Source organism: Manihot esculenta, chromosome 8 (assembly GCF_001659605.2).
Source record: "Manihot esculenta cultivar AM560-2 chromosome 8, M.esculenta_v8, whole genome shotgun sequence".
Lineage (NCBI taxonomy): Eukaryota > Viridiplantae > Streptophyta > Magnoliopsida > Malpighiales > Euphorbiaceae > Manihot > Manihot esculenta.
The window spans coordinates 26,299,910-26,371,998 of NC_035168.2; the positions used below are offsets into that span (position 1 = coordinate 26,299,910).

Genomic DNA, 72,089 nt, shown 5'->3' on the forward strand with positions numbered 1-72,089 from the left:
TATTTGAGGACTTATATGTGATTTTAAGGTTATTTCTACCCTTGTGACACCTTTCTATTTTCATTGCTTTATCAACCATATCCTCCATGGTATTATATTGGTATATGTCAAGTTCTTTAGCAATGTAGTGGTTAAGACCGCCTAGAAACCTAGACATCAACATTTGCTCATCCTCCTCAATATGAATCCGAGCCATCATCATCTCCATCTCCTTGTGGTATTCTTCCACACTCTTTCCTCCTTACACCAGTTTTGCCAACCTGTTGTACAAATCCCTATAATAGTACGAAGGAATAAATGTTTGGTGCATCAACTCTTTCAAGTATTCCCATGGTGGAACTGCCCTTAAGCCCTTATTCCTCCTATTGGATTTCAATTGATCCCACCAGAAAGAGGCATAACCCGTGAACTCAACGGCGGCGATATGAGACTTCTTCTCCTTAGTATAGTTATGACACTCAAATATTTGCTCAGTTTTTCTCTCCCATTCAATGTATTTTCAGCATTGTTATTCCCTTTAAATTCAGGAACCTTCATCTTTATGGAGCTCAGGTCACCGTCAGTTGTGTTGGTTTGGTATGTCTCGATGTCATCATTATTTATGCCAAGTCTAGCATCTCCACCTCTATTCCACCCAACGCCAGTTCTATTACCTCCATGAACTTCTTCTATTCCCCTTCCTTGTCTAACATTATCTTCTATATCATCAACTTCACCTCGAACTTGAGGTTCTCGGACTTGTGGTCTATCGAGGTTAAGAATTCGATGAGCCACTCTTGTAGAAGTAGAAGCCTGTGAGACTTTCAAACTCTCCATAGTTTCGGTCATCCTTTTAAGAGCCCTATTGAGCCTTTGTAACTCACCACTGACTGACTTCTTAAAGAACTTATAATTGTTACCCATGTCCGATTCACTTTCATCAGCACTATCCACCACATTCTTGTCTTTACTCATCCTATCTTAAATTAACAAAGAACAAAGAGAACTAGCAAATATTGTGTTAGAAAAGAAAGCACTCAAGTGTTTGCACTCTTACCACTCTTTTGCTGATTCTTCAATTGCACTTCAGAAACTAAGATCAACCAACCAACCACAAGGTGCGTTTAATGAAACAAAGAAGAAAATCTAAAGATAGAAGGAAGCACGCAAAAACTAGAAAGAAGACAATGATAATTTGGATAGTAACACACGAACTAGGTTGTAACGACCCGAAAATCGGACCGCTACCGACGCTAGGATCCAGATCGGCTTAAGGCCGCCGGGACCCGTAGCAAGCCTGACATAACCTGTAAACCTGTATAATCCCATACATGATCAACAACATGCATAAAAATTTAAACTTTTCTTTCATCATCCAACTCAACCTGAACATACATGAACATAGTCATAATCATGACCCCTCTGTGGGATTTCAACAATGCCCCAAAGAGCACTATAACATGAGATGAGTTGGCTTACATCTGTATCATCAAATATCTAAGATCATGTATCAACAAGGGATTACAATACTCATAGGGTCAAGCACATCTATAACCTCAAAATACCTCATTACATAACATACTGGATCTCTTACATTACATCATAATACAATTGTCATGTCCACCATCTAACTATTACATAGATATACTTCAAAACTCGGGCTAACCGTCTGGTCTACCCTGTACCTGCACATCTGGGGTTAGGGGAGAGGGGTGAGCTAACAAGCCCAGTGAGCAGAATAGTAGAAAACAATATATTAAAATTTCATGCTTTCGTGGAATGCAACACATCACAACAAATCACATCTCGGATGGTATTGTCACCAATAGTCCTCTACATAGTCCAACTGTGCCGGGACGTAGAATGGGTACAACCGGTCTTTCCCTTAACATAACATATCATACAGTCCAACTGTGCCAGGGACGTAGAATGGGTACAACCTGGACTTTCTCTTACATCGTGCCAGGGACGTAGAATGGGTACAACCTGGACTTCCATACCGTAGCATCATCATGCCATATGAGGACTAAAGGGTCATCCAATAACCAATCCACATCAACATCATAAATGCAATGCAACATATTCGTGAATACTAATGCAAACAACCTATTATATCTCATGGCATTCATGATGCATGGGTCATGCTCAAAATTCATATTTCATTTAAATTAAAACTTAAGGTTTATTCCACTCACCTCTGGCTAGCTCTGACAAACTCTGTAGCAGCTGGCTCACTGCTGGGGTCCTCGGTTCCTCGGGTCCGAACCTACACGGGTGGACTCCAATGAGGGACCAAACATACATAACATAACTCTAATATACTCCCCAAAAACCCCCTAAAACATCAAGAAATAATCATAGAAAAACATGCAAGAAATGGCTGGACAGGGCACTTTCGGCGGGAGGTTCGGCGGCCGAAAGTCCCTCCAGAGCCGAAAGTCAGGCAGGTTCGGCGGCACCTTCGGCGGCCGAAAGTCCCAGACAGAGACGAAAGTCTCTTTTCGGGGGCAACTTCGGCAGCCGAAAGGCCTGCCTCACCAGCCATGTTCGGCGGCCGAAAGTTCCTTCGGCTGCCGAACCTGGTTTCTGCCAAAGGGCAGAAACTCGGCTCCTTTATGCACATTTGCCTCCCAACACTCAAATCATGCATAAACTCAACCAAAACATGCATACAAGTTCCTAGGGGCCTCAATCAAACAAATACCCCAACTACAACACTTCAAGCATACTCAAACATGCCACATTGTTCAAAATCACATAAAACCTAACATTTGCTTAAAAACTCATACAACCCTATACATGCCATTCTACCCCATAAAATCACTTAAAACTTACTTAAAACATGCATTGAGCTTAAGATCGGCTCTTACCTCTTGAAGATCGAGAGAGAGACGACCTAAACTTGGAGATCCAAGAAAATGAGCTCCTGAGTTCCCAAAGCTCCAAAACTTGTTTCAAAAGTTCAAAACCTTCAATGCAAGCTTAAAACTCAAGAAAAATGGTGGGGATTTCAAGGAAAAACACTAGATTTGGAAGAGGGAGGTTGGAAGCTAGCTGTGGCCGAAAATGGAAGAAAGCTCGTCCATTTCGGCTAAGGGTCCCTTTTATAGTGGCTGGCCAGGCCACGTTCGGGGGCCGAAAGCGCTCTCGCACGCATGCCATGTTCGGCGGCCGAACTTGACTTTCGGCGGCCGAACCTGGTCTGCCCTCACTCATGCTTTCGGGGGCCTAACGTGCCTCCAAAACGCATGCATGTTCGGCGGCCGAACTTGACTTTCGGCGGCCGAACCTGGATTTTCCTCCAAAGACTTTTCATGTAAAACTCATTAAATTTTCATATTTAAAACCATGAAATACTTTAAAACATTTTATGAAAACATGTTTCTACCCTACTAGAGACTTCCAACATCCGAGATTCCACCAGACGGTAGGAATTCCGATACCGGAGTCTAGCCGGGTATTACATTCTCCCCCCCTTAAGAACATTCATCCCCGAATGTACCTCAACTAGTATACAAAGCATTGCATAAAGCATAACACACATGCAAAACACATAAACACATAGGGATCTAACCTTAAAAGAGATGAGGGTACTGCTGGAGCATAGACTCCCGTGTCTCCCAAGTGCATTCTTCCAAGTTGTGGTGGTTCCACAGGACTTTCACCATCGGGATTTCCTTGTTTCTTAACTTTCTGATCTGGGTGTCTATGATCCGTACTGGCTGTTCAACATAGGTGAGATCCTTTTGGACCTCCACATCAGGCTCACTAAGAACCTTGCTCGGATCTGACACAAACTTCCTCAACATTGAAACATGGAAAACCGGATGGATTCTTTCCATTGAAGCAGGTAAATCTAGCTTGTACGACACATTTCCAATCCTTTGCAAGATTTCAAAGGGTCCGATGTATCGTGGGGCTAGTTTACCTTTCTTCCCGAAGCGAACCACTCCCTTCATTGGAGACACCTTGAGCAATACCAGATCCCCCTCTTGAAACTTTAACTGTCTCCTGCGGACGTCTGCATAGCTCTTCTGTCTGCTGGCAGCAGTCTTGATTCTCTCTCTGATTATGGGTACCACCCTGCTGGTGATCTCTACTAACTCAGGCCCTGCCAAGGCCTTTTCTCCAACTTCCTCCCAGCAAACAGGTGATCTGCACTTCCTTCCGTACAAAGCTTCATATGGAGCCATCCCGATGCTAGCATGATGGCTGTTGTTGTAGGCAAACTCCACCAAAGGTAGATGCTGCCTCCAAGAACCGCCAAAGTCCAGCACACACATTCTGAGCATATCCTCGATAGTCTGGATGGTCCTTTCTGACTGTCCGTCCGTCTGGGGGTGGAAGGCAGTACTGAAATCCAACCTAGTACCCATGGCATTCTGCAGACTCCGCCAAAACCTGGAGGTGAACTGGGGCCCTCTATCCGACACTATTGAAACCGGAACCCCATGCAGCCCGACAATCTCATCCACATATACCTGCGCTAACTTGTCCACAGAGTAGCCACTCCTGACAGGAATGAAGTGAGCAGATTTGGTGAGTTTGTCCACAATCACCCATATGGAGTCCAATCTGTTGGACGCTGCCGGTAACCCCACTACGAAGTCCATAGCTATATTTTCCCATTTCCATTCTGGAATAGGTAGCGGGTTAAGCATTCCAGCCGGCTTCTGATGTTCCAGCTTCACCCTCTGACACACTTCGCAGGCTGACACAAACTGTGCCACTTCTTTCTTCATAGCTGGCCACCAATAAACCTTCTTCAAATCTTGATACATCTTGGTAGCTCCGGGGTGAATGCTGTATCTTGCATTATGAGCCTCCCTCATAATGTCTCCTTTTAGCCCAATGTCATCTGGTACACATAGTCTGCTCCCATAGCGGAGGATCCCCTTGCTGTCGAATCTGAACTCACTATCATTGCCTGACTGAACAGTCCTGGCAATCTTCACTAACTTCGGGTCCTCATGCTGTTTCTGAGCCACCTGCTCCATAAACACGGGTGCCACTCTCATCTGGGCCACCAAGGCACCTGTACCAGACAACTCCATCTGTAGACCTTCCTCAATAAGCTTGTAGAACTCCTTCACCACTGGCCTCCTCTCTGCCGATATGTGGGATAAACTACCGAGTGACTTCCGGCTTAGGGCGTCTGCCACGACATTCGCCTTACCCGGATGATACTGAATCTTGCAATCATAGTCACTCAGCAGCTCCACCCATCTCCTCTGTCTCAAATTCAGATCCCTCTGACTCAAGATGTACTGCAGGCTTTTATGATCTGTGAAGATCTCACATTTCACCCCATAGAGGTAATGCCTCCACATCTTGAGTGCAAAGATTACTGCTGCCATCTCAAGGTCATGTGTGGGGTAATTCAACTCATGCTTCTTCAGCTGCCTAGAAGCATAAGCAATCACCTTCTCATTCTGCATCAGTACACAACCCAGTCCCACACGGGACGTGTAACATCCTTAAACCCATAGCTACAGTAGTGACATCATTAGGTATGGGTTAGGCTATTTCACTTCTAGAGGAAGTGGCTTTAGGGGAGGTGCTAGCTTAACTTTAATCTGCTAAGAACTGAATCATAGAAAATCTAAATACAGAAACGGATGTATCCAGAAATAAAGCAGACAGTGTGATTAGCAAGTCGGGAACGAGTCATTTTCGGGAGGTGCTTAGGGTTTTCCGACGTGCTTGCTTGAGGTGCTTGTTTACATCCGTCATGCTTGCTTAAGTGAAAAGGACTTCTAAATGCTAAATGTATAGTTTAGTAGGTTCATCTATGAATATTGAAAGTTTGAAAACTAAATTGAAAGTTTGGAAACTAAATTGAAACATTGGAAAGAGTTTAGTAGGTCAAAGTATAAATATGGAAAGTTATAACATAACATTCAGCTTACTTTCCATGTGTCACCTAACTAAGGAAAGGAGAAATGATAAAGCAAATTGAAAAGGGATTGTCATCTTCTCCATTACACAATTGCCGTAGCTCACACCATAGAAGACCAAAGCTTTGTTTTGCTTTCCTCCCACCAAAGCCAAGCCAAACCTTACCAAATCAAGTTCTTTCTTTACCCAAAATTCATCCTAAGATCAAGAGCTAAAGGAACAGCCATATAGTGAAAGAATTGAAGAAGAAAAGTTTAGGGTTCCATATACACCAAGCTTGAAAAAATCAAAGGTAAGCTAGAAAGGTGTAGGAAATAACATCTACTCATTTCTTCATGCATGAATTTGAATTATAAAGCTTTAATTTATAGTTTATTCAATCCTTTCCTAAGACATAAATTGATCTAGGTGAAGGAACATCTAAAGGAAAGGAGATAGCTAGAGAGTAGAAGTGGAAAAGGAAGAGAAATTCAAGAAAGGTTTGGTGTTTACTTGATTTTCTGTTTTCCTTTGATTCTGCCATGAATAAGTGAAATTAGGGGTTGATTTTACTTGCTGGAAATGTTGCTTTGATTGTATAAATATGTTATATGAATGTTAAAATGATGTTTGAAAGGCTTAGAGTAAAGAAATTTGACATGAGAGCTAAAAGTGTAAATCTGGCAGAATAGGTTGTAACAGGGCAGTGTGTGTTAACAACTTTATACCTTATTGTGTAGATATTGAAATTAGGCCTAAGATATACCAAATGAAATCTAAGACAAAGAGCTAAAACTTTTATGAATTGACCAAATTCTGAATCTGTAGGTAAGATGATGAAAATTGCAAGTGAACCTAAACTGGACACAGTGGTAGTGCATCCGGAACAGAGTCTATTGATTATACCATAACTAATTATGTACTCAGTGAAATTTGTTAATACCAGTTCCAAATGAATCCTAAGAAGTAGACCTAAAACTTTGTAGAAGACACTTAAGCTTGAATTTGTATGGAATTACATGAATCTGATAAGTTTTGTAATACTATAAACAAGTACCAATACTGGACTGATTAAGACCTTATTGAGCAGCTTATAAAGAAAAATTCATAACTTATGCTAGGATGATAATATTTTCATGAAAAATACCTTGTTGGAAAGATAAGACATAAATGTACATTTCTTATGAAGAAACTGAAGTCAAATTGTGACTCTAAATGGCTTGAACAGTTTATGCAATATATGGCAGAATGTAGTTTTCTATATTGACATGTTAAGTCAATAAAGTTTTGCACTATTTGCCATGAGTTTTCCCATATTGTAAACCTTGGCATATGATATATGTACTTTGGAAAATGACTTCAAATAGTTTCACATGACATGCATTTACATTGATACATTGAATTAATGATACTTGGCCCTGGTAAACGTAATAGGAGTCGAGGTTAGCTTAAGGGTATGGCATGCCATATAAATATACAGAGTTCGCAGTACTGCTACCGATACATGATCTATATTTGAGGTTACATATCTGGTACCTCATAAGCATGGCCACAGAGCCCTGCTATCACAGTTTTGGCCTCTGAGCCTACCGTTTGGCACCCTGTGCCTACCGTTATAACTCCTTATCTACCTAGTCGATCCTACTATATGTTTATAAGGGCTAAGATCTTAATAAAGATTGATACTTGATCTTGTGAACTTATTGGTGAATGTTAACATGTTTGCATCTACTAGCTTGTAATGGTTTACCTGATTATCTGCATCCATGAACTTGTTTGCTCTATTATGTTATTTGTTTGCTATCACCCACTGAGCATTAGCTCAGCGTGTTGGTTTTTACCTCACGCAGGTTGTAGATAAAGTAGGCACGCGAAGTTCAGCAGAGGTCTACATCAGATACCAAGACCATCATCATAGCTGGTTGTTTTGAGTCTCTGAGTCATAGTACAGTTTTATTTTGGCATGTACATATTTAATAGAGTGAGTTCGAAAGGTTATGTAATCAAGGAATAGTAGAGTGTAATTAGAAGTGTGATTTTCATATGTATTACAGGTTAAAGTGCTAATGAAACAGAGGAAACTCTGCCGAAACTTTTGTTTTTAAAAATCTCACAGTTACTTTAATCACTTGATGAAATTTACATGCATTACCTAAAAACTTGGTATTTACAGATAAAAGAAATTGTTTAGTATGGATATTTCTCAAAAGGCATAGTTTGTGACATTCCTTGCTCTGTCTACACTTTGATAGGGTAAGGGGTGTTACAATTAGTGGTATCAGAGCAAAGGTTTAGGCGATTCTAGGTCATAGTATGTAGATGTATATGTGTCATATATGTACATGCCAAAATGAGTTACAGCTATGATATGGTTCTGATGTAAATCTCTTCTTTGTGTCTTTAGGTCATATAAAAGATGGCATCGGAGTCACAGAGAGCCGTAGATGAAGAGGTAAAGAGTCATGCTCCCTCTGAGGCAGCTGCACCTGCTGCTACTCCTCCACCTGCTGCTGCTGGCGGACTAGGGCAGGATGCATTGTTTCAGCAAATAGCTGAGTTGCTTAGGAGGGTTACACAAAATGTACCAGAGGTACCACCACCACCTGTAGCAGTCGAGGTTCCCCCACCTGTGGTACCTAGGCCTCCAATAGAAAAACTTAGGAAGTATGGTGCAACAGATTTTAGAGGTAAAAAGGAAGATGATCCTTCAGCTGCAGAATTCTGGTTAGAAAGTACAGAAAGGGTTTTACAGCAGCTACAGTGTTCACCAGCAGAGAACTTGATGTGTGCAGTATCATTGCTGAAAGATGAAGCATATAGATGGTGGACAACATTAACACAGATGGTTCGACCAGAGCGGCAAACTTGGGAATTCTTTCTGGCAGAGTTTAAGAAGAAATATGTTGGGGCCTTATATATAGAAGAGAGAAGGAGGGAGTTCTTATACCTCAGACAGGGCAGGCTTACAGTAACTGAATATGAGCGAGAATTTGTCAGACTTAGTAAATATGCCACAGAGATAGTTCCTACAGAGGAAGAGAGATGTAAACGCTTTGAGCAAGGATTGCATTCTGATATCAGGATGTACCTCACAGCTATGCATATCAGGGAACTCTCAGTTTTAGTAGAGACGGCCCACAGCCTGGAGCGAATTAAAGAAGAAGAGCAAAGTAGAAAATAAAAAGGGCAACAGAAGAGGAGCCAGAGTCAGTATCAGGGACAATCCTCTGCATCTCAGACAGTTAGCAAGAGACAGAGGGAATTTCAGCAGACAGGGCAGAGAGGGCCACCTAGGCAGATTCAGAGACCTGGGCAGAGTTCAATAGTGAGGTCTGGACAGCAGACGACCTCAGTATCTAGTACAAGAGGACCAGGTAGAGGGTTGCCACCTATATGTGAGCATTGTGGCAGGAGACATGGTGGAGTATGCAGGAGATTGACTGGGGCTTGCTACTTATGTGGAAGCTCAGATCACTTGATGAGGGATTGTCCTAGAGGCCAGTCAGTGCAGCCTATACAGACAGAGAGATTTTTGCCGACAGGGTCTAGAGGCAGAGGTAGAGGTAGAGGTGAATCTAGCAGTGCTCAGAGTCATAGAGTCTCAGAGACAGTAGATAGACCAGACAGTAGAGCACCTGCCAGGGCATATGCTATTCGTGCAAAGGAAGACCAGGACAAACCAGATGTTATTGCTGGTAAATTTTCTATCTTTGGCAACTATGTTTATGCATTAATTGATCCTGGTTCCACACATTCATACATCAGCATACCCATCAATAATGAGAAGGGAATTGAAGTAGAACCTTTAGAACATGACATAGCAGTGACTAATCCCTTAGGACATCTTGTGATTGTGAATAGAGTTTACAGAGATTGTCCTATATGTGTGCAAGGTCACACCTTTTTAGGTGACTTGATAGAGTTACCTTTTAGAGAGTTTGATGTGATTCTGGGTATGGATTGGTTGTCTAGACATCATGTTATAGTTGACTGTAAGTTAAAACGAGTTACACTCAAAACATTAGAGGGGTATGAGGTTATAGTTGTGGGTGAGAGATCAGATTTCCTCTCTAATGTCATATCTGCCACTACAGCTAGGAGGTTGATTAGAAAAGGTTGTACAGCTTATCTAGCCAGTGTGATTGACACTAAGAAGGAAGGTCCTAGTGTGTCAAACCTACCCACAGTATGCCATTTTCCAGATGTATTTCCTGAAGAGTTGCCAGGGTTACCTCCAGAAAGGGAAGTGGATTTTGCTATAGAAGTTGTGCCAGGCACTGCACCTATTTCTATTGCTCCTTATAGAATGGCTCCTACAGAATTGAAAGAGTTGAAAATACAGTTACAAGAATTTCTTGATAAGGGCTTTATTCGACCTAGTGTTTCACCATGGGGTGCACCAGTGTTGTTTGTGAAAAAGAAAGAGGGATCTCTTCGATTGTGCATTGATTACAGACAGTTGAATAAGGTAACTATAAAGAATAAATATCCACTGCCCAGAATAGATGATTTGTTTGATCAGTTGAAAGGGGCCAGCATTTTCTCTAAAATAGATTTGAGATCGGGTTACCATCAGTTGAGAGTTAAAGGAGCAGATGTGCCTAAGACTGCATTCAGAACACGATATGGACATTATGAGTTTCTGGTTATGCCATTCGGGTTAACAAATGCACCTGCATCATTCATGGATCTGATGAACCGAATCTTCCATCCATATTTAGACCAGTTTATTGTAGTATTCATTGATGATATACTGGTCTACTCGAAGACAAGAGAAGATCATGATAGGCATTTGAGGATAGTGTTGCAGACTCTGAGGGAAAAGCAACTTTATGCCAAGTTCAGTAAATGTGATTTTTGGCTCAATGAAATAGCATTTTTAGGACATGTTGTATCAGCAGAGGGAATCAGGGTAGATCCTCAGAAGATTAATGCTGTTCTGGAATGGAAGCCACCAAAGAATGTTGCAGAGGTCAGGAGTTTCTTGGGTCTAGCTGGGTACTACAGACGGTTTGTGAAAGGGTTTTCACTTATAGCAGCTCCATTAACTAAATTACTACATAAGAATGTTAAGTATGTTTGGGATGATAGATGTCAGGCAAGCTTTGACAGATTGAAGACTATGCTCACTGAAGCACCTGTACTTACACAACCTGTTCCTAGCAAGGAATTTGTGATATACAGTGATGCTTCTCACAATGGACTTGGATGTGTTTTGATGCAAGAAGGTAAAGTAATTGCCTATGCTTCCAGACAACTAAAGCCACACGAGAAGAACTATCCTACCCATGATCTAGAGTTGGCGGCCATAGTTTTTGCACTAAAGATATGGAGACATTACTTATATGGTGAGAAATGTTACATCTATACAGATCATAAAAGCCTGAAATACTTGCCCACACAGAAAGAGCTAAACCTGAGACAGAGAAGATGGCTAGAGTTACTGAAAGATTATGATTGCATTATAGATTATCACCCAGGCAAAGCTAATTTGGTAGCAGATGCACTCAGCAGGAAATCCTTATTTGCATTAAAAGCAATGAATGCACAGTTGACTATAGCTGATGATGGGGCTATCATAGCAGAATTGAAAGTTAGACCCAACTTACTGCAACAAATTAAAGAAGCACAGAAAGAAGATACAGAGATAGCTTTATGGATTAGACAGGTACAAGAGGGGAAGAAGCAAAAGCATGTGATAAGTGATGACGGCTACTTGTGCTATGGTAACAGAATATGTGTACCTAACATAGAGCTGAAACAGAGTATTCTTACAGAGGCACACAATAGTCCATATGTTATGCATCCAGGTAGCACTAAGATGTATCAAGATTTGAAGATGCACTATTGGTGGCCATGTATGAAAAGAGATATAGCTGAATTTGTAACAAAATGTTTGACATATCAACGGGTAAAAGCAGAACATCAGGTTCCATCAGGGTTGTTGCAGCCTATTGCTATACCAGAATGGAAATGGGATAGAATTACCATGGATTTTGTGACAGGATTGCCACTCACACCAAGGAAGAAAGATGCCATCTGGGTAATAGTTGACAAGTTAACTAAATCAGCGCATTTCTTGCCAATCAGAATGGATTATACATTGGAAAAGTATGCAGAATTGTACATTAATAAAATTGTGAGACTACATGGTGTTCCTATCTCGATTATATCAGACAGAGATCCACGATTCACATCCAGATTCTGGGAAAAATTACATGAAGCTCTAAGGACAAGATTGAATTTTAGTACAGCTTTTCATCCTCAGACAGATGGCCAGTCAGAGAGAGTAATTCAAATTTTGGAAGATATGCTCAGAAGTTGTGTAATTGAATGTGAAGGAAGCTGGGAAAGATATCTCCCACTAGTGGAATTTGCTTACAACAACAGTTATCAGGCTAGTATTAAGATGGCTCCTTATGAAGCATTGTACGGCAGAAAATGTAGAACCCCATTGTGCTGGACAGAACTCAGTGAAGCTAAACTTGTAGGTCCAGAGTTGATAAGACAGACTGAGGAGAAGGTGAAGATTATCAAAGAAAGATTAAAAGCTGCGACAGATAGACAGAAATCCTATGCAGATTTGAGACGAAAAGATATAGAATTTGCTGTTGGGGACAAAGTGTTTTTAAAAGTTTCTCCATGGAAGAAAGTGCTACGATTTGGCAAGAAAGGTAAGCTAAGCCCTCGGTTTATTGGTCCATATGATGTAATAGAGCGTGTGGGTCCAGTAGCCTACAGGCTAGCTTTACCTCCAGAGTTAGACAGAATACACAATGTCTTCCATGTATCCATGTTAAGAAGATACAGATCTGACCCATCACATGTCATTTCAGCAGAAACCATTGATGTACAACCTGATTTAACTTATGACGAAGAACCAGTGAAAATTTTAGCAAAGGAATTGAAAGAGTTAAGGAATAAGAAGATTCCCTTAGTGAAAGTGTTGTGGCGAAATCACAAGGTAGAAGAAGCTACATGGGAGAGTGAAGAAGTGATGAAGCAACAATATCCACAGCTATTCAAAGCAGGTAAAATTTCGAGGACGAAATTTCTTAAGAGGGGAAGAGTTGTAACATCCTTAAACCCATAGCTACAGTAGTGACATCATTAGGTATGGGTTAGGCTATTTCACTTCTAGAGGAAGTGGCTTTAGGGGAGGTGCTAGCTTAACTTTAATCTGCTAAGAACTGAATCATAGAAAATCTAAATACAGAAACGGATGTATCCAGAAATAAAGCAGACAGTGTGATTAGCAAGTCGGGAACGAGTCACTTTCGGGAGGTGCTTAGGGTTTTCCGACGTGCTTGCTTGAGGTGCTTGTTTACATCCGTCATGCTTGCTTAAGTGAAAAGGACTTCTAAATGCTAAATGTATAGTTTAGTAGGTTCATCTATGAATATTGAAAGTTTGAAAACTAAATTGAAAGTTTGGAAACTAAATTGAAACATTGGAAAGAGTTTAGTAGGTCAAAGTATAAATATGGAAAGTTATAACATAACATTCAGCTTACTTTCCATGTGTCACCTAACTAAGGAAAGGAGAAATGATAAAGCAAATTGAAAAGGGATTGTCATCTTCTCCATTACACAATTGCCGTAGCTCACACCATAGAAGACCAAAGCTTTGTTTTGCTTTCCTCCCACCAAAGCCAAGCCAAACCTTACCAAATCAAGTTCTTTCTTTACCCAAAATTCATCCTAAGATCAAGAGCTAAAGGAACAGCCATATAGTGAAAGAATTGAAGAAGAAAAGTTTAGGGTTCCATATACACCAAGCTTGAAAAAATCAAAGGTAAGCTAGAAAGGTGTAGGAAATAACATCTACTCATTTCTTCATGCATGAATTTGAATTATAAAGCTTTAATTTATAGTTTATTCAATCCTTTCCTAAGACATAAATTGATCTAGGTGAAGGAACATCCAAAGGAAAGGAGATAGCTAGAGAGTAGAAGTGGAAAAGGAAGAGAAATTCAAGAAAGGTTTGGTGTTTACTTGATTTTCTGTTTTCCTTTGATTCTGTCATGAATAAGTGAAATTAGGGGTTGATTTTACTTGCTGGAAATGTTGCTTTGATTGTATAAATATGTTATATGAATGTTAAAATGATGTTTGAAAGGCTTAGAGTAAAGAAATTTGACATGAGAGCTAAAAGTGTAAATCTGGCAGAATAGGTTGTAACAGGGCAGTGTGTGTTAACAACTTTATACCTTATTGTGTAGATATTGAAATTAGGCCTAAGATATACCAAATGAAAGATAAGACAAAGAGCTAAAACTTTTATGAATTGACCAAATTCTGAATCTGTAGGTAAGATGATGAAAATTGCAAGTGAACCTAAACTGGACACAGTGGTAGTGCATCCGGAACAGAGTCTATTGATTATACCATAACTAATTATGTACTCAGTGAAATTTGTTAATACCAGTTCCAAATGAATCCTAAGAAGTAGACCTAAAACTTTGTAGAAGACACTTAAGCTTGAATTTGTATGGAATTACATGAATCTGATAAGTTTTGTAACACTATAAACAAGTACCAATACTGGACTGATTAAGACCTTATTGAGCAGCTTATAAAGAAAAATTCATAACTTATGCTAGGATGATCAGATTTTCATGAAAAATACCTTGTTGGAAAGATAAGACATAAATGTACATTTCTTATGAAGAAACTGAAGTCAAATTGTGACTCTAAATGGCTTGAACAGTTTATGCAATATATGGCAGAATGTAGTTTTCTATATTGACATGTTAAGTCAATAAAGTTTTGCACTATTTGCCATGAGTTTTCCCATATTGTAAACCTTGGCATATGATATATGTACTTTGGAAAATGACTTCAAATAGTTTCACATGACATGCATTTACATTGATACATTGAATTAATGATACTTGGCCCTGGTAAACGTAATAGGAGTCGAGGTTAGCTTAAGGGTATGGCATGCCATATAAATATACAGAGTTCGCAGTACTGCTACCGATACATGATCTATATTTGAGGTTACATATCTGGTACCTCATAAGCATGGCCACAGAGCCCTGCTATCACAGTTTTGGCCTCTGAGCCTACCGTTCGGCACCCTGTGCCTACCGTTATAACTCCTTATCTACCTAGTCGATCCTACTATATGTTTATAAGGGCTAAGATCTTAATAAAGATTGATACTTGATCTTGTGAACTTATTGGTGAATGTTAACATGTTTGCATCTACTAGCTTGTAATGGTTTACCTGATTATCTGCATCCATGAACTTGTTTGCTCTATTATGTTATTTGTTTGCTATCACCCACTGAGCATTAGCTCAGCGTGTTGGTTTTTACCTCACGCAGGTTGTAGATAAAGTAGGCACGCGAAGTTCAGCAGAGGTCTACATCAGATACCAAGACCATCATCATAGCTGGTTGTTTTGAGTCTCTGAGTCATAGTACAGTTTTATTTTGGCATGTACATATTTAATAGAGTGAGTTCGAAAGGTTATGTAATCAAGGAATAGTAGAGTGTAATTAGAAGTGTGATTTTCATATGTATTACAGGTTAAAGTGCTAATGAAACAGAGGAAACTCTGCCGAAACTTTTGTTTTTAAAAATCTCACAGTTACTTTAATCACTTGATGAAATTTACATGCATTACCTAAAAACTTGGTATTTACAGATAAAAGAAATTGTTTAGTATGGATATTTCTCAAAAGGCATAGTTTGTGACATTCCTTGCTCTGTCTACACTTTGATAGGGTAAGGGGTGTTACAGGACGCATCACAAAAGACCGTAAAGTCCTCATCACTAGATGGCAGAGCTAAAACTGGTGCTGAAGTCAACCTCTTCTTAAGCTCTTCAAAACTCTCCTCGCATTGGTCGGTCCACAGAAACTTCTGATTCTTCCTGGTTAGTCTAGTCAGAGGAGCTTCTATCTTTGAGAAGTCCTGAACGAACCTCCTGTAGTAACCTGCCAAACCCAAGAAACTTCTAATCTCTGTCACTGAAGTGGGTCTAGGCCAGTTAGCCACAGTTTCTGTCTTCTTGGGGTCTACCTCTATACCATTCTCTGACACTACATGCCCCAAGAACGAAATGCTCCTCAGCCAGAACTCACATTTTGAGAACTTGGCATACAAGCCATGTTCCCTCAAAGTCTGCAAGACCAACCGCAGATGATGGGCATGCTCCTCTGCATTCCTGGAATACACTAAGATATCATCTATGAAGACAATAACGAAGTGATCCAGGTACTGGCTAAACACTCTGTTCATGAGATCCATGAATGCTGCAGGGGCGTTGGTTAACCCGAACGGCATTACAAGGAACTCAAAATGCCCATATCTGGTCCTGAAGGCTGTCTTCAGCACATCCTCCTCCCTTATCCTTAACTGATGGTACCCCGATCTCAGATCTATTTTGGAAAAACAACCTGCTCCGGCTAGCTGGTCGAATAGATCATCGATCCTTGGCAATGGGTACCTATTCTTGGTAGTGACTTTGTTCAACTGTCTGTAGTCGATACAAAGTCTAAGGGATCCATCCTTCTTTCTCACGAATAAAACTGGTGCACCCCAAGGTGAAGTGCTCGGTCGGATGAAGCCCTTTTCTACCAACTCTTGCAACTGTTCTTTCAACTCCTTCAACTTGGCTGGGGCCATCCTGTAGGGAGGGATAGAGATCGGTCTAGCTCCAGGCACCAACTCTATCTCGAACTCTATCTCCCTAGCAGGTGGTAAACCTGGAAGCTCATTAGGAAAGACATCCTGAAACTCTCTGACAACTGGCACCGAGGCCGGCTCCCTGACCTGACTGTCTAGCTCTCTCACATGAGCTAAGTACCCCTAACATCCCTTCCTAAGCAACCTACGAGCCTGAAGAGCTGATATCAGACCTCTAGGTGTGCCCCTCTTGTCTCCTCTGAAGACGACCTCTGACCCGTTCTGATCTCTGAACCTGACTACCTTGTCCCTGCAGTCCAAGGTAGCACCATGGGTAGATAGCCAATCCATCCCTAGAATGACGTCAAAGTCTGTCAAATCTAGAACCACAAGGTCGGCGGAGAGGCATCTTCCCTCAACAAAAACTGGACTGTACTGGCAGACTGACACTGCCACTGACGGGTCACACTTGGGTCCACTGACCCATAGGGGACACTCTAACCTAGAGACTATCAGACCCAACCTCTCAACGGCTCTCGGAGCAATAAATGAATGAGATGCACCTGGGTCCATTAATGCATACACATCAGAACACCCAATGACGAGATTACCTGACACCACGGTGTTGGATGTGTTAGCCTCCTGCTGAGTCATGGTGAAGATCCTGGCTGGAGCTGATGGACCTTCACCTCGGGAACCAGAAGAAGAGGCTACCCCTCTCCCTCTACCTCTGCCACTGCCCTGAGTTGTGGCTGGAACTGCTGGCTGTGCCACACTACCAGAAGCTGTCTGTTGGGGCTGGCCCATAAAAGGCGCTCTAGGATAATCCCGAGCCATGTGTCCCTCCTGTCCACATCTGAAACATGTATTAGTCCCAGCACGACACACTCCCCTGTGTGGTCTTCCACATCTCTGGCATTCTGTACCATCTGAGCCTGAGCTCGAGCCACCGCCAAATCCCAGACCGGATTTCAACTTGTTCCAAAACTTATTCTTCTTTGGCTTCCTGGTGGTACTATCCCACCTCTTCTTACCTGAGCTCTGAGAAGAGAAACCTGGTCCTCCTCTGCCTGGGGTCTTAACCCCTGAAGACTGGGTCACTGATTGCTTCACTGACCCCTCAACTATAGCACTTGCCTCCATTCTTCGAGCCATATCTACCACAGTGTGGAAACTTTCTCTCTCAGCTGACTGAACCAACGAGGAGTACCTGGAATGCAGCTTCATAACATATTTCTTGGCTTTCTTCGTATCTGAATCTAGAGCTTGCCCTGAAAAAGGCAATAGCTCTAAGAATTTATCTGTGAACTCCTCTACACCCATGTGCTCTGACTGCCTCAGTTGCTCAAACTCAATCATCTTCAGTTCTCTAGAACTGTCTGGAAAAGCCCATCCAGCGAACTCATTCGCAAATTCTTCCCATGTCATACCGTCTATTCTCGGGTCCACATAACACTTGAACCATTCCCGTGCCTTCTTGCACTTTAAAGTGAACCCTACCATCTGAATGGCCCTGCTGTCACTTGCCCCTAGCTCATCAGTTATTGTCTTCACTACTCTCAGATACTCAAAGGGGTCATCCCCTGACTTGTATTTGGGAGCATCTAGCTTGAGGTAATCTGTCATCTTTACCTTGCTCCCATCAACTGAGCTAGGTCTAGGAGGTTGAGTAACTGGGGCTGCTGGTTCTGTAGGTGGTGGAGGTGGAGGTGCAGCATTCCCCGAGGTGGGGTTTGCCGGGTTTGGATAGAAGGGTGAGGGTGGATAAGCTGGGTACTGTGTGTAAGGTGGATAGAAAGGTGGATAAGGCATGTAGGTAGGGTAGGGGTTAAAGCTGGAGTAATCCGATGTGCCTCCCATCGGGTACCCTGAACCCTGTGGGAAAGGTGGATAATGGGGTGGAAAACCATACCCCGAGGCCTGAACGCCTCCCTGAGACTCCCCTGTCCCTTCTTCCTCCATGCTCACATCCAGGTTTCCATCCCTCCTCTGATCCTCTTCTGTAACCTCCCTCACATCCGAAGAACTTCCTCCTCTATCTGTCCCCCTTCTACTAGCATCAAAAGACCTTCTAGGGTCCCTTGACACTCTCTCTCTGTTGGCTCTACAAGACATTGCCCTAGGCAATGTAGGAGGACGGGCGCTCGTGCCCTCATCCTCAGGTGGCACTCCAGTCAATCGTGCAGATCGACGAGTTCCTCTCATCCTGTTTTCTGAAAAACAGTACACATCATACAAACATTAGCATCATATGGTTCATGTGGGCACACATGAACCCTCATCACATATACATCATTCATATCATAACCTATCATTAATGCACATGCATAAAGTCATGGCATTTCACATCATCATGCAAGACAAGACTCAACATCCTATCCTAGTGGACATGACCTTCCTATTGTGCTTGACCTTCTAGAACATCTATGAGCCCGACACTTTAGGTCCGATCCTATGAACCTAGGGCTCTGATACCATTCTGTAACGACCCGAAAATCGGACCGCTACCGGCGCTAGGATCCAGATCGGCTTAAGGCCGCCGGGACCCGTAGCAAGCCTGACATAACCTGTAAACCTGTATAATCCCATACATGATCAACAACATGCATAAAAATTTAAACTTTTCTTTCATCATCCAACTCAACCTGAACATACATGAACATAGTCATAATCATGACCCCTCTGTGGGATTTCAACAATGCCCCAAAGAGCACTATAACATGAGATGAGTTGGCTTACATCTGTATCATCAAATATCTAAGATCATGTATCAACAAGGGATTACAATACTCATAGGGTCAAGCACATCTATAACCTCAAAATACCTCATTACATAACATACTGGATCTCTTACATTACATCATAATACAATTGTCATGTCCACCATCTAACTATTACATAGATATACTTCAAAACTCGGGCTAACCGTCTGGTCTACCCTGTACCTGCACATCTGGGGTTAGGGGAGAGGGGTGAGCTAACAAGCCCAGTGAGCAGAATAGTAGAAAACAATATATTAAAATTTCATGCTTTCGTGGAATGCAACACATCACAACAAATCACATCTCGGATGGTATTGTCACCAATAGTCCTCTACATAGTCCAACTGTGCCGGGACGTAGAATGGGTACAACCGGTCTTTCCCTTAACATAACATATCATACAGTCCAACTGTGCCAGGGACGTAGAATGGGTACAACCTAGACTTTCTCTTACATCGTGCCAGGGACGTAGAATGGGTACAACCTGGACTTCCATACCGTATCATACCGTAGCATCATCATGCCATATGAGGACTAAAGGGTCATCCAATAACCAATCCACATCAACATCATAAATGCAATGCAACATATTCGTGAATACTAATGCAAACAACCTATTATATCTCATGGCATTCATGATGCATGGGTCATGCTCAAAATTCATATTTCATTTAAATTAAAACTTAAGGTTTATTCCACTCACCTCTGGCTAGCTCTGACAAACTCTGTAGCAGCTGGCTCACTGCTGGGGTCCTCGGTTCCTCGGGTCCGAACCTACACGGGTGGACTCCAATGAGGGACCAAACATACATAACATAACTCTAATATACTCCCCAAAAACCCCCTAAAACATCAAGAAACAATCATAGAAAAACATGCAAGAAATGGCTGGACAGGGCACTTTCGGCGGGAGGTTCGGCGGCCGAAAGTCCCTCCAGAGCCGAAAGTCAGGCAGGTTCGGCGGCACCTTCGGCGGCCGAAAGTCCCAGACAGAGACGAAAGTCTCTTTTCGGGGGCAACTTCGGCAGCCGAAAGGCCTGCCTCACCAGCCATGTTCGGCGGCCGAAAGTTCCTTCGGCTGCCGAACTTGGTTTCTGCCAAAGGGCAGAAACTCGGCTCCTTTATGCACATTCGCCTCCCAACACTCAAATCATGCATAAACTCAACCAAAACATGCATACAAGTTCCTAGGGGCCTCAATCAAACAAATACCCCAACTACAACACTTCAAGCATACTCAAACATGCCACATTGTTCAAAATCACATAAAACCTAACATTTGCTTAAAAACTCATACAACCCTATACATGCCATTCTACCCCATAAAATCACTTAAAACTTACTTAAAACATGCATTGAGCTTAAGATCGGCTCTTACCTCTTGAAGATCGAGAGAGAGACGACCTAAACTTGGAGATCCAAGAAAATGAGCTCCTGAGTTCCCAAAGCTCCAAAACTTGTTTCAAAAGTTCAAAACCTTCAATGCAAGCTTAAAACTCAAGAAAAATGGTGGGGATTTCAAGGAAAAACACTAGATTTGGAAGAGGGAGGTTGGAAGCTAGCTGTGGCCGAAAATGGAAGAAAGCTCGTCCATTTCGGCTAAGGGTCCCTTTTATAGTGGCTGGCCAGGCCACGTTCGGGGGCCGAAAGCGCTCCCGCACGCATGCCATGTTCGGCGGCCGAACTTGACTTTCGGCGGCCGAACCTGGTCTGCCCTCACTCATGCTTTCGGGGGCCTAACGTGCCTCCAAAACGCATGCATGTTCGGCGGCCGAACTTGACTTTCGGCGGCCGAACCTGGGTTTTCCTCCAAAGACTTTTCATGTAAAACTCATTAAATTTTCATATTTAAAACCATGAAATACTTTAAAACATTTTATGAAAACATATTTCTACCCTACTAGAGACTTCCGACATCCGAGATTCCACCGGACGGTAGGAATTCCGATACCGGAGTCTAGCCGGGTATTACATAGGTTTTGTGCTACTGGAAAAATATCACCTAGAGTATAGACACAAGCAAACAATACTCCAGCAATGTCAAGGAAGTAAAAGCAAGCTTAACTTAAACAAAAAAATGAAACTTAGAATTCAAATAAAAATATACCTGGACAAAAGTTTGAATTTAATTCACTTTAAAGTAAATTAAATATGGATCTATTTAAATCTACCCAAAAAGGCAAGTATCAAGACTCCACAAATAGAATCAGAAAAAAAAATTTTAAATTTCACTCAGTTCAGCATCATGGACGAAATATCTGGCATTAAAAGAAGAATTTGATATCAAATCAATTTAGATGCAATTGCCTTAAATGTGCACTTTAAGAAATAGGCAGAATATCTTTTATCTCCTAATATGGATTCAACCCAATTCAAAATTCAAAATTGATTCCTATAAATTACAACCATCAATTGAGATAGTTAAGGCAATATAGATGAAAAAGGAAGCAAATCACAATTTCGATCAGATCAAGATAAATTAGGCAAAGGCGATTTTTTTTTTTTTGGATTTCAAATTTTTCTTCCAAAAGTGATTATGTGATGATTAATAATCAAGAAGGTGCAGTCAGGGATACACAAACTTTCACTGAAATCAACAAGGAAGAAAAGAAAAACTCAAAAAACTCTAGATCCTAAGATAAATTAGAATTTACTTTACTTTGGCTCTAATACCAACTAACGTGGAACTCTATGGCACAAGCCTCAAACCCACACGCACAAGTAGATATGAAATTCAAAGATTTGATAAACCCACATCCTATGACACCCCACACTTAGAGAAGCTGAAACACTAATGATCGAAGGATTTAGATGAGAATCCGACAAACGCCACAACGAATAGTTGATAAGTTAGCCAAGACTCTTGGTGCAATTGATAAAAGCAAATCCTTACTCTCACTCAAAGCAATAGACGCCAAAGGCATAAAAAAGAATTCTAAAAATTTAGATTCAAAACTGCCTCTTACAAGTGTTTCTTATCCTTATATAATAAGGAGAGAAAATAAAACCCTAAGACACTCTTTTTCGGGCTGGCCGAACCACACACAAGATCCAAACCCAATCACACACTAAAATAACACATCAAACACAAATATTAAAACATAAGCCCAAAGCATAGCTCAATACTCTTAAACTTAAAAGATAAAATATGGCCAAAATACAAGTCCAAACAAAACTAAAATAAAACAATTGTTTAAATAATAAAACCTAGCAAGCCCATCATAACAAAACTGAATTTTCACAAAAACCTTTCTTGATCTTCACTTTAGACTTCCCTTTGTGTAGTTTTAGCCCATAGGTGTGATTAGGCTCCCTAAGCCTATGATTGCAAGTGTTATACCAAATCTGCCCCATATGAGTTGAAGCACGCCCCAAATATATATGGATCATATGAATATGATTTTGAACTCCTTTTAGATCTATTTGAATGATATAAGTTTGCTCCACACCATTGTTAGAAATTTTCCCTATTGGATCCGTATCAGATACCATTGAGGGTGTTCATTTCAGAAGCAGCACCATCAGCCCAGAACAGTTTCTTTTCATCAAGTTTAAAAGGTTAGTCTCTTTATCCTTTCTTTCGAATTAAACGAAACACTTGGATCCTGAAAGAAAAACAAAGATCTTTTTCCACTGCGCAATTTTGGATTTCAGTGATCTCTGGGCTTCCTTACAGTAATATTATCATCCTATGATATCAGGTATGTTCCAAGGAAGGCCATGAAAGCCCAGATGCTAGTCGACTTTGTTGTAAAGATGACTTCGCCGTTATAACCTTCAAAGTCATTAGAAGAGAATATAGAAGAATGGAAAGTCTGGGCATATGAAACTTGTGGAGCTAGGGGTTCAGGAATCGGGATCCTTTTGCAGTCTCAAACAGGAATAAAGTTTTGATATGTGGCAAAACTCGCCTTCAATGCCACTAATAATGTAGCCGAATACAAGGCTATAATAATTGTCCTAAAAATCATCAAGGAATTAGGTATACAAAAATCTATTATTTTTAGTGACTCACAATTGGTTGTTAATTAATGCTAGGGATAATTTAAAGTCCGAGAACCGAATCTCATCAAGTATGAGGAAAAGGTTCTGTCTCTGATGGAAAGGATTAAAGACGAGTAAGGCAGCTGTGAATTTTGCCAGGTGACTAGAGGAAACAACAAAGAGGTGGATCTTCTAGTCAAGATGGCAGCGGTGAGTGAATAACATTTGACCCAACTGTTTCAGTTCAAAGAATTGCACACTCCAGCAACAGAAGTGAAAGAGTATTTTCCCATAAAAGAGGGGAATCATGGATGACGTCAGTATACAAATTCTTAACACAAGATGATCTTCCAGTAGATGAGTTATCAGCTAAACAGGTAATAAGGAATTCTTCTAAATATGCACTAATTGATAGTTAGTTGTACAATCGGTCCTCGATACATCCATGATTGCGATGTGTTACAGAGGAGGAAGGTCAGAAAATCTTAAGAGATATCTATGAAAGTGATTGTGGGAGCCACGAAGGAGCCTGAAAAATCTCTCAAAAAGCATTTAGACAAGAATACTACTGGTCGATGATAATGTAAGACGTGAAACAACTTTTTCAGAAGTATCAAAGATATCAAGTACATGTAAACATTCTGAGGACCCCAGGAGAAATGCAAGCGGCCATTGGAAGTCCTTGGCCTTTTCTTTCAATGTGGGATAAACATTCTTGGCCCATTCCCTAAGACAACCGAGTCAAGAAAGTTTGTGATCATGGTAGTAGATCATTTCAGCAAGTGGGCAGAGACTGAGACTGTATAGTCCATCACCATCTAACAAGTGATTTTCTTCGTCAGTAAAAGCATATTCATTCAATTCGGGATACCAAAGCTAGTAATCACTGATAATAGAACTCAGCTTGCAAGCTCTAGGTTCAAAGACTTCTGTAAAAAATAGAAAATTGATTTAAGGTTTAGTGCAGCCTATCACCCCAGACCAATAGTAGGACTGAGGTAATAAACATGACCATCCTACAGGGTCTAAAGAAAAGGCTCGATTAAGTTAAGGGTAACTAGCCTAAGGAGTTACCCCATATACTATGGGCATATAGAACCACACCCAGGACAGCTATAGGAGAAACGCTATTTTCTCTTGTATACGGGGCCAAGGCAGTCATTCCCATGGAAATTCAAGTAGGCAGCTTTAGGACACAACACCCTAAGATTTTAGGGAATCCCGAAGAAATGCAATTCAATTTGGACCAAGCAGAATTCCTGCGAGAAAAAACTACAATCAGAATGACAGCTTACAAGAATAAAATGTCCAGAATATTCAATAGTAAGGTCAAGCCACGCACCTTTAACGTGGGGGATCTAGTCCTTAAAAAAACAAATATAAGAGGTGGTAGCACCGGGACTGGTAAGTTGGGTGAGAACTGAAAAGGACCGTTCAGGGTCTCAAAGGTTATTCGCCAATGGTCATATATGTAACGACTCGGGAACCGGACCGCTACCGGCACCAGGATCCAGATCGACTTAAGGTCGCCGGAACTCGTAGCAAGCCTAACATATAACCTGTCATACCTGATAAATCCCATACATGATCATACATTTACATAAAAATTTTAAACTTTTCATACACCAAGCTTGACCTGTGCATGCACCATAACATTAAACATACAAACCCCATACTAGAGCCCTCATCAAATGCTCTAGCTGGGTCAACATAACATATGCCAAGCTTGGTTCAACATAATTCATCATTAAAACATTTCATAAGATCATGTACAAAAGGGATTAACATACATTAAGGCTAAGCACAATACTAATCCTCAATACATCACTGGACAAAACCTTACATTACATTACATTATTTTACATACCATGTCCACTACTAATCTATTACATAACCATAACTTTTACCCTTGACGACTTTCCAGTCTATCCTGAACCTGCAAACCTGGGGGCTAGGAAAAAGGAGTGAGCTACAAGAGCCCAGTGAGCAGAATAATAAATACAGCTTATAAACATATGCCATCATGAAATGCATCACATCACAAACAATTCACATCACGGATGGATTTGTCACCAATAACCCTCGCATAGTCCAATTGTGCCAGGGGCATAGAATGGGCCTCACTGGTCTTTCTCTTAACATCACATAACATAACATATCCAATGTGCCAGGGGCGTAGAATGGGCCTCACTGGACTTCCATACCGTATCATAACATATCATATCGAGGGCTAGTGGGTCATCCAATATCCATCTACATCAACAATATATTATGCAATGCATCATATTCGTGAATTCTAATGCAAAAAAACCTAGTACATATCATGGCATTCGTGATGCATGAACATGCTAAAAATTTCATTTACTTTAAAACATAGTTTAGTTCTACTCACCTCTGGCTGACTCTGAAACAACTAGCATTGCTGGCCTCCTCGGTTCCTCGAGTCCGATCCTACACAAGTGGACTTAAATGAGGGACCAAACAAACTCTAACATAACTCTAAACATCTCCCCAAAAACCCCCTAAAACATCACCAAAACATGCATAGAAAACATGCAAAGGAAGGCTGGACAGGGCACTTTCGCCGAGACTTTCGGCGGCCGAAAGTCCCTCCAGAGCCGAAAGTCAGGCACTTTCGAGGGCAGGGTTCGGCGGCCGAAAGTCCTTCCAGAGCCGAAAGTCACCCACTTTCGGAGGCAGGTTCGGCGGCCGAAACTCTCCTCCAGAGCCGAAAGTCCAAACTTTCGGGGGCGAGTTTAGGCGGCCAAACTGCCTCCACAAGCAGGTTCGGCGGCCGAATCTGGGCTCTTCCAAAGGGCAGACCCCAGTTCTGCCTTCCTAAACCAGCCACCCTCAACAACCCAACAAGCATCAAAACTATACTAAACATGCATAAATACATATTCAAGCACACAGGGGCATAAAACTAGCCTATACCCCAACAAACATCACATTTAGCATACATTTAACATTTAACTAACATAAACCCTAATATTAAACAACTAGCCTAAACATGCATAGAAACTCCTTAACCCTTCTTAAAACTTACTTAAAACATAAAAGAAGGCGAGGATCTACGCTTACCTCTTGAAGATCGAGAGGAGAGATGATCCAAACTCGGAGATTGGGAGAAATCGAGCGCCGGGGTCTCCAAGCTTCAAAAACTTGATCTTAGCTTTAAAATCTTCAAGAACCAAGTAAAACTCATCAAAACTCGAAGAGATTGAAGGAAAACAATAAATCGACCAAAGGGAGGCGAAATCTCACCTATGCCCGAAAATAGAGAGAGAAAACTCGCCCATTTTCGGACAAGGGGCCCTTTATAGGTGGCTGGCCAGACCACCTTCGGGGGCCAAAGGTGCCTCCGTAAGAGGCCAATGTTCGGCGGCCGAACCTGGCATTTTCCCCCTTGGTCTTTTCTTTCAAAACTCAATTTCTTTCTTCATAAAACCATAAAAACATATGAAAACATTTTAGAAAACCTTTATTTTACCCCTTCTAGAAGGCTCCGATATCCGAAAAAATTCCGGATTCCAACGGAGATTCCGCCGGAAGGTAGGAATTCCGATGCTGGGGTCTAGCCGGGTATTACAATATAAGCTGGCAAAGTTAAATGGTCAAGTTATTCCCCATTACTTGAATATTTATAATCTGAGAAAGTTTTATTAATAACAAATTAATGAAGTATTTTTATATGTGATGTTCTTTAGTAACTAGGAACGATGGAATAGCCTTCCTCTAAGAGAGAATAAAAACAATGTCACAAGGCATTCTTCGCCATACTATTCGGGTGTTGATCCTAATAAGTAAGGTCACAAGGCAGTTTTCGCTCAGTTAGGCCATAAGGCAATTCTCGCCAGACCATTCAGGCGTTGGTCTCACTAAACAAGGTCACAAGGCAGTCTTCGCCAAACTATTCGAGTGTTGGTCCCACTAAGCAAGGCCACAAGGCAGTTTTTGCCAAGTCAGGTCACAAGATAGTTCTCGCTAGACCATTCGGTCATTGGTCTCACTAAACAAAGTCACAAGGCCATTTTTGCCAGACTATTCGGGCATTGGTCCCATTTAGCAAGGCCACAAGGTAGTTTTCGCCAGGCCAGTCACAAAGCAGTTTTCGTTAAACCATTCAGGCGTTGGTCCCACTAAGCAAGGCCACAAGGCAGTTTTTGTCAGGCTAGTTCACAAGGCGGTTCTCGCCAGACTATTTGGGCATTGGTCTCAGTAAACAAGGTCATAGGACAGTTTTTGCCAGACCCTTTGAGTGTTGGTCCCACTAAGCAAGGCCACAAGGTAATTTTTACCAGGCTCGGTCACAATGCGGTTCCCGCCAGACCACGAATTCAGGCGTTAGTCCCATTAATCGAGTCATTTATGCCAGAAAACAGAAAAAATGGGTATACCAGTCTCCAAAAAGACAAAGGACAAAGGTGTCAAATAAAAACCTAGATTGGGTGAAAAATCCTTATTACCAAATTTCATCAAGGTATTTTACGATGGAAAGACGGTAGCCCGTCAGGCCATAGGCCCAGATATTAATCCTATTTTTCAATAAATTTTTCCAAAATTATTTTATTACTGTTAAAACGGGCGCAAAGAAGATACGTTTAGCCCCCTTCATTTGGCAAAAATAGTGGCTATAAAAGAATCAAACCAAAAGCATACAAAATATATATTTTCATTACAAAAGATTACAAGGAGCAAAAAGGGACTTGAATCAAGTCTCTATTACATCAGAACTCTTAAAATTTATCTTACCCTATAGGAAGACACTGTTTGAAAGGTTATGAGAAGAGCTATCTCTCCAACTATTTTCTTGGCCTTGCTCTCGGAATCAATTTTTCACAAACCAACTCCTTTCCCATGGGTCGTAGGCGTCGAAAATTCGCTATAGTCGAACTGGTTGCAGTCCTCGTGGCTAAGCAATATGCTTGGACCTTCATGAAGAACCACCTTCAATTGCTCTTCGAAGACTATGATGATATCCTCTGCATAGATTTGGTTACTCTCAGGAACAGGATAAAGAAAGACCCCATTCCTTTCTCCCATGAGAAACTATTGTAAGCCAAAAAGAAGAAATAATTCTTATATAGCAAAATAGCCTACAAAGCTTTGAATGCAACGTAGAAGATAAAGCAACCACAGGTAATTGAAATGACGCTCACAACAAAAACCAATTGAGGTCACGCCATGTGTCCTAAACCGTAAAGGCAAACGGCCATGTTTGAGCTTAAAGAATCAAAGGCTAGCGGGGGAATCTATGTTGTTACATAACATCCGCTCAAAGTAAGGCATAAGTTGTCACTACTAAGTAAGGATACGTAGCAAGGATTAGACACATAGGAAACGTAGTCCAGCACGTGGAAGAGAAGATCCAGACACTTCAACTCCTAAGTCACTGCCAGAAGACTCGCCCTTTCCTTGATAAGACGAGACTCCATACAAAGTTACCGTTATTTGGCACGCTTAGCATTAAGCCGATGATTGCGGAATTTCTGCCTAATAGAGATGTCCCATATCAAGCAGACGGCCACATCACCATCGAATTATCAGAAGGTACAATGTTCATCTTTATCTCTTACGGTATAAAGGTAGAAGAACCACAGAGATAAAGATACATTATCTCTAATATTACTCAACTTCTAAGTAATCCATTGTATTCCCTTTATCTTTCAAGGTACTGACTTGAGCGTCTGAGTGGCTGCCGTAGGCAACCACCACCGCCTCACGTTTCTTCTCTTGCAAGTTTCAATAAGTTACAGCACAGTTTCATTCCAGTCACGTCATCAATATAATTTTTACAGCATCACATCCCTTTTAAGTTTTTTTTTGCTTAAAAAATTAATAAACGAAAGACTTTTGCTCAAAATTACAACTCTTGCCACCATTTGAATTAGCCCTATTTTTGCTTTATTTATCAAATCCGCAACAAATCTTCTAAACTAAGACTTTATTTGAAAGTAATGAAGAAAAATGAAAATATTGTAAAAATTATTTTCCCCATCATTTGGATATTAGGATGGAAAGTAACAGAGGAAAGATAACTTTTTGAATAATAGAATATCTATTATGTCATTTTTATTTGTAATTAAATAAATAATTAAGTGATAAAAGTTCTTTTTTTTTCCAAGTTGGATAGATAATGAATTATAATATTTTTTAATTTTATTTTTTTCTTTAATTTAAATAAAATAATTGAGAAAATATGTTTAGGGTTGGTTACGGTTACGTTAAGAAAATTATGCATATAATTTGTTTAGGTATAGATAATGATAATTTAAAAAATAAAAAAATAATTGACAGGGAATGATAAATGAAGTTAAAATTAATTAAAACTAACTTAAAAACTAAGTCTAAGTGTGAAAAAAAGTTAATGGTTAATTTTTTTTTCAATTTTATTACAATTACATCTTATAATTTTTTTATCAATTAAAATTTATAAAAAATTATTTTAATCATATCTTGTCGTTATTTATATTCCATTATCATGTTCGTTACGTCAACATCACGCTACATCACCACATCAATAAATTTTAAAATTAATAAAAAATAATCCTATATTTTATTTTTATTATAATTTTATTTTATACTTTTATTTTTTTAATTAAAATATATTCTTTTCATATTTGACCAAATGCATTCTATTATTATGTATATAATTAGAAACTTACAAAATTATCAAGTTATTTTTTATTATTAAATATATTTAAAAATTATTATTTATATTATTATTCAATTTTTTTTAATTTTTATCAATAATTTTATAATAATAATATCTTTATTTTATTTTAACTAAAATTATTATCAATTAATTTTTCGTAAATCTATTTAATATGTTTACTGTTTAGCATTACTTTTAAAATTATAATTAAGAAAATAACTTTATTAGTTATGAAATATTAAAAATAATATTTAATACAATTCAATTTAAAAATATTAAAAATAATAAAATAATTTTTTAAAATACTTTTAAATTATTTTTTTAACTCTCATATATAATACTAATCCATCACTTTTTTTTTTTAAATTATACTGATATTTATAGTGGATTTAAAAAAAGTATGAATATAAATATATATATATATATATATATAAATTAAGTATTTAATTGTATAGTCTGATTTGGTTAAGTGGTTAAAAGAATATGTATTTTATTTAAAATTATAAATTTAATTCTCATTCCTCCATTTCTTAAAGGAAATATTATAAAATAAATAATTACAAAAAATTTTTTATACTTTTAGTTTTGTTGTAATTCTACTCAAAAATTTTAAATTATTATAAATTTTATTCTAAAATTTATAAACGTGATATGCTGTAATGTGATAATTTTATTAGTTTTTAACGATATAAGGAACGGTAGAGTACAATTGAAGCAATTTTAAAATATCAGATTTTAATTGATAATAAAAAAAATTTAGAAGGTATAATTGCAACAAAATTAATAAAAAAATTGATTTTATTATCTAAGATGTTAAGTTTAAAAAACATATTTGATTATTTGGAAAATATTCAAACTAGCCCCTTAAACCTTAGTCGATGTCCATATAAATCCATTTTCATCTTTTTGTTTAAATAAGTCCAAACCTTTTACATTTAAGTTCATTTAAGAACAACTTGTGTACGAGTAATAGAGATTGAAGGATACGTGCCAAAATAAAAACAAAACAATATTTTCTTGAATTCTAAATATAAAAAAATGATTATAGAATTCTTGAATTTTAGTAAAATTAATTATTTAATTCTTATAATTTTTAGAATCACTTAAAATGTCTCTTATTATTTAAAAATATAACTATTTAGTTATTCTTTTAATAGTTAATAAATTTTGTTAGTTTTAAATGAAAAGTTATAAATATCATTTCTTAATTAAAAATTTTAGCTAGGTTAAGCAACTTTTAAATAAAATTAAAATTTAAATCGATCAAATCAAATTAAACTAATACTATATATATGTATAATATTAAAGAAATCTAATTCTAATCTACCGTAAATTTAATTAATCTCTCTTCCATTTGATTTTAGTGTCAATTTTTCTTCAATTTGTATTGCATTTTCTCTCTTCCTTTTCTTCTTCTTTTTCTTCTTTTTGTATGATCCTTGATGCTCATCCTATTAACCCGTCATCCTCTTCTCTTCATCTTCTCTGCCTTCATTTGGATTCATACTCCTCTAGATGAGAGAAATAAAGAAGAGAGAGTTCTAACAGTGAATCATCGAGTTTAAGGTTGTGAAATTTGTAAGTGTATTGAAGGTATTCATATGGTCATGAGGTGGCCCGATTCGCTTGGTGTCTTCTCCAAGGAGCCATTCGATGGGTTGTCTACTTAATTGTGAATTTTTTTTGGTTGCAAAAGATGAAGCTCAAAGTAGAAAAACCCATTTTGAGAATTTTATTTTATTTTTAATTTTTTAGATTTTTTTTGTGAATTATGTATATGAGTTGTGTGGCATGGGTGGGCCTACTCCATGATTTCTCTCATAAATGATTTTTGTTTATTCTAATGCGTCCAATGAAGAAATGAAAGAAAAAAAAAAAGGAAATTTCTATGAGAATTGTCACTTGCGGTCATATTTATTATATGCAGTGTGGTGCTTTTTTATTGTTTATTAATATTTGAGAGTGAAATTAGGGGAAAAAAGAGGGAATTGAGAATTGTTTTAAGAGTATTATCATGGGTGATAAAGGATAAGAATTAAGGATATTTTTAGAATTTATAATATCCTCTTTCTCTTGTCTAAAAAAATTCATAACGGCATAATTAAATAGTTTATTTTAAAATGAGATCTATTTACATGAAAAATTAAAATTTTTCATTATTTTATAATTTAATTTAAAATTTTAAAAATTAATAAAATTATCTAAAATTATAAATTTTATTGTACATCCAATTTAAAAGGAGAGTATTTTTATGACTTAACAAAATAATGAATTATTTTATTATATTTATATGTCATGTAAATAAATAATATTAATAAAAAATTTAAAACTTTTAGTTATTTTATAATTTAATTTAAAATATTAAAAATTGATGTAATTTCACTCTAAATTTTTAAATTTATTTATTTTTATTCCATTTTATCTATATAAAAAATTATAATTATAATTTTTTATTTATCACTGATTTCAATAAAAATTACAACCGATCTCATATTTATTAATTTTTTATATTCTAAATATCTTGTTAAACATCCATAATAATAAATTTTACTATATTAATTATAAAAAAAATTATATTAGTATAATAAAAAATAGAAATTATAGTGTTGCTATTTACTGTTCTACTTTTTTTTTTTTTACAATTTAATAATATAATCAATATTTGAAAACACAAGTAAAATATTGTATTCATAGTACATATAATTAAAATCCAAAAGAATTAAGAGAATCAAAATTAAAAAGTAAAATGAAACTATATTATAATTTTTTATACCAACTAAAAAGAATAAATTTAAGAATTTTGAGTTGAATTATATTAATTTTTAAAATTTTATATTAAATTATAAAATTATTAAAAATTTTAAATTTTTTATATCAATAATATTTATCAACATATCATATAAATATAATAAAATAATTTAACATACTATCTTCAATTTAAATTTTAAAATTATATATAATTATAATAAAGTTTATAATTTTAAATAATTAATTATATTTATAATTTTAGATAATTTTATTAAATTATAAAATAATGAAAAATTTTACTTTTTCATACAAATAGCTCTTAAAATAATAAAAAATATTTTAATTAATTTTAAAAATTATAAAAATTAAATAATTAATTTCACCAGGAGCATAATAAAACTAAATACAAGCAGTCCACAGTGTTACAGGAAACCCGCTCAGCTCCGTTGAAAAGTTTCCACCCCTATCTCGATTACTACGGGATAAGCAGTGTGAGAGCGGCTACACGCCTGGTCCCATTGCCAATCATCCATTCATCCTCCGTTTAATCCAACATCAGACGATAAATTAATCCAACGGATGACTCTTGCCACGCAGCATCAACAGGTGGACTCCTGTGCTGCACCACCGAAGAACACACAGCTGTAACTATTAGTTTAATTGATTAAATTAAATAAGAAAAATAAAACAAATAGCAAATGGCCCCCACGTGTTAAGCAGCAAGAGCGCTTGAAAGTTGACAGGAGGATTGGGAAGGCTTCATCTTCCAGAAAGTTCTAACGAACTCTTGGCGTGAAAGGAACAATCCAGAGACGCGGTCATGATAATGCCACGTTTAGAAAATATTACGTGGCATCCAACGTGGCATACGCTAAATCCTTGTAAATGATACGCACCAGATTAAAATAATCAGAATTTTGATAATCCAAAAAAGGTTCTCTCTCAAAATTTACACAACGGTTCCGTTTTGGTGCTTAACCAGCAGGCTGTTCTTTGATCGTAGCACGCTCTGTGATTTCCATTTTGGTGAGGAAATTTTTCCTTTTTTGGAAATTTGTTTGTCTGGATGGCGAGTAATGGGGACGAAAGAGAGGAAGATGTGAAAATGGAAGAATGTAAAGAGACGGCGGTGTATATGTGGGGTTATCTTCCCGGAGTTTCGCCGGAGAAGTCGCCGATATTCTCTCCGGTTCAAGTGCCGTTTCCGGCCTCATCGATTCACGGCGGTGATTCATGGAAGGATGTCTGCGGTGGTGGCTGTGGATTTGCTATGGCCATTTCAGGTTGATTATCTGTGCTTTGACGATTCTTTTAATTTTTCCAATATTTCTGAATTGACTTGCAAAACTTGTTCTCGTATATTTGGATCCGTGAAGTTCTGATTTGAGGTTCTTTATGTACGAGCGCGTTTGGCTGTGTGTTTCTTCTTCTTCTTCTTCTTCTTCTATGGTTCTAGAACGTTCTTTTTTTGTTTGCTTGCATTCTTTCTAGATAAAGCATAGTAAAGCGTGCTAAATATTTTTGAGTTGTATGATTATCGGTACCTTATTTCCTAGATCTCACAAATGTTTTATTTTGTTATGCTCTGCCTGCCTTATCTCTTGATTTGTATTTAGTTCTAGTAAATCTTTCTGTCGAAGATTATGCTTAATTGAATGATTAGAGTCTCCAGAATTTCATACTCAAGTTTGTCAATGTATTCGCTAAAACAATTATTCAAGTCTATACTTAATTAAAGGTGGAAAATAGTTATCAGAATTGTTCTTAATTTGTTACGGTTTAGTTGCTTATGTCCTCGAGAACGTGGAATTAGGATCTGGAAAGCTCATAACTTGGGGTTCAACGGAGGATGAAGGTCAGAGCTATACAACTTCTGGGAAGCATGGGGTAATGCAGTGACTTCTGGTTAGTGAATTCTTATGCTGCAATTTTCTGTTGGAATTGATTTTGCCTCTGTTTGTGCCAATACATTGTTAAGGAGATTCCAGAGCCTTTTCCTCTTCCCCATGAAGCTTCAGTAGTGAAGGTAGCGGCTGGCTGGGCACATTGTGTATCAGTTACAGGTATTCTATTTTATTTTGGTTTACGGTTACTTATTACTCGTTTATTTAAGGGGAGTGAGGAAAAAAAGCTGCATAATGGCTATGTTAATGTAACTTGCTTTCCGTTATACATTAATGTAATTTTCTACCTTAATTGCCTATTTAATTTGGCATATGATAGGCAGTAGTGAATCCTGGAGCTCATTTTCTTGAAAATGTCAACTTATGCTGATTTTGCGTCAAGGCGCATTACTTTACAAGGAACTTCTTGTGCTAATTAAATTGTCTTCCCGTTTGACACTTGTTTAAGGAAATAATAAATTAACCAGGTCAATTAGGAATTTAGGAGTGCTCAGTGAATAGCTCTTAAAACAGGTGTGGTAAAAGCTTGTTTTTATAATAAGCCTAATTGAAACAAGTAGGAACAAAAATTGAGCTAGTGGAAAGGATTTAAACTATCAAAATTATTTCTTTTAGAATAGTAGAAATTTGTGTTTAAGTTGAAAGTTATGCTATGAGTAAAATGAATCATTAAACCACAGTACATAGTACCAATGGGCTTTTAGACTACCAAGGCTGTGAAGTCTGGAGTTTGAGTTCTAGTTAGAGCCAGTTGTACCAAGAAAAAAGGGGAATGCATGATATAGCCTTTGGAATAGGCAGGTGGACAGGAATTAAAAGAAAGAAAATTTAAAGATGATATGAGACTATGTAGCCCTCCTTTCATTTGCAAATGTGAAATCATACAATCTTTGTGGATGGACAAGCTTGTTCTTGAGTTTACTGGAGTTCAGAAAATATTATATTTGTTTTAAAATGTTAAAAAATCTTCTATACGAGTAATTCAGAAATTATTAAATTCTTATTCAAGGAAATAATGTTTTACAGTAATTACAAATTAATGGCCCCTTTTGCAATTTAATCAGTTTAAACAAATTAATGTGCTTAGTGAATAGCTCTTAAATAGGTCTGTTATAAGTTTGCTTTTATAAACTTAATTGAAACTAGTTGGAAAAATAAAATTTGAGCTTATCAAGGGACCAATTTTAATCTATCAAGATTGGTCCTTTTAAAACAGTAGAAATTTGTCTTTAGGTCTCACAGCACAATGGAATGACATATGAATGAATGAATCATTAAACTACAAGGTACAGCTTTGGACTGTGTAGTTGGACAACGATAAAAAGCAAGGGGAAAAAAAGATTTGAAGGTGAGAAAAGACTATGTAGGCCCTCCATTAATTTGCAAATTTGAAATCATATGGTCTTTGTTGGTGGACCAACTTGTACTTGGGTTTACTGGATTTTAAAAATTTTTATATTTGTTTAGTGTAAAATATTGTATACGAGTAACTAAAAAATCATTAATTTTCTATGAGCCTTCTGCTTAATTACATTTTTGCACTAAAAGTTTATAAGTATATGAAAAAGAATGAGGAGTAGGCTCAGGTTAAGCTCAAGCTTGCATAAAGCTAAGCAATTGAAGCCTACACACCTTAATGATTGATACAGCTCGACTCATTTGCACCTAAAGTGGCCAAAGTGGGTTTCTATTTCTAATTCCATTAACAAAAGCTCAATAAGCTCATCACTAGTCAATATGCAGTGACAGGGGAAGTGTACACGTGGGGATGGAAAGAGTGTGTTCCCTCTGTAAAAAGCATCCGTGAGTCGGCTGCTGCAGGAAGTTTTCAGAAGGATAATAATGGGAAACAAAGTGCACTGCCAACAGAACAAGGTATTCACATTTTAAACCTTTGCGTTTCTTAGCAAACAAAAGCATAAACCCTTCTAGATTTTTCAATTAATGTTACAATGGTCAAATCCTTCAGCGAGTCCAAGATCCCAAGGATCAAGTTCAAATGGTGGGGCAGTTTCTCAATCTGACAAAAAGGCTGGAGAGGAAGTTAATAAAAAGAGAAAAGTATCAGCAGTGAAAGAAGAGTTTGAAAATTTATCATCTGGAGATGACTTCTTCACAGTGTCTCCTTCTCTTGTAACTCTGGGTCCTGGAGTAAGGATCACCAATGTTGCTGCTGGTGGGCGCCACACTTTGGCACTGTCAGGTAAACCAACTGCTTCTTGGGTCACTAGATTGTGCACCCTTGCAAATTTCAGGTGTAGACTCCTCTTTTTGGTCACACAATGTAGTTTTGTAGGTTATATGAAGTATGAAGTAGGTTGTTTGAAGTTCGAAGCTATGGAAGATTTTTGATGTAAAGCAAGACACTTGATGCATCATGTTTTTAACTGAAGTTTCAGATATGGGACAGGTGTGGGGTTGGGGCTATGGCGGCGAAGGACAGCTAGGTTTGGGATCTCGGATAAAAATGGTTTCTTCTCCTCATCTTATTCCTTGCTTTGATACATCAACTGCGGGGAAAGACTGGTCCTTGATAGTCCCTCAAGGGAGCTTGAATTCATCAGCACAAGCTTCTAAATTTCCAGGAAGTTATGTGAAGGAAATAGCTTGTGGAGGTCGTCATAGTGCAGTAGTAACAGGTCAGCATTTAGACCCTGGTATTTTATTTCTTGTAATGCTGAAACAATTTTTTTAGAGCTTCCTACCTTTCAATTACCTTGCATTTATCATCTAGTTGCTTATGCAAGTTGATCTTGTATAGCATCTTGGAGGAATTCTTAATTCTGCAAATAGTGTAATTGTCGGTTAGCAATTTCCATATGGTCACCGTCATATTAGTTTCCTCATTTGATCGCATTGTAGATGCTGGAGCACTATTCACGTTTGGATGGGGACTCTATGGACAGGTGAGCTATATACATGCTGTCACATATTACAGGAACAATAACAAGAATAATAAGTGAGAATTGGAGGGGAAAATAAGAGGGAAATAACAAATGGAGTAACAGAATGGGAAGGCAGTTTCTGCTGTGTAAAGAGAGGGAAAAGAGTCTGTACGGGGCATTCTACATGATCAATAAAATCTCTCTCCTCTCTCTCTCTCTCTCTCTCACTCTCTCCCCTCCCTTCTCTCAAATTTTCTCTCATCCCAATCTAAATTCTCATCTCTTCTAATTCGTCTCTGCCAAGGGTAACCTATGGCAATTTGGTATTAGAGCCCTGTTTCAAGAGGGCGGTCGTATTCCTCAAGTAGCAAGATGACGCGATCCACAGTTGCACAGCAAAATTTTGATTCAGCCAGGATGTTTGAGCTGGAAGATCAAGTTAGGGCTCTACAGGAAGATTTCAGGAGAAATAAGGAAGAACTGAAGTAGAAGCTCGAAGAAGAGTGCAAGAAAAATAAAGAGTTCAGCCCGAAAATTGAAGATTCCGTGAATCTGATACTAGGAGAAATGTGAGCCTAAGGAAGAATAAGAATGTTGAATCCTACATCAGTTTGGATAGATGTAATGTGCCTCTTATAAGAGAGTCAGAGACTCCTTTCCCTTGAGGTATTTCTTGGGTGAGTTAGGCTTGATTTGAATTTAACATGGTTTTAGAGCCTCTCTATCGATGTTGAGAATCCTGTATATGTGTCATGCTCCAGTGTAGTTCTGAGCGGTGTTGTTCTGAGCATGAGAGATGTGTTAGATCCTACATCCATTTGGGATAGAGGTAATGTGGCCTTATAAGGATTTTAGATATTCCTTCTCGTGAGCTAGTTTTTGGGTGAGCTAGATTTGATCCAAATTTAATAAAGGAGATCAGAGGAGGTAATGAAGGAGGTAACTCCTCAGCATCATTAGAGGGAAAAAGGTATTTTGGAGACCCCGAGGAGTGAAGATTGACTCTAATAACCCACTGCCAGAGAATTTTGGAATCAATGGCACTGGATCTAATGAGGTGGAAGGTATATTCAAGATTCTCCCTAAGATCAAGTAACCTTTGAAGGGAAGGAGCCGAGGGCTTGGATCAGGAAATGCATTAGATACTTCGAAATTTATGGAGTAAGGGATGATCAGAAGGTCAATATTGCTAGCTTCTTTTTAATGGATAAGGCAGATTCTTGGTTCCACAATTGGATCAAGAGTGGGAATAGATATGAGTGGGAGGATTTCGAAAGATATTTATATATAAAATTTGGGGAAGAAGGATTGGCGGATGTAGTGGTGAAGATGATGAAAATGAGATAAGAAGGAAATGTGGAAGAATATCATAGTAAGTCTAAAGATATACGGTGAGGCTAGAAAGATTTATGCCGAATCTAGGAAAAGATTACTTCTTATCAAGTTTCATAGGGGTTTTAAAGGATGAGATAAGACCGATGGTGAGGATGATGGAACCTTCAAGCTTGCCTCAAGCATTCCAAATATCCAAATTACAAGAGTGATTGTTCTACTGTAGCAGAAGGAGCACCGGATTTTATCAGCCCAACCTGAGAAACTGCCTTCCTATTCTGTCACAATTCTGTTGCCCCATTTGTTATTTTCCTCTTATTTTTCCCTTCAATTCTCACTTATTATTCTTCTTATTCTTCATGTGATACTTGACACATGGCTAGTGAGCTTATTTCATTTCTTTTTTTTGCGTTTTTAAAAATTCTGAAGACTGATAATTGTAGAATATTTCTATTCCATGTCATCCTCATGATCCAGTGTGGCCAAGGAAGCACAAATGATCAGCTGAGGCCTACTTGTATACCTACTTTATCGTCAATTCAAGTAGAAAGTGTTGCTGCTGGACTATGGCATACTGTTTGTATAACTGCCAACAGACGTGTATATGCCTTCGGTGGGAATCAGTTTGGACAACTGGGAAATGGAGCCGACCAGGATGAGGTACATAACAAACTGACATTCTTTTTGTGGGGATATGAAACTGTTGATCACCTGACTGCCTCATGTTGATCAAATAAAATTTTAGATGACCCAATTATAGAATAAAGTAAAAAGCATGAGAAAACCTCTCTCCATTTCTTAGCAAACTGTTCAAATGCTTTGTGTTTTTCTCATTTACTAATATTTGAAGGATGGAATCTGTCATATTTTGTAATAAATTTGCATGATAAAGATGCCTTGAGCTCATTTATCTGCACATGGATTTTACTAATGGCTGCTATTACTGTTCGCTTCTTACATTTGGATTAAAGGAGTACCTGATGGATGTAAATTAACCAACGGTTTTATTGGGTGTCTTAACTCCAGACTCGGCCGACACTCTTGGATGCTCCAAGTTTGGAAAGTAAGCGTGCAAAAATGGTATCTTGTGGGGCTCGACATAGTGCAATTCTGACAGGTAAATTACTTGAACATATTAGTTATTAAAAAATAATTATTTGACATAATCCAAGTTCTTTTGTTCTGCTCTCTGTTTGTGAATGTAGAGGACGGACAGGTGTATAGTTGGGGATGGAACAAATACGGTCAGGTAAGAATGACCCTTAAATCCTTCGTACCAAAATATTTTTGCCCAAATAACGTGATTTTACTTATGTTTTGTTGGCATCCAGCTTGGCTTGGGTGATTCAATTGACCGCAACATTCCTTCTCGTGTTCCCATTGAAGGTTGTCAGCCCAAAAATGTTGAATGTGGTTGGTGGCATACCTTACTGCTAGCTGAAACAACCGTTTGAATCATATTCGTTGAAGGTAATGATAGTTTTACGAGGAGAGCCGTCTTTTTCCGTACATCGACGTGCGTGTCTCATCTATGATGTATATACTTTAGAGCTAGTCAACCTTAACAATTTCACTGCAGACCAGAGTTCTTGGTTTCTTACACTAATAATCCCTTGTGATGATACAATAGTGATCTTTAGATTGCAAACCCTCTTGTAGTTTCTCTCTCTTCTACTCGGAATGGATGATGCATCAAATCTTGCGCGAGATGGTATTTCTTTTCCACTGCAAAAGCTGCATCAAAAGGCCAGAAACATTCGAGCCTGTGGAATCCCTTGGAGGCCTGCTGAAAATGTTAGATGTCTTGGCAATCTAATCAATTACAATAAAAGTAACTGTCTTGATGAAGACGTCCTTGCCCATTTGTTTGATCGGCTTTCTGGTACACCCTGCAGGATGCTCAACACGAAGCCACGTCCCTTTTGGGCGATTTCTAAGGAGACATTGCTCATTACAAAGCATCTGCGATAAGCGTGGCTTAAGATATTCCCACAAAACAACCATAAAAACAAAAATAAGAAATAATCACAACATGGGCTGTAAAGGAAGTTGTCTTTGCTTTGCAAAATGACATGCATCACAGACATTATTACTACTAGAGAAGAGTAGGATATATATCCGAACAAGATGGAGTTTGGAATTGTATGGGGGACCGAGTCTGAAGTGCCATTTGTCGAAGGCGTTGGTAATAGCAAGAACTCTGTGAGAGGCCGGAGTTACCATTCTGTAAAGGCCATTTCTGATATCAGCCGAGTACTCGTCTTCATGGAGTTGAGTCCTATATGAAACAAGCATGAGTCTAAGAACGTTAGCAACAATTAGCACGAAGTTGTGAGTTTAGTACTGACGAGATTGAAAGCAAATTCTGAGATAAAAAGGACATCATCAAGTAATAATTCTTCTATTTTCTGCAATTTTAGCAGCAAGTTCTGAATCATTGGGAAGGGTAAAAGTATAGGTGAAATGTGATGGTAAGAATTGAAACAATTGAGTGAATGAGTTTATTGTTTGTTGCTATCGTATCCGTTATCTAGAGACTAGGATTTGAGAAAGAGAACAAGGTCAAGGTCTTACCCGTTGGTGAATCTTGTTAGTAATTAGGTGTGGTAACAGGCACAGAGGAATCCGTGTAAGAGCCATTAAGAAGAGCTAATTGATCTGGAGCGAGTAAGATTGAGATGATTATCATGCCCCTGAGAATTATCAACAGCAGGTACATTATTAACAGCAGTGTTAAATCCCCTTGGTTTATAATTAGGAGGATATCTATCCTTGTAACACAATTGCGTTTCTATGTCTACCACGATATGTATAATACCGAGTATCTCCAAATGATCCAGCAGTATGTTTTCCATTTGAAGGTCTAAATTGCTGCACGTGAGCAGATCTGGGATTCTCCTGCCAAATCACTGGGGAAAAAGCCTTGTTAATGGAAGGGGAAGGATCTAATGCCATGATCAGTGATTTCACATTTGCAAATCGTTCATTGAGGCTTTTAATGGATCACATAATCGTGTTCCATGTACTGCTTCACTTTATTCAAAGCACTGTAAGGGCAAGCAACTAAGAAGACAGAGGCCATAGTCTGAAGTTTTAACAATTTATCCCGAAGAGTTTTTAATTCAGTAAGTGATTGGTAGCCGACCTTTTAACTTGCTTATCTGAAATCCTCAAAATTTTGCCTTGAAAAAATCTCTCCTCCAAATCTTTCTAAATATTAGTAGCCTTATCAATTCGTAAGACAATATGTGTGATGGAAGGTGAAAGAGAAGCAAACTATCCGGGAAAGCACCATAGTATATTGCAATGCTCCCAAGTAGACTACAGAGGATTATTAGTAGAAAGCGCCTTTAAAGTGCCATAAAAAAATTTCAGCTTATTCTTTGACAGTAAAACCATCCTTATTACCTTTCCTATAAGTGGTAATTAGTGGGTGAGAAATAAGAATCAGTGTTGGAGTTTCATTTGGATGCAAGAAATATGAATCCGTATAGGTAGTTCGAATAGTAATGGCTATGGTTGCTGTAGAAAATTCACAGGCAGGAATGAGGAAGAAAAAAAAAATTGCTCTGAGAGCGTGATGAAATTTTAGAGAAAAGAAGCTTTTATTCTCATTAAATTCAGCTGAGTGCTTACTGTACATAATATGTACAATAAACAGAACATGAGCTTTGCATGAGTTAGTTATAGGTATAATATGCGTAAAAAGTAAAACCAATTCAACTAAGCTTGGCGCCACTATTTTTAGCAGCTCCACGTGGTTTAACAACAAGATCGTCCACAAGTATAGGGCACATGTGGAAGTCATTTTGAAATTCTTAAGCACATCTCGTTCCGCTTTGACAATTCTCCTTGTTGTCGTAATAGTTTCAATTCTAGCTACCATCATGTCGATAAAGCATTTTCAAGTTTGAATCACTCATCCTTGTTGCCTTTAGATAGCAAGTTTATTTATAATATGGCTGCATTAATTTTCAATATAATTTTAGTCCTACGAACAACAATTTCTGAATGTGGGATTTTTTTATGGTTATAAATAGCTGTGCTTGTTTATAGTTTTAGATTTGAGGATGACAGTGAAATGAGAGCTAAAAATCTTATTTCAGTGAGAGTTTTTTGCCGCTTTGATGGATCTTATATAGTAACCCTAATCATATTCTTGCAATTATCTTGTTAAGATTAATGAAAAGTTTACTTAAGAGTGTCTTTTTCTATTCTAAATGATCTGCTCAATTTTTTTAAAAGTGGTGTCAATAGTAGAAGGTCAGGGATTAGATGAGGGTGTGTAGCTTGAAACTAAAAAGTTATTCTCAGGGCTTTAAGAATAATTTATATGATATATTGTAATATTAATTATATATTTAGAAAAAATTTATTAAGGAGATTCATATTTAAATAGAACATTATGACTTTTTAACCTATTCTAGGAAATTTCTTAATATAATTCTTATTACAATTATTCATATATTAACCACAACGATCCAATGCTGTTTGAAGGGGAAAGGTTTATGGAGCACTATTGGCAGAAGCAATGTTACACCATCAACTAATGACAAGTAGACTAGAAAATAGAAAATCAAAGCCAGGAAAGATTGTATATGTTCTGAATAACAATAGAGGACGATTTTATTCTATTACATTAAAGATGCTAAAGCACCAGTGAAGTATAGGAATTTCTAGCAATACTATTCACATGAAGAAACGAGATAACGTGGCAATGATTTGAGAATAAACTTAGGTCTGACTTATAGACTAATATGATAATTAGTCAGTACTATGAGGTATGTTTTAACTAAACTTTCAACCTTTAATCTGAAAAATAAGATTATTAATTAAAAAAAAAAGAGATTTACAATTTAGTTTCTGGGTATTGCAATTATTAACAAGTCAGTCCCTGTATTTTTAAAAACATATTAAAACGTCCTTATGTTTTCTTTCCGTCAACGAAATAGTCCTTCCATCCTCTTTTCCGTTAAAATTAGATAAAGGAGGAGAGAGAATTTTTAAAATCCAATTTTACCCTCAAATAAAATCCCTTATTTAGTCCTTGGATATTGTTATTATTAATAAGTTAGTCCCTACATTTTCAAAAATTTATTAAAACATTTTTATCTTTTTTCATATCTATTAAAACGTCCTTATCGTTTCTTTCCGTTAATCAAATAGTCCTTATCTTTTCTCATATACATTAAAACGTCCTTATCGTTTCTTTCCGTCAATGAAATCGTCCATCCTCATCGTTTCTTTCCGTCAACGAAATCGTCCATCCCTATATTTTCATAAATCTATTAAAACGTCCTTATCTTTTTTCATACCTATTAAAACGTTCTTATCGTTTCTTTTTGTCAACGAAATAGTCTCTATCTTTTCTTACATCTATTAAAATGTCCTTATCGTTTCTTTCCGTCAACGAAATAGTCACTCCTCCTCCTCCTCCTCCTCCTCCTCAAAAAGGAAGAAGATAATGATGATGATGAAGGAGAAGAAGAAGAAGAAAAAGAAGATGATGAAGGAGCAGAAGAAGGAAAAGAAGAAGAAGGAGAAGAAGAAGCAAAAGCAGAAGCAGAAGAAGCAGAAGAAGAAGCAAAAGAAGCAGAAGCAGAAGAAGAAGCAGAAGAAAGAGGAAGAATTGATGAAGAAGAAAAGGAAGGAGGAGGAGGGGGTAATTTGGTCTTTTACTATATTTTTAACGGCAAAAATAAATGGAATGACTATTTCGTTGACGGAAAGAAAATTTAAGGACGTTTTAATAGGTTTCTAAAAATACAGGAACTGACTTGTTAATAATGGCAATACCCAGAGACTAAATTGTAAATCTCCCAAAAAAAAGAAGAATTATGATTTATAGCCTAAAGACTACTAGCACGAGATAGTTTAGAGAATCCCTTGGCCAATCAAAAGACTTCGAACAAGCAAATGTTTGGAGTTATGACTAAATATAGAAGGAAGTTTCTTTTGAAAAAGAAAGAAAAAAGAAACAAACAAAAAGAATGACAAATATTATTGTGGCAAGAAAAGCTAATTGTTGCTGCATCAATCTCAAATGGAGGTAAAATGCATGCCTTGATTCCAATAAAGGAAGAGTTAGATTTGTATCAACAATAGAAGAAGCTAGGATAAAGTAACTTTTATAAACGTGTGTGATAAAGTGGTAATTTATAAAAATGATTGGCTCATTAATTCTGAGTATACCAATCATATGATTGGAGGTACTAAGCAAGCTTCCAGATATGATGAAAGTATAGAGAAAGTTGAGTAAAAGACGACTTGAAGATTGATGTGATAATGTAATGTTGTGAGAGGTGAGTCGAGATTTGTGACTTCATGTTTATTTACATTTACATTGTCAGGATTTCATAAAGACATATTAGTTTGTATGTATAGTTCTGGAATGTTCTTATAATTAGAGCCATTCTTTGTATTCGGATAAGATTCTTGGGTTTGGTATTTGACAAATGAGGCCAATAGCATTTGATATGTTTCATTTTATAAGTTTCCAGTTAAAATGCTTAATTTCTTATGGCGGAATGAATATAATTTCTCCAAGTCTCATTTATTTCATAGAAGTATAGATATGTTAGCGGCTGAGTATAGGTTATTTTTAATTTGGATATGGGAGCAACTGTGTCATTTTAGGAACTGGATATGCAAAAATCATCTAAGATTACCAACATTAGTGTTATTGTGTGGAGCATTTGGTTAAGTTAGAATCAACTAATTTGAAAGCAAAGGCATTTCTCTGCACAAGCAACGTAAAATGCAACATTGATGCTGCTCTATCTCATTTTGAGTAACAATTGAATTGATTCTGGTTTTGTCTCGAGGGGCTGTTCATGATCGTTTTATTATATTGGCTTAGGTACTCATCCCAGTCTTTATTCTCCGAAGGTGCTATATTTACTTGGTCTGTGATGTGCTCTACGTTGATTGCTTTAGTCTGGACATTTTAATGTACTGCTTCAGATGGATGCTCAAGAAGATACGACTGGCTCTTAAGGCATCTCCAGGATAATTCAGAGGTAGGCATTTCTTGCATCGTTATTGTCTTTCCCTTTAATAGAACTTTAAATTAAATGATTAGCTAGGGCTTCTTGCTTATATGCGTAGGTGGTAATGGAAAATTTTGATCCAACTCCGACTTATTTTTTAAGTAAGCTAAATTTGAATTTAATTTTTAGATTTATTTAATAAATAAATTAAATTTATCTCAATAATATTTAATTTATTAATATTCGTGACTCGATTTGATTTTAAATTTATAAGTAAACTTACGAGTGAGTAGTTTTATAAATAGATTTATTGATTAAACTTTTAAAAATAGTTATTGTGTAAACTCGTAATTAGACTTTATTTATAAACTTCTTAAATAGGTTAAAAATTAAATCATTTGTATTTATCTAAATATTTGTATTAATTTTATATTTTAATATTAATTATGATTTTTTTTACTGTAATATTATTTAAAATTATAGTATAATCATTAGAAAATACAATTGTTTATAATTTGATTTTAGATCTCTTAAAACATTAAGTTAATTCTACGACTATATAAGGAATACATTTAGTATATTACATAATAAATATAAAATAGTTAATACTAGATTGTAAATATTAAATAATATTAAAAATATTTTTTAATAAAAAAAAATTATAAATACTCTCTTAATCATCATGATATAAATAATATTTATTTTAAATATTCAGTCGATTTTTACTTTATATTTATATTATTTCTCTCATCTTTTAATTTTAAAAGATTAATACTAAATTATGTGATTATATATATTGTTAGTTTATTTGTTTCTTTCCTTTTTATTGCTATAAAATTACTCTCTCAGTACACACTCTTTCTATTATTTTTTTTAATTATATTTCTTAAATCTATCTTTCTTACTCCTTTGTTATTATTATCACTGCTATCATAAGTTTTTACATGTGCTTTTACTATTATCTTATATTTATTATTGCTAATTAATTTCATAAATTAAAGTATGCATATAATTTAAATATAAATCAACATAATAAAATTGTTAAAATTTACATCTATGTAATTAAATTGATTATATTTATATTAATATATTCATTCTATATATGATTTATATACAGTAACCTTTTTTAATAATAATTTAATATAAATAATATATTTAAATTAAAAGCAAATAATAAAATTTAATAATTCAATAATTAACAATTGAGTATATTTTTAAATTTAGTTGCTTTATATTATTTGATAGAATTATTTGTTTTTATTTACCTTATATTGTTGTAATTGATAATTTTTTAATTATTTTGTTTCGTACTTTTAATAACTCGTAACCAATAACTCAATGTAGAAAAATTATCAATTTAACCATATTATTTATAAATTTTTATAATTTTATCATGAATTTTAAAAATAATTAATTAAATCTTATACGTTGATGTAGCCTACCACCATCTATTTAGCAGTTAATGAACTTATGAAAAAGTCACATTATATGCTATGTGTGTATGTTATATAATTACAAAAAAAAAAACTTTATATTTTTAAAAGTATTGTGATTTTACGATGTATTTTAAAAATAACTAATTAAATAATTAAACAAGTTTTGTTAAGTTGAGTCTGATTATATTTGATTTTTCTTTATAGTTTAAACCTCGTGAGAGGAGATGACTATTTCTTCTGATGAATAAATTATGTTATATGACTATTTTTTCTGATTAATAAATTATGTTTTCTCACATCTCTTTATTTGATAAAAATAAAAATTAAAAGATGATTTAAACAGAAGGCCAAATGGCACCTGGAAAACATTCTAATAGGTAGCATAATTCACACATTGTTTTTGTATGGAGGACAGCTCAAATGCCAATACCAAAATCCATTTATTTTATATATGTATATTCCAATTTATCCTCTATGTTAAGTTAGTAAAAAAAAATTTTAAGATTTTTTTTGAAAAAGTGATAGTCAAGAAATTCAGAATAATAAATCCAGAAGTGATAGTCAAGATACTGCATTGGATCAAAATAACAAACAAAACATTTTCAAATTCAAGATAAATAGTAAAGAAATAAAAATAACAAAAATAAATTTTAAAGAATGAAAATAGAGTATCTAAAAATAAAAATAACAAAAATAAATTTTAAAGAATGAAAATAGAGTATCTAGAGAATGGGAAATGTAGATCTTGAAGAAGAGAATTCAATAATACACGATCAGTAGCTGCGATGTATCGAGAGGAGGGAAGGGGACGACAATAGTGCCTTCGTATGATGGCGATGTATTGAGAGGAGAGGAAGGAAGCTGCGATGTACCGAGGGGAGGAGAGAAAGCGTCGACAATGTAGTGAAAGGAGGAGAAAAGAGACGGCGATATATCGATGATGATAAATTTGGACAACGACCTCAATTAATCTAGGAGGAAAGCTGGGATCGATGAAGAGAAAATTAGAGATTTTATTTGCTGTGCTCATAAATGTGAATTACAGGAAAGGAGAAAGAGAGAAATCTTCAAGTTAGAAATTTTACTTTAGTAACGAATTTAATAATCCGTTATTAAAATGTGTAAACAAATTGCACTTCAATAACAAAATTGAATATCCATTATTATATAATGAAAATAAAAACCATTTAGTGATATATTCGTATTCATTATAAAAATTAGTAATAAAATAATAATGAATTTGAGTATCAATTACTATATAATGAAAATAAAAATCATTTAGTAACATATTCGTGTATCCGTTATAAAAATTAATAATAAAATAATAACGGATTTAATAATCATTATTACTAATTTATTTCTTATACTAGCATCCGTTATTATTCAGAAATCGATATTATCCATTATTAACTTCTTTTTTGCTAAGCAATCCAACAGTCAAATTAAACTAAAATTAGGTTCCTATCCACTGCAGCAAGACTGAAATTTAAAAAAAAAAAAAAACAAAACAAAACGTTATGCATGTGTGTAAATATCTAATTTTAGAAAATACTTACCTAATTCATATCATCGTTACCTAATTCAGATCATCATAAATCAAACTACCTTCAATATATAAATAAGTGAGTCCCTTTATAAAAAAAATAAATATAACTCACTTTAATATCTTTTGAATTTATAATAAATCAAATTTATTTAAAAATTTCTTTTTAATTTTTTTAATTTTACTTTTTATTCACACTAAATTGAAATAAAAATATTCTCGAAAAACATTTAAAATCACACCAAATTGAAATAAAAATATTCTAAAAAAAATTTAAAATCTCAACTTTTCTTTCTCTTAAGTGAATAAAAGAAAATTTAATTGAATCATTATCTTCGTTTATGACTAAAATAGAAAGATAGAATTAATCCACTAATTATAACTACTTAATCTCGCTTCCTATATGTTTATTTAATAAGTGGTTTTATCTTTTTTTTTTTATTTTATTTATTTAAATAAGGGGTTTTTACTTAATTTCATCGGTAAGTGGTTATTTATCAGTTTTATTTTAGTACTAAGCACACTTGATACTGAATCATATAGATGACCCACTTTGTTAGAAGTTGAGAGAAAGGCACCTGATGCTGATTCCCCAAGTTGGCCATAGACGATCACCAATTTGGCCATGCTCGGGTTCAAACTGAAAATTGGACTAGAAACCAGTTAAATTTGACATTTGAATCAATAAAATATTTCTCGTTTATTAGTTGGATTGACATTGTTTTTAAACTGGGATTTGAACCAGTTAAAAGGCTATTTAAACTGTCGGTTTTTCAAATTAAAATCGGCCTGATTCAAAATTTATTTTTTTAAAAAATTATATTTATTGCCTTTAATTTTCTTTATCATAAAAATTATAGATATGGTGTATTATAGATTTAAATCTCATAAATTTTTATATATTATAATACATAAAATATTTTATCATTACAGTTTTAAAAACATTAAACTGAAACTGAAACTAAATTTAAACAGCTTCAAATAAAAACTATTTTAGACAATACCTTTTTTTTAAGCCAAAATTATTTTGAATCTGAATGTTTTTGAAAAAAACCAATTTAAATTTTGAAGTCTATTGAACCTATAACTCCTGCCAAAAAAATATTGGATTGAAATCGATTCGACCAGATGATTCTATAGAGATAATGTTGAATTCTATAGAATAATATGTTCCTTATAAAGTTTTAGACATTCCTCTTCCTTTAATTAATTTTATTTTTCAAGTGAATTAAATTTTATCTAAATTTAACATAATATTATATTAGACTCTCTCGATATTGAACCTCTCATAAATATGTTACGCTTGAGTGCAGTTGTGTATGAGAGATATATTGAATCCCACAACCATTGACACGGATCAACAATGGGTTTTAAGAAAATTTTTTAAATTACTTAGGTGTGTTTAGGTAATTTTTCTTTGACTCTAAATAAACGATAGAAAAATTATTATTAAGTTCCTAAATTTTTAAAAAATTTATTAGTTCATCCCCATTTGAAAATTATACCATTAATTTATATTGAATATTTATATTTTAAATTTATATAATTTTAAATACACGTATTATTTAGTATTTATAAATTTAAATATCTATATTATTTATTTTTTTATCAAAGTTTAAATAAATTTACTAATAAATTTTTAATAAACTACTAAATAACTTAATTTTATAAAATATATAAATATTTTTATTCGTGTAATTTTAATACTTTGAATGAGTGAATGTTAAAAACTTGATAATTATTCTATCATAAATAAAATCACAACACTAAATATTAATTTTATAGCAATTAAAAAATTTACTTTTAATTTTTGATATTTTAATTTCAAATATATTAATATATTTTTTAAATATTTATAAGCTAAATTATTTATATTTATTTTTTACAATCACTTTTTAATAATAATTAATAATAATTATTTTTATTTAATTTTATTTATATAATTGAAATTATATATTAGATTATTTAAATTTATGAAAAATAAATTAAAATTTTTTTTTTAAAAAAATTGAGTTTAATAAATTATGAGTTGGATTAATTTTTTTAAAAAATAAATTATAAATATAATTAAAATTAAATAGTATTTATATGGATAATAAATTAAATTGTTCACACTAAAAAATTAAATAGAAAAATTCATACAGTTTACAAAATTTTATCTATGTAAATTTTGTTTAATTATTTTAACTTTTTAATTTTGTCTTTAATACTTATATTAATAGAAAAATTTTCTAAAATAATAAAATTTAACTTCCGTAACTTAAAATTTTAAATTCGCCATACTACCTGCATCAATTTAAAATAAAAATAATGTGTCATTTAGAAACTTCTAGTTAAGCCCTGCTCAAGTTTAATAGAAAGGGAGTGATGGCTACGTGTTTACTTTTATTTGTTGGGGATTGTGTGGTTTCAGAAGAGGAAATAATACCAATTTGGACTGCGACAAGCTGACACCATTTCCCTTTACCTAACCTCACCTGTCTTCCCCAATCGCACGCAGTTTTCGCTTTCGCTTAAGGTACACTGCGTGATACATCTCTGCTTTCAAGCCAATAAATATAATAAAAAAATTAATTATTGGATTAAGAAAATGACGGCCGGATTAGAATGTGACTGTCTGATGTAAACAATGACTTCATCTGCAAGATAGACAAATGGAGTTGGTATTTTGATGAGGCGAGCTAAGCATAACTTTCATGTCAACGCTCTTCTTATTCAAGGAAAAGAAGAGCCAAATTAAATTAATAAAAGTATTTAGAGCTTGTGAAGGTCTAAGATGAAGATTTTCAAGATCCAACGGCAAATCTTGATCCACATGTTGTTTCAGAATTTGTAACTAGCTACATGGACAGGGGCTCTTTCAACCTAAGGACATATTAATCCAAATTGAGTCAAATAAATTGGTTTATTCACCCACTGCATTTCTTGAGAATCTTCAATTTAGTGATATTTCAATTTAAAATTAATTTGATCTAAATATTAAGAAAATTAAGAAATGAATTTCTTAATGTTTTGTGCTAAATCAAGAAATTAAAAAAAAAAGAGTTTTTTCCTTTTAGAGTGAAATAAAAAAAAAAAAAAACAAGAAATTTGGCCTGATTAATTTTTAATCTGAATTGAGTTTAAATTGGAATTGTGAAATAACTTAAACAAAGACTAAAATAGATTAAAAGTGCATTTTCAATAAATACATAAACAAAATTAAACATATAATCAATAAAAAATTTTACTCCATGATTTTTTTTTAAATTTTATTTATAGTCAGATTTGGGCTGATATGAACTCCAAGATTTTGACTGACGAAATGGATTTAGCTACTACTACAAACAGTAATGTGTAAAAATTACGCAAACTAAAGAAAGACGCAAAAACCTTTGGAAAGGGAAAAGAAAAAGTCTAAAAAATCTCAAAATATTCTGAGTGAAATGATATATAGTGAACTAGTCAGCTGAACACCATCTCACAGCTGTAGGAATTTAAATAAAATAAAATAAATTTCTTGGATCTTGAAAATAATATCTATAAGGCTAGGAAACTAATTTGGAAAATAAGATTTGGATATCATAAAAAGAGATCTCTTGCCATTTTGCTATCACCATTTTGATAGCTACAGAACAGAATAAATTTGATTTGGTTCAACGAATTAATTTTTTTTAAAAAGTAAATTCGATTAAATAAAGTGAATTGATAAAATAAAAATTAAAAAAAAGATTGAATTGAATTATTTTAATTCAATTGGTTTGAATAATTCTTTTGATTATAAATTAAATGGGTAAGCATAAGAAGATTGTTTCATTAGATACTGGGAGAATACAAGTGGCGTCTGAGGAATTCTCCACCAGCTCTATCAAACGTGCTTACTCTAAAACCACATCTAAACAAACTGATAATAATGAAAAAATAAAAAATAAATGAATTTAAAGGGAAATACTATATTATCATCGCAAACCGACCAACCATATTAAAAAAACCTTACACAGCCCAACGAAACTATCAAAATAATATTTAAAAAAAAAAAAAAGACATAAACAAGAGATTATTTAGTGAGATTTGGTGAGATGCAAGAAACTAGAGAAAATGAAATGAATCCAAAGGAAGATATGGATGGCCAGCTGCTAGCTGTGGCCTGTGGCTGCAAGTTTAGACACAGCTTTCATCTTTCAAGTTCTCCGGATTCAGAAAAAAGTACGCAATAATATTTATAGTTAGATAGCAAAGACTGTATTTACATTTAGGAGGTGAATGTAATATTTATATTTAAAGGATTAAAGTATTTATTAGTAGAATATTTATATTTAATAAAAATTGCTTTCAAAAAAATATTTAATGAAAATAAAATATACAGTTTAAATTCAATATAATTATTTCAAACTAATTAATTATAATTTAACTTGTGATGTCAATTAATTGTGTTTTGTTAGATGATTTATCGTCTTTTGGCCTTTTGATTCAAGATTGTAAACTGCTTTTATCTAGTTATAAGGAAGCAAAATGTGTTTTTTTCATAGATCTGCGAATAATGTCGCTCGTATTATAGCAACATCGACTCATTCTGAGTCAGGTCAAGGAGTTTGGATTGATATTCCTCCTCCTCATATTATTTTTTTATTCTCTTTTGAATTAATGAAGTTTTCTGGTTATTTAAAAAAAAAAATAAATAAATAAATTAAATTTAGTAAAAATATAATTTTAATTTATTAAATATGAATCTATTAAATTTTTTATTTAGTTAAATTAATAAAAAAAAATCAACTTTTTAAACTTTTCCTTTAATAATAAAGAGTTAAAAGGTAATAATATATTAAAATAAACTAATAATCAACGTAGTTCCATTTAAAAATTAAAATTTCTGGAGGCAATGATCTCTATCTACTCCTGATCAAATATTAATTATTAATTATGGTAACAACAATTTAAAATCCATTCTAATAAAAAATTTCTTCTTGGCGTGGGTTTACACTGTAAAGTCTTACGTGGCTTAGCGTGAAGAGCTGGACTTCGTTTGATTACTCCACGTCACCACCCTCTCTACACCTTTTAAACCAATCTCTTCCTCCCGTAGCCTCTCCATTCTACCATCACACAGCCTAAAAAGTCCAAGCCTCAGGTTTCGTTTTCTTATCTTTCTTTGAAAAAACAACAATGGAGGGTCTCATTCCTTTCGTGTACAGAGCTATAACTCAATACAAGAACGGCAAAGAAGGACCTCTTGGATCATGGCTGAATGATTCTCCTTCAGCTTCCTACATGAGACTTCCAGGCGATTCGGATCGGTTTCAGGCGTCTGAGATACGAATTCTCGGATCCGATTTTGGCTTCTCTACTACAACCTCAACCTCTGCTAATATGAATAATAATTCTACCGCTCAAATTCTTGTATCCACTGGAGCTCAATCTCCACTCTGTCGGTTGACTCCCCGGCGGGTGGCTGCATGATCATCGCATGCATGAAGAAGAGATTAAGCAGAAGGTGGCGAATCTGTGTACCATATATATATAGTAAGTTTATTTTAAATCATGGGTTTTTGAGCTCTAATTTTCAAGTTGTTGATGGCAATAAGCGTGTGAAAACCAAAGGGGACGCATGCTTTTGTGGTAAATTAGCGTGGAAGTATGAAGGCATAGAAGAACAAGTGAAGCATGTGGAAGACCAAAGGGGGACACTTGCTTTTATTTTCCTATTAATTTGTTAAAAAATAATATAGAGAATTTAAAGATTAGAGTTGTGTTAAATACTTATTTGTAATGTTTGAGAAAAAAACATGATTAATGTCTATTTGTTAAAAAAAAAAAAAAAATGAATTGGGTACTTGTTTCTTGGACAAAGGGCCATGTTCTATTGACCATAAACTCATCTATTTGATCATTATATTCTTATTTTTATAGCCTATATAAATAAGTCTTGCTTTACAATATTAGCAGTTATAATAACTCATAACTGTTTTAATAATGAATTACTGTTTGGATAGTAATTAATTAAATATTATAAAAAATAATTTTTCATAATTTATTCCTCAATCATTAAATATTAATATTTAATTTAAATTAAAATACTAAAAATTATTTTAAAAATCATTAGCGAATGGAGCCATAAGCTCAATACCTAAAAAAAAAATTAGTGAAAAGTGTAATTTTATATCTAATTAGCTCTTATTTTAGCGTTTTTGGTTTAATTTTTTTTCCCTTCCTATTTCATCCTCTAGCTTTTGTGCAACAAAAATTTATTTAATTAAAAGATAATTAAAATGAGAAATTTAATTTGTATTTTTTAATCAATTAAATAAAAATTGTATAGAAGCAAAATATATTTTTGTTTATTTAAAATTAGTTTGTAAAGGCAAAATAAATTATTGTCTCTATAAATAAAATGAAAGAAATATAAATCTTACATCTTTCAAACTCAATCTTTTCTATACAAAGAATTGGATTTTCTTTTACCAATGATTATATAACCAAAATATTAAAGTTTTAAATTTTTAATATTTATAAATAATAAAATGATATGATAAATTTTAATATTAAATAAATTTGAAAATATTGATTTTTGTCAAATACAATTATTGTTTTAGATTAAAATTTTAATTTTTTTCTATATTAATTGTATGTAAAGAGAATCATGATACTTATAATTTGTTTTGTAATTATAGAAAGAGAATTCATGCAAACATTATCCACATAAATTTATATCTTCCGTTTAAAATTAAATTTTTTTATTGATTCTCTTATTTATAATAAAGGATTTAATTTCTTTTATTTTAAAATAAATTAAAATTTTATAAAAAATTATTTAAATTTTTTTATAAAATAAATTATACTGATAAAAAGTTATGTAATAAAGGGCAATATATTATTTACATAATTTATAGAGAGAATTTTTGTAATTTATGCCATAATGTCTGTAGTGTGAATAAGCTTTTAAATTCGGAAAATTCATGCTGTGGTCTGTAGATTGGGAATGAAGATTTATGGATGTCGGATATTGGAAAAAGAATAAATTAATTACATTTAACCCTTATTTATTTGGATAATTCAGTTAAAAAATTTAAAATTTTTTAAAAATGTAAAAATTACTTTTATTTGGTTGACAATCCTTTTTAACTTTTTTTTAGTTACTTTAACTAGTTAAATTACTTGAAATGACTTTTCAAATCCTTGAAATGGCTTTTCAAAAACTAATAATATATTAGTATTGATTAAGGGTTAAAATTAAATTTTTAAGAAAATAAAATTTAAATGCTATTAAATTTATCAAATTTAATTTAATATATATTTTAATATTTTATAATTTAAGTTAATAATTAAAAAATTCTTATATTTTTTATTTTATTATAATTATATTCTATATACATTTTTTATACTATTAAAAAATTAATAAAATTACCACATTTCTCACTACGTTAATAAAGTTAAGAATTAATTATAAAAATTTATATTTTATTTTTATTGTAATTCTATTTTTATCAATTAAATTTTATCTTTTTAATATCTAACTAGATGTATCCTAATATCATTTTTATAGTAAACAACTTACAAAATTATCAAGTTAATTTTTTTATTATTAAATATATTTAAAAATTATTATTTATATTATTATTAATTTTTTTAATTTTTATCAATAATTTTATAATAATAATTTGTGTTGATCTTATTTTAACTAAATTATTATCCATCAATTTTTTTAATTTATCTAATATGTTTACTATTTAGAATTACTTTTAAAATTATTGTTAAGAAAATAATTTTATTCAATATATTAATTATGAAATAAAAATAATTTAAAACAATAATTAATATAATTTAATTTAAAAATAATAAAATAATTATTTAAAATATTTTTTTAATTCTTAAATATAATACTAATTTACCTTTTATTTAAATTATACTAATATTTAATATTTAAAGTGAATTTCAAAAAATTATAATATAAAAATTAAGTATTTGATTGTTTAATTTGATTTAATTAAATAGTTAAAAAATTATATAATTCATCTAAAATTATAAATTCAGTTTTATTTTTTTATTTTTAAAAATAATTAAAAAATTAATAATTATAAAAAATTTTATATTTTTAATTTTATTGTGATTATACACTAAATTTTTAAATTATTATTAATTTTATTTTAAAATTTATTAATGTATTATGTTGATGTGATGTGATATTAATGTAACGATAATTCTGTTAATTTTTAAAATTAAATTAACTTTAAAATAAAATTTTAATTGATAAAAAAATATAAAATTTAATTATAATAAAATAAAAAATATAATTTTTTTACCATTAATTCTTATAATTTATATATTTAATTTAGAAAAAATTCAAACCTATATAAAAAAAAAAATCCTTGGTAAATGCTATGGTTAGCTTCGTGGATGAGATGTGATTCTAAGTCTTCAAGTTCCAATATTAAATTGATCTGTTGCTGCCATCAGAAGAGTATGTAAAAAGGAAAGCACGATACAAAAGTACAACCAAATACCAATGGGAATTGAAAATGAAACAGACCTTTTTCCTCTCAACCTGCCTTTTATGAAAATTTATATTTGAAAAAAAAAAAAAAAAAAGTTCGCGAAAAAAATGCACAATATATTTTAGAATTTTTATTTCTAGTTTTTATTTTTAAATTAATAAATAAATATTTAATATGATAGTTAAATATCATTAATAAAAATTTAAAAATCATTAAATATTAGCCATATTTTAAAATCTATTGCACTGCTAAAATAGAATTTAATTTTGATTCTGAATATACTTCTTTTCGTTTTATAAACTTTAATTAATTTTTTTATTATCTTAAAATTATTATTATTTTTTCTATATAATATAAAAATTGACAATTAACATTATTTAATTTTATTTTATTATTAATAAATCTTTTCAAATATCTTGAAATTTAATATTTTTAAAATTGAGTATAATCCAAAAGTTAACTAATAAAATTATCTTTCTTAGACTCCATTTATTTCTTAAAAATAATTTGTATTTAAAAAAATATTTTTTATGCAAAATATTTTTTAATAAGATAATTTATTTTTTATTATTTAATCTTAATTAAAAATAAAATTTATTAACAAATTAGACTAATAAAAATTTTAAAATGTGAAAAATGATTTTCTTTTCTGAAAAAGTTAATTTTTTAAAACAACTTATATTTTTTATTAATAAAATATTTTTCTTTAACTAAAATTTTTGAGAGTAGAAAATGTCAAAAAATATAAAAAATATTTTTTAAAGAATATTTTTCGTGAAATAAATAATATATATAAAAAATAAATTAAATAAAAATTATAAAATGAGAGTAAAAAATGTCAAAAAATATAAAAAAATATTTTTTAAAGAACATTTTTTGTGAAATAAATAATATATATAAAAAATAAATTAAATAAAAATTATAAAATGAAAAGAGTAATGATAGGATAAAACCTTCATTAAAATTTTAATTTTTGTACCATATAAAATGGATATGGTTAGGTATTTTGCGAAAAATAAAATAAAAATTAAAATAAATTAAAATTTGGTTGTTATAAGGTTTTGGGGTTTGGATAAATCTTGTTGGAAAGTGTAATACCCGACTAGATCTCGGCATCGGAATTCCAACTTTCCGGCGGGATCTCCATTGAAATCCAAAATCTCGGATGTCGGAGCATCCTAAAAGTGTAAAATATGTTTTTACAAAATGATTTTCATGATTTTAATGGTTAGTTTTGAATTAAAGTTTAAAAAGAAGAGAAAATGCCTTGGAGGGAAAGCTCAGGTTCGGCCGCCGAATATAGTGCTGTTGTGGAGGCACCTTTGGCCCTCGAAGGTGGTCTGCCCAACCACTTATAAAAGGTCCCTTATCCGAAAATGGGCAAGTTTTTCTCTCCATTTTCGGGAATAGGTGAGATTTTGCCCTTTCATAGTTGATTTTATGTTTTTCCTTCAAATCCTTCAAGATTTTTATAAGTTTTTGCTCTGTTTTGAAGATTTTAAGCTTAAATCAAAGTTTTCAAACTTAGAGGCCTTCAGATGCCATTTTCTCCTCATCTCCGAGTTCGGATCACATCTACTCTCGATCTTCAAGAGGTAAGTGTAGATCCTCAACTATTATGATGTTTTAAGTAAGTTTTAAAAAGGGTTAAGGGTATATAATGCATGTTTTGGTTAGATATAAAATGTTAGGGTTTATGTTAGCTTGATGCATAATGTGATGTTTATGTGTTGTTGTTGGGGTTTAGGCTAGTTTTATGCCCCTTATGCATGTTGAGATGTGTATGCATGTCTTAGAATAGTGGGATGTATGTTTTGGAGGGTTTTGGTGGCTTGGGCATGAGGCAGAATCGGGTTTTGTCACTCAGGAAGACCCAGGTTCGGCGGCCGAACCTGGTAGGGGAGGCAGCTTTGGTCGCCTAAACTCGCCCCCGAAAGATAGACTTTCGACTCTGGAGGGGAGTTTCGGTCGCTGAACTTGCCCGCGAAGGTTAGTGACTTTCGGATCTGTGAAGGCCTTCGGCCGCCGAACCTTGCCCCCGAAAGTGCCTGACTTTCAGATCTGTAGGGACCTTCGGCCGCCGAACTTGCAGTCGAAAGTCCCCTGCCCAGCCTTCCTTTGTTTGTTTTCTATGCATGTTTTATGATGTTTTAGGGGGTTTTTGGAGAGATATTTTGAGTCTTGTTAGAGTTGGTTTGGTCCCTCATTTGAGTCCACCTGTGTAGGATCGGACCCGAGGAACCGAGAAGGCCAGCAGTGAGTTAGCTGTTCTAGTGTCAGCCAGAGGTGAGTAGAACTTAACTAATCTATTCTTTTAAGGTTATTAAACTTTTAAACATGCTCATGCATCATGAATGCCATGTTATGTAATAGGTTGTTTGCATTAGAATTCACGAATATGTTGCATTGCATAATTTGCTGTTGATATGGATGGATATTGGATGATCCGCTAGCCCTCGATATGATATGATATGATATGATATGGAAGTCCAGGTTGAGACCCATTCTACGCCACTGGCACGATGTAAGAGAAAGTCCAGGTCGAGACCCATTCTACGCCCCTGGCATAGTTGGATATGTTATGTTATGTTTAAGAGGAAGTCCTGAGGAGCTCCGTCAAGGCCGGGCATGTATTGGATTATGTAGAGGGTTACTGGTGACAAGTCCATCCGTGATGTGAATTGTTTGTGTTGTGATGCATTTCATGAAAGCATATGTTTATTAAATTGTTTTACTGTTCTGCTCACTGGGCTTTAGTAGCTCACCCCTTTTTCCCTAACCCTCAGGTTTGCAGGATCAAAGATAGATCGGGAAAGTCACCAAGGTTGATGGGTTAGTTTATGTAATAGATAATAGTGGACATGTAATGTATTATGGATTAGTATTGTGCTTGGCCCTAATGTCAGTTGTAATCCCTCTTATACATGATCTTTATGTAAATGTTTTTAATAATGATATATATTGAACCAAGCTTGATATATGAGATGTTGACCACACTAGAGCATTTGATGATGGCTCCATTGTGGGTATTATGTTTATAGGTTATGATGCATGTATAGGTCAAGCTTGGTATGTGAAAAGTTTAAATTTTTATGGAAATGTATGATCATGTATGGGATTTTATCAGAGACTCATGATGCATAGTAGGCTTGCTACGGGTTCCGGCAACCTTAAGTCTATCTGAATCCTAGCGCTGGTAGCGGTCTGGTTTTCCGGATCGTTACAGAAAGTGTTAAGATTGAGAGCTTGGTCAAATCAACCTGTGATCCTCCAGATGAGATGAGATCTTCGATCTCTTTTATTAGGATTTTATTAGATGATGACTGGACGATTCATGTTACTCTTGTCTTTGTAAACAAATTTCTGAACAAATTGTTAGACCATGGGTATGACGACCCGAACATCGGACCGCTACCGGCATTAGGATCCAGATCGGCTTAAGGCCGCCTGGACCCGTAGCAAGTCAAACATTCATCCTGTGAACCTGTTTAATCCCATACATGATCAGCAACATACATAAAAATTTTGAACTTTTCTTTCCATTCAATCACCAAACTCAACCTGTGCATACACTATTCATAAATATAAACATTAACCCCACCTTGGAGTCCTCATCAATGCTCTAATGGGGTGACATAACATAAATTAAGTTTGGTTTACAATAATCATCATTAAACCTTAAGATCATGTACTAGAAAGGGATTAACATAATACTATGGTCAAGCACAACTCTAAACTTTCATAAGCATCCTTACATAACACTTCTATATCATACTTTTACATTACATTATATCCATGTCCACATCTAGCTATTACATAACACATGACTCTACTCCTGCTGACCTCCTGGTCTACCCTGTATCTGCAAACCTGGGGGTTAAGGGAGAGGGGTGAGCTATAAAGCCCAGTGAGCAGAATAATTAAACATTCAATTTAAATTTCATGCTTTCATGAAATGCAACATATCACAAACAATTCACATCAAGGATGAACTTGTCACCAATAGCCCACTACTCATTCCAATAGTGCCAGGGGCGTAGACTGGGCCTCATTGGTCTTTCTCTTACATTACATTCATAACATAACATTCCAATATGCCAGGGGCGTAGAATGGGCCTCACTGGTCTTTCTCTTACATAGTGCCAGGGGCGTAGAATGGGCCTCACTGGTCTTCCATACCGTATCACATCATATCATAACGTAGTGCGGCTAAAGAATCATCCAACATTCATCCACATCAACAACATATTATGCAATGCAACATATTCGTGAATTCTAGTGCAAGCACCCTAGTATATCTCATGGCATTCATGATGCGTGTATCATGCTCATAATTTATTTATTTACTTTGAAACGAAATAAGGTATTCCACTCACCTCTGGCTGAAACTCTAACAGACTCAGAAGCAGCTGAACTCACTGCTGGGGTCCTCGGTTCCTCGGGTCCGAACCTACACAGGTGGACTCAAATGAGGGACCTAACATACATAAACATGACTCTAAAATACTCCCAAAAAATCCCCTAAAACACCTTAAAACAATCACATATATCATGCAAAGGAGGGCTGAACAGGGCACTTTTTGCGGTAGGTTCGGCGGCCGAAAGGCCCTCCAGAGCCGAAAGTCATGCACCTTCGGCGGCACTTTCGGCGGCCGAAGGTTCCCTCCAGAGACGAAACTCATGCATGTTCGGCGGCACCTTCGGCGGCCGAAACTCCCTTCCAGAGCCGAAAGTCCACTTTCGGGGGCAGGGTTCGGCAGCCAATACATGCTACCAAAGGCAGGTTCGGCGACCGAAAGAGTCTTCGGCTGCCGAACCTGAGTTCTTCCCAAAAGGGCAGAAACTCAGCTCAACATGCATAAACGCCTCCCAACTCATTCAATCATGCATTTTCCTATTCTACAACATGCATACTCAAGCTACAAGCTTCTAGGGGCTTTAAACTATCCTAAACCCCATCTACAACACATCAAACATGCATATCCAACATACATTGTTCATAAACGCACAGTAAATCCATAAACTCCACATAAACCTACACATGCATTTCTACCCCAAGAAACTTCATAAAACTTACTTAAAACATTAAAGGAACTATGGATCTACTCTTACCTCTTGAAGAACAAGAGGAGAGACGAACCAACTTGGAGATGGGAGAGATCTCAACTCTTTGGTCTCCAAGCTTTCAAAACTCACTCTTTTGTTCAAATATCTTCAAATCAACATAAAGCTTGTTAAAACATGAAAGATCGAAGGAAAAACATCTGAAATGAACCATGGGAGAGCAAGAACTCACCGTGGCCGAAAATGGAGAGAAAACTCGCCCGTTTCGGCCATGGAGCTCTTATATAGGGGCTGGCAGACCACCTTTCGGTAGCCTAAAGTGCCTCCAAAACTCATGCAAGTTTGGCGGCCAAACATGAGGTTCGGCGGCCGAACCTTTGAAACTTTCAGAAGCCTAACTTGCCCCCCTAAACTATCCCACGTTCGGCGGCCGAACTTGGGGTTCGGCGGCCGAACCTGGAAATGTCTCCTTGGTCTTTTTCATTTAAAACTCAATTTCCTTTTTGCTTAAAACCATAAGATACATTAAAACATTTTATAAAAAATATGATTTTACCCTTCTAGAGGTTTCCGACATCCGAGATTCCACCGGACGGTAAGAATTCCGATACCGAAGTCTAGCCGGGTATTACATTCTTCCCTCCTTAAGAACATTCGTCCCCGAATGTTCACCAAACAAACACATGGCAGAAAAACATAAACATTCACATAAAACACATAAAATTCACCTTAGAAGAGATGAGGATATTGCTGGAGCATGGACTCCCGTGTCTCCCAGGTACACTCTTCTATGTTGTGGTGATTCCAAAGGACTTTCACCATCGGGATTTCCTTATTCCTTAGCTTTCTGATCTGGGTGTCTAGGATCCATACTGGCTGCTCAACATAAGTGAGATCCTCTTAGATCTCCACATCAGGTTCACTAAGGACCTTGCCCGGATCTGACACAAACTTTCTTAACATAGAAACATGAAAAACCGGATGGATTCTCTCCATTGAAGCAGGTAAATCTAGCTTATACGATACATTCCCAATCTTTTGCAAGATCTCAAAGGGTCCGATGTACCGTGAAGCTAGCTTACCTTTCTTCCCAAACCGAATCACCCCTTTCATTGGAGAGACCTTGAGCAATACCAAATCCCCCTCCTGAAACTCTACTTGCCTTCTGCGGATATCTGCATAACTCTTTTGCCTGCTTGCAGCAATCTTGATTTTTCTCTGATTATGGGCACCACTCTGCTGGTGATCTCTACTAGCTCAGGCCCTGCCAAGGCCTTTTCTCCAACTTCTTCCCAACAGACAGGCGACCTGCACTTCCTTCCATACAAAACTTCATATGGGGCCATCCTTATGCTGGCATGATGGCTGTTATTGTAACGATCCGAAAATCAGACCGCTACCGGCGCTAGGATCCAGATCGGTTTAAGGCCGCCGGGACCCGTAGCAAGCCTGACATGCAACCTGTAAACCTGTTTAATCCCATACATGATCAACAATCATACATAAAAATTAAAACTTTCCTTTTCATCATACACCATACTCAACCTGAGCATGCACTAAACATAGCATAACTTAAACATTAATCCCTCAGTGGGATCTCATCATTTGCCCTAATGGGCGATACATCAGAAGTTGAGTTGGTAAAACATAAACATCAATAGACATCAAGATCATGTATATAACAAAAGGGATTACAATAGACTATGGTCAAGCACACTTCTAAACCTTAATACCATCATTACATAACATGGCTAACATAACCTTAAATCATTACAAAGTTTGTCATGTCCACTTTCTATCTATTACAAAACAAGGACTTCTTTACTCTTGCTGACCTCCTGGTCTACCCTGTACCTGCAAGCCTGGGGGTTAAGGGAGAGGGGTGAGCTACTAGAGCCCAGTGAGCAGAATAGTAAAACATTTAAAACATATGATAACATGAAATGCATCACATCACAGCTAATCACATCAAGGATGAATTTGTCACCAATAGTCCCCTACATGGACCAACTGTGCCAGGGGCGTAGAATGGGCCTCACTGGTCTTTCTCTTACATAGCATAACATAACATGGTCCAACTGTGCCAAGGGCGTAGAATGGGCCTCACTGGTCTTTCTCTTACATAGTGCCAGGGGCATAGAATGGGCCTCACTGGTCTTCCGTACCGTATCATCATCATCATAGCATAGGGGGACTAATGGATCATTCAACATCCATCCACATCATCAAACATAATATGCAATGCAACATATTCGTGAGTCTAATGCAAAACCCTATTATCTCATGGCATTCATGATGCGTGAATCATGCTAAACTGATTTATTTATTTAAAAGCATAAGAGTTATTCCACTCACCTCTGGCTAGCTCTGACACTAACTGAAGCAGCTGACTCACTGCTGGGGTCCTCGGTTCCTCGGGTCCAAACCTACACAGGTGGACTCAAATGAGGGACCAACATACTAGAACATAACTCTAAAAACATCCCCCAAAAACCCCCTAAAACATCTCAAAACATCCATGCAAAACATGCAAAGAAAGGCTGGACAGGGCACTTTTGGCGGCAGGTTCGGCGGCCGAAAGTCCCTCCAGAGCCGAAAGTCAGGTAGGTTTGGCGGCACCTTCGGCGGCCGAAACTCCCAGACAGAGGCGAAACTCATGCATGTTCGGCGGCACTTTCGGCGGCCAAAACTCCCAGACAGAGACGAAAGTCTCCTTTCGGGGGCAAGCTTCGGCAGCCGAAGGCTGCCTCCACAAGAGGGTTCGGCGGCCGAAAGTCCCTTCGGCTGCCGAACCTGGTTTCTCCCAAAAGGGCAGAAACTTGGTTCAAACATGCACAAAAGCCTCAAACTCATACCATCATGCATTTAGCTCAACCAAAACATGCATACAAGCTCCTAGGGGTCTCAAACTACCTTAAACCCCAACTACAACACACATACACAAGCATTTGCAAGCCACATTGTTCATGAACATACATTTATACCCATAAACATAACTTTAACCTAAACATGCATTCTACCCCCATGAACTTCATAAAACTTACTTAAAACATAATATAAGCTAGAGATCGACTCTTACCTCTTGAAGATCGAGAGTAGAGGCGACCAAACTTGGAGTTGGGAGAGATTTGAGTTCTTGAACCTCAAAGCTCCAAAACTTTGCTCAAAAGCTCAAATCTTCAAAACAGAGTTAAAACAAGTGAAAAACTTGAAAGATTTAGAGGAAAAACATCAAAGATCGGTGAGGGGCGGCGGAAAGCTCACCTTGGCCGAAAATGGGGAAAAACTCACCCGTTTTCGGCTAAGGGACCCTTTTATAGTGGCTGGCCAGGCCACGTTCGGGGGCCGAATGTGCCTCCGCATGCATGCCATGTTCGGCGGCCGAACTTGAGGTTCGGCGGCCGAACCTGGACTTCCCTCACTTATGCTTTCGGGGGCCTAAAGCACACCCGCAACACATGCATGTTCGGCGGCCGAACTTGAGGTTCGACGGCCGAACCTGAGCTTTCCTCCAAGGGTGTTTTTATTCAAAAACTCATTTCCTTTTCATTCAAAATCATCAAAAACATTAAAACATCTCATGAAAACATGGTTTTACCCTTCTAGAGGTCTCCGACATCCGAGATTCCACCGGACGGTAGGAATTCCGATACCGGAGTCTAGCCGGGTATTACATTCTCCCCCCCTTAAGAACATTCGTCCCCGAATGTTCCTCAACTAACACATAGCATGGCATACACATAACATACACATAAAACACATAGAACTCACAAGGGACAAACCTCAGAAAAGATAAGGGTATTGCTGGAGCATGGACTCCCGTGTCTCCCATGTGCACTCTTCCATATTGTGGTGGTTCCATAGGACTTTCACCATCGGGATTTCCTTGTTTCTTAGCTTTCTGATCTGGGTGTCTATGATCTGCACTGGCTACTCAACATAGGTGAGATCCTCTTGGATCTCCACATCAGGCTCACTAAGAACCTTGCCCGGATCTGACACAAATTTCCTCAACATTGAAACATGGAAAACCGGATGGATTCTTGCCATTGAAGCAGGCAAATCTAGCTTGTACGACACATTCCCAATCTTCTGCAAGATTTCGAAGGGTCCGATGTATCGTGGGGCTAGTTTACCTTTCTTCCCAAAGCGAACCACTCCTCTCATTGGAGACACCTTGAGCAATACCAGATCCCCCTCCTGGAACTCTACCTGTCTTCTGCGGATGTCTGCATAACTCTTCTGTCTGCTTGCAGCAGTCTTGATTCTCTCTCTGATTATGGGTACCACCCTGCTGGTGATCTCTACTAGCTTAGGCCCTGCCAAGGCCTTTTCTCCAACTTCCTCCCAGCAAACAGGTGACCTGCACTTCCTCCCATATAAAGCTTCATATGGAGCCATCCCGATGCTAGCATGATGGCTGTTATTGTAGGCAAACTCCACCAAAGGTAGGTGCTGCCTCCAAGAACCGCCAAAGTCCAGCACACACATTCTAAGCATATCCTCGATAGTTTGGATGGTCCTTTCGGACTGTCCGTCCGTCTGGGGGTGGAAGGCAGTACTGAAATCCAACCTAGTACCCATGGCATTCTGCAGACTCCGCCAAAACCTGGAGGTGAACTGGGGCCCTCTATCTGACACTATCGAAACAGGAACCCCATGCAGCCTGACGATCTCATCCACATATACCTGCGCCAACTTGTCCACAGAGTAGCCACTCCTGACAGGGATGAAGTGAGCAGATTTGGTGAGTCTGTCCACAATCACCCATATGGAGTCCAATCTGTTGGACGCTGCCGGTAACCCCACTACGAAGTCCATAGCTATATTCTCCCATTTCCACTCTGGAATAGGTAGCGGGTTAAGCATTCCAGCCGGCTTTTGATGTTCCAGCTTCACCCTCTGACACACTTCGCAGGCTGACACGAACTGTGCCACTTCTTTCTTCATCGCTGGCCACTAATAAACTTTCTTCAAATCTTGATACATCTTGGTGGCTCCGGGGTGAACGCTGTATCTTGCATTATGAGCCTCTCTCATAATGTCTCCTTTAAGCCCTATGTCATCTGGTACACACAAACGACTCCCATAGCGGAGGATCCCCTTACCGTCAAATCTGAACTCACTGTCCTTGCCTGACTGAACAGTCCTGGCAATCTTCACTAACTCTGGGTCCTCATGCTGTTTCTGAGCCACTTGCTCCAGAAACACAGGTGTCACTCTCATCTGGGCCACTAAAGCACCGGAACCAGACAACTCTAACTGTAGACCTTCATCAATGAGCTTGTAAAACTCCTTCACCACGGGTCTCCTCTCTGCCGATATGTGGGATAAACTACCTAGTGACTTCCGGCTTAAGGCGTCTGCCACAACATTCGCCTTACCCGGATGGTACTGAATCTTGCAATCATAGTCACTCAACAGCTCCACCCATCTCCTCTGTCTCAAATTCAAATATCTTTGACTCAGGATGTACTGCAGGCTCTTATGATCCGTAAAGATCTCACATTTAACCCCATAGAGGTAGTGCCTCCACATCTTGAGTGCAAAGATTACTGCTGCCATCTCCAGGTCATGTGTGGGGTAATTCAACTCATGCTTCTTCAGCTGCCTAGAAGCATAAGCAATCACCCTTTCATTCTGCATTAGTACACAACCCAGTCCCACACGGGACGCATCACAAAAGACTGTAAAGTCCTCATCACTAGATGGCAGAGCTAAAACTGGTGCTGAAGTCAACCTCTTCTTAAGCTCTTCGAAACTTTCTTCGCACTGGTCGGTCCACAGAAACTTCTGATTCTTCCTGGTTAGTCTGGTCAGAGGAGCTACTATTTTTGAGAAGTCCTGAATGAACCTCCTGTAGTAACCTGCCAAACCCAAGAAACTTCTAATCTCTGTCACTGAAGTGGGTCTAGGCCAGTTAGCCACAGTTTCTGTCTTCTTGGGGTCCACCTCAATCCCATTCTCTGACACTACATGCCCCAAGAACGAAATGCTCCTCAGCCAGAATTCACATTTAGAGAACTTGGCATACAAGCCATGTTCCCTCAAAGTCTGCAGAACCAACCTCAGATGATGGGCATGCTCCTCTGCATTCTTGGAATACACTAAGATATCATCTATGAAGACAACAACGAAGTGATCCAAGTACTGGCTAAACACTCTATTCATGAGATCCATGAATGCTGCAGGGGCGTTTGTTAACCCGAACGGCATTACAAGGAACTCAAAATGCCCATATCTGGTCCTGAAAGCTGTCTTTGGCACGTCCTCATCTCTGATCCTTAGCTGATGGTACCCAGATCTCAAATCTATTTTGGAGAAACAACCCGCTCCTGCTAGCTGGTCGAATAGATCGTCGATCCTTGGCAAAGGGTACTTGTTCTTGGTAGTGACTTTGTTCAACTGCCTGTAATCGATACAAAGTCTAAGGGATCCATCCTTCTTTCTGACAAACAAGACTGGAGCACCCCAGGGTGAGGTACTCGGTCGGATGAAGCCCTTGTCTACCAGTTCCTGTAACTGCTCCTTCAACTCTTTCAATTCTGTTGGCGCCATCCTGTAGGGAGGGATAGAGATCGGTCGGGTTCCAGGCATCAATTCTATCTCGAACTCTATCTCCCTAGCAGGTGGTAAACCTGGCAGCTCGTCTGGGAAGACGTCTAGAAACTCTCTAACCACTGGCACCGAGGCGGGCTCTCTAACTTGACTGCTAAGCTCTCTCACATGAGCCAAATACCCCTGACATCCCCTCCTAAGCAACCTACGAGCCTGAAGAGCTGATATCAGACCTCTAGGTGTACCCCTCCTGTCTCCTCTAAAGACAACCTCAGACCCATCCTGACCTCTGAACCTGACTACCTTGTCCCTGCAGTCCAAGGTAGCACCATGGGTAGATAACCAGTCCATCCCTAGAATGACGTCAAAATCTATCAAGTCTAGAACCACAAGGTCGGCGGACAAGCATCTTCCCTCAACAAACACAGGACTACACTGGCAGACTGACTCTGCCACTGATGGATCACACTTGGGTCCACTGACCCAGAGAGGACACTCTAACTCAGAGATCATCAACCCTAACCTCTGGACGGCTCTCGGTGTAACAAAAGAATGAGATGCACCAGGGTCCATCAAGGCATACACATCTGAACAACCAATGACTAAGCTACCTGCCACCACGGTGTTAGATGCATCTGCCTCCTGCTGTGTCATCGTGAAGATCCATGCTGGAGCTGATGGACCTTCACCTCTGAAACCCGCTGAAGAAGAGGCTGCCCCTCTCCCTCTGCCTCTGCCACTGGCCTGAGTCATGGCTGGAGCTGCTGGCTGCGCTACACTGCCTGAAGCTGTCTGCCGGGACTGTGCCATCGGGGCTGCTCTTGGACAATCTCGAGACATATGCCCCTCCTGACCACATCTGTAACAGGCCGTTGTCCCAAACCGACATACTTCTCTGTGTGGCTTACCACACCTTGCACAAACTGCATTATCAGCACCAGAGCTTGAGCCACTCCCTAGTCTCAGACTGGACTTAACCTTGTTCCAAAACTTGTTCTTCTTTGGCTTCTTGGTGGTACTGCTCCACCTCTTGCTGCCTGAAACTGCTGCACCAAAAGAAGAAGAGCCTGGGGTCTTAGAACCAGAAGGCTGTGCCACTGACTGTTTAACTGTTCCCTGAACGATGGCACTGGCCTCCATTTTTCGGGCCATATCCACTATGGCATGGAAGCTCTCCCTATCTGCTGACTGGATCAAGGAGGAATATCTGGAGTGGAGTTTCATGATATACCTCCTCGACCTTTTCTGGTCTGAGTCAAGACTTTGCCCTGCAAAAGGCAACAGCTCCAAAAATCTGTCTGTGAACTCCTCTACACCCATCTCATCAGTTTGCCTCAACTGCTCAAACTCAATCATTTTTAGCTCCCTTGAGCTATCGGGGAAAGCCCATCCCGCAAACTCGTTTGCAAACTCTTCCCAAGACATGCTATCCACTTTCGGGTTCACATAATTCTTGAACCATTCTCGTGCCTTCTTGCACTTAAGTGTGAACCCAGCCATCTGAATGGCTCTACTATCATCAGCCCCAATCTCATCTGTGATCACCTTGACCCTCTCCAGATACACAAACGGGTCATCCCCTTTTTCATACTGGGGAGCACCCAACTTCATATAGTCGGTCATCTTGACCTTGCTCCCACTGGCTGAGCTAGGTCTAGGAGGTTGGGTAACTGGGGCTGCTGGTTCTGCTGGGGGAGGAGGTGCAACATCCCCTGGGGTAGGGTTTGCTGGATTTGGATAGTAAGGTGGAGGTGGATACATTGGGTACTGTGAATATGGTGGGTAGTAGGGTGGGTATGGCATCTGTGTGGGATAAGGGCTAAAGCTGTGGTAGTCCGATGTGCCTCCCATCGAGTACCCAGGGTTTTGTGAGAAGGGTGGGTAGTAAGGTGGCTGAACAAATCCCGAGGCCTGAGTGCCTCCTTGGGATTCTCCCATTCCTTCTTCTGACATACTGACTCCCAGACTGCCATCCCTCCTCTGCTCTACATCCATATCATCCCCCATGTTCTCTGACGCTCCTCCCTGAACTGTTCCTCTAACTGATCTACTTCTTCCCAGATCCAAAGACCTTCTAGGGTCTCTCACTACTCTTTCTCTGTTAGACCTACTAGACATTGCCCTAGGCAATGCTGGATGACGGGCGCTCGTGCCCTCATCCTCAGGTGGTACTCCAGTCAATCTTGCTGATCGACGAGTTCCTCTCATCCTGTTTTCTGAAAAACAGTACACATCACATAAACATTAGCATCATATGGTTCATGTGGGCACACATGAACCCGCATCACACATCATAGCATATCATTCATATCATAGCATATCACATCATCATGTAAGACAGGACTCCACATCCTATCCTAGTGGACATGACCTTTCCTACTGTGCTTGACCTTCTATAACATCTATGAGCCCGACACTCTAGGTCCGACCATATGAACCTAGGGCTCTGATACCATTCTGTAACGACCCGAAAATCAGACCGCTACCGGCGCTAGGATCCAGATCGGCTTAAGGCCGCCGGGACCCGTAGCAAGCCTGACATGCAACCTGTAAACCTGTTTAATCCCATACATGATCAACAATCATACATAAAAATTAAAACTTTCCTTTTCATCATACACCATACTCAACCTGAGCATGCACTAAACATAGCATAACTTAAACATTAATCCCTCAGTGGGATCTCATCATTTGCCCTAATGGGCGATACATCAGAAGTTGAGTTGGTAAAACATAAACATCAATAGACATCAAGATCATGTATATAACAAAAGGGATTACAATAGACTATGGTCAAGCACACTTCTAAACCTTAATACCATCATTACATAACATGGCTAACATAACCTTAAATCATTACAAAGTTTGTCATGTCCACTTTCTATCTATTACAAAACAAGGACTTCTTTACTCTTGCTGACCTCCTGGTCTACCCTGTACCTGCAAGCCTGGGGGTTAAGGGAAAGGGGTGAGCTACTAGAGCCCAGTGAGCAGAATAGTAAAACATTTAAAACATATGATAACATGAAATGCATCACATCACAGCTAATCACATCAAGGATGAATTTGTCACCAATAGTCCCCTACATGGACCAACTGTGCCAGGGGCATAGAATGGGTCTCACTGGTCTTTCTCTTACATAGCATAACATAACATGGTCCAACTGTGCCAAGGGCGTAGAATGGGCCTCACTGGTCTTCTGTACCGTATCATCATCATCATAGCATAGGGGGACTAATGGATCATTCAACATCCATCCACATC

General features: G+C 36.5%; 1 protein-coding gene across 10 annotated transcripts; it reads left to right on the forward strand.

Annotated features, from left to right (window-relative positions):
• Positions 1-33,544: 33,544 nt before the first annotated feature.
• On the forward strand, positions 33,545-45,644 carry LOC110619967 (ultraviolet-B receptor UVR8). Of its 10 annotated transcripts, none has more exons than XM_043959227.1 (12): positions 33,545-33,928; positions 34,429-34,532; positions 34,624-34,708; positions 36,293-36,424; positions 36,519-36,752; positions 36,943-37,188; positions 37,412-37,455; positions 39,244-39,426; positions 39,793-39,883; positions 39,972-40,015; positions 40,098-40,236; positions 45,626-45,644. In XM_043959227.1, exons 1-11 carry the CDS (start codon positions 33,712-33,714, stop codon positions 40,218-40,220), a joined length of 1,503 nt encoding a protein of 500 aa, XP_043815162.1. In that variant the 5' UTR covers positions 33,545-33,711; the 3' UTR covers positions 40,221-40,236; positions 45,626-45,644. The 10 variants fall into 10 exon arrangements, with proteins under 10 accessions (XP_043815162.1, XP_043815161.1, XP_043815167.1 ...); XM_043959226.1 differs by lacking the exon at positions 45,626-45,644 and adding an exon at positions 40,426-40,997; XM_043959232.1 differs by lacking the exon at positions 45,626-45,644 and adding an exon at positions 40,426-40,997 and having other exon boundaries at positions 40,153-40,236.
• Positions 45,645-72,089: the final 26,445 nt, after the last annotated feature.

Coding starts and splice junctions, on each gene's coding strand:
- LOC110619967 (XM_043959227.1), top strand. CDS start 33,712: ATGGCGAGTAATGGGGACGAAAGAGAGGAAGATGTGAAAATGGAAGAA. Junction 37,189..37,411: donor TCATAGTGCAGTAGTAACAG/GTCAGCATTTAG, acceptor ATCGCATTGTAG/ATGCTGGAGCACTATTCACG. Junction 40,016..40,097: donor GATGGAACAAATACGGTCAG/GTAAGAATGACC, acceptor GTTGGCATCCAG/CTTGGCTTGGGTGATTCAAT.